This window comes from Dendrobium catenatum, unplaced genomic scaffold (genome assembly GCF_001605985.2).
Source record: "Dendrobium catenatum unplaced genomic scaffold, ASM160598v2 fragScaff_scaffold_1103, whole genome shotgun sequence".
Taxonomy (NCBI): Eukaryota; Viridiplantae; Streptophyta; class Magnoliopsida; order Asparagales; family Orchidaceae; genus Dendrobium; species Dendrobium catenatum.
The window spans coordinates 1-56,206 of NW_021319565.1; the positions used below are offsets into that span (position 1 = coordinate 1).

A 56,206-nucleotide genomic window follows, 5' to 3' on the forward strand; every position below is an offset into this window, starting at 1 on the left:
CTTCTAGATCGGACTCTTCGAAGGTGATGGAGTGATCAGCATGAAGTTTATTTGTAGGTGGCTCTTTGTTCTCCGCCATCAGAACTTGACAAGGCGTTGAAGGGCCCCCAACAATGGTTTCAATTTCTCCCACTATTTAGCGATTGTTCGTCGACTGTTTTTATTGCTGATTTTTCCCCCCAATCAGACCAACCTCTTATAGGGCTGTTGGATTCTTGATGAATTGTCGGAGGTATCCTTGTCGGATCAGTCTCTCAATTTCTTCCTTGAGCTGCCTGCATGCTTCAGTAGTGTGTCCACGACTGCGGTGGAAGTGACAATATTGCTCTTGGTTTCCGGCATTGGGCTTTAAAGGGTATGGCCACTTCACACTCTCCTGATCTCGGATGGCCATCAATACATTCACTCGGGATGTATTAAGTGGCGTGTACTCTTTTTCTTGGTGGGGCTCTCGTCGCGGCTGTGAGGGTCGAGGAGGAAGATTATAGTTTCCTTGCTTCTTCCTTTGTAAAGGGGGATTCTCCATCCCTAGGGGATTTTTACGCTTCCCGGTTGTTTGCTCAATTTGCTTCCTATGAGCATTGAAGGCTTCATCGGCAGTAATCTGGACATCTACTCGATGGATTAGATCCGCATATGAGTGGACCGTTTCTCGCATGAGTGCCGAGTAGAAGGGGCCCGGGCGAAGCCCTCCAAGAAATACACCACTAAACAATTCGGGATCTACTCCTGGAATTTGTCGGGCTTCTGTGAAAACCTTTGAAAGTACTCTTTAAGAGATTCACCCTCATTCTGACGTATCCCTAAAAGGTGGGAGGAATCCTTAACCATCCTTCGGTTGACGACAAATTATTCGACAAATAATTTGGCCAATTTAACGAATAATGGGATGGATCGAGCAGGCAGTGAGTTGAACCATGTCCGGGCCTGCCCTTTAAGGGTGGCAGAAAAAACTTGGTAGAGTAAAGCATATGGGGCCCGCTGGATATGCATAATGGTGCGGTAGTGATCGATATACTCATAGGGGTCTGAAGTCCCATCGTAATCAATATTCGGGAGTTTGAATCTTGCCGGAATGGGGTATCGGAGGACAGCTTCTGTGAAAGGTGATGACTCCTGAATGTCTCGTTGATGAAGAGATTGCCTTATATCCCCTATGGGGAACTCTTCTCGGACTAGTCTCCGTAATTCATGCCGTATGGTATTACGGGGGAGTTCAGTGATGTGCTGTTGGTCCAAGTCCTTGGGTACATCCGGAGGGATGTGATGCCGATGGCCTGTGCGCGAAGGATGGGTAGAGCTTGCCGTGTCAGCAAGCTCATTCTCTGGACGTATTGAAGGGCGCATTCTTGGCGGAGGAAGGGGGACCTCAACATGAAGAACATCTTCGAAACCTGGTTGGTCTTGAGGGAGGAGAATATCTTCCTGAGGTTCTAGTGCTGGTCCTCGAGTTTCCCTTAAGAGTTGAAGGATCTCAATCTGAGATTACTCCATCTTTCTGATACGTTCTTCTAGGGATGGCCCTGAAGTTCCTTCCCCGGCAAGGTTTCGGCCATTGGGGTGAAAAGAGGCAGACGCCTGTCGTCCCTGATTCAGGGACTGATTCCTGGATTGGTGTGAATTAGAACGGGAGGTTCCCATGATGCGATGGCTACGCCTGTTGGCCATTAGAGGAGTAATTTAATATAGTGGGATTGACTGTTCCCACAGATGGCGCCAACTATTACGGGCTAGAAAATACGCGGCGATAGAGATTTAATTCTGCGTCTTAACGTTGTACGGATAACTAGCTCACACACAGAGAAAGCAAGATTTTTTACGTGGAAAACCCCTAAAAAGGGAAAAAACCATGGGGCCTAGTCCAGTTGAAAAATAATTTAACTAGAATTTGAGTCGGTTACAAAGGACTGAATCACCTCTAAGGTCGATCAGATTACAACTAGTAACTGCTCGATTGGAATCAGGTGTTAGACCCGGTGTCACTTGGAAGTTCGGGTGTTGATAATCTGGCCTTGAGCAGACGTTGAGCAGAACGTTGGGTCTTCAATAGGACGTCGGGTCTGAACGTCGGGCCTTAAGCAGGATGTCGGGTCTTCAACAGGATGTCGGGTCTGAACGTCGGGCCTTAAGGCGGTGGTGCAATGAAACTCCTGCGGTGGTCCGGGGGTGCTCCTGTGGTGGTCCGGCGGTGGTCCGGCGGCTGTCGAGGAGGAGCTTCTTCCTTCTCTTCTTCCTTCTCTTCTCTTCTTCTCTTTCTTGCTTAGATCCCCTCTCATGAGAAATGAGGGCTCTATTTATAGATTTTCTGGAGTGGCATGACCCGTAAATAGGCGTGAGATCAGGGGCGAATAGGGAGTGGTCGAATGGACGGCCGATATTGAATCCTACGATCGTGCAAAGCTTGGTTCCGCCTCTTCATCAACTCAATCTTATCCATTGAAGATGATAGATGACGAACACAATGTAATAACCCAAACTCTCAACTATGGATATATTGTTCTCTTTAGCTTTCGTCTCATGATTTTATCCCTCTGGATAACTTTCCATAAGATCACTCATCTTAGAGCTGCTCTTATATGAGCATGCTTAACTTTAGAGTTACTAATAAAATTCCAGCACTGATTATCTCTGTCACTGATGATTTCTTCTGTCAAAGGTGGTTTGTTTATGTTGCAGCTGTTTGACAAGTTTGAATCTGTAGACCTGGTGTTCTTAGCTTGAAAAAAGAACTCAAATGATTGCCTTAAGATCAAAAGGTCCAAAAGATTTGTGAGTATTCCAAAAGAAAACTTCAGTAGGAGCTTGACTAGCTAGGATATGATCACTTTCTTGGCATGATCAAACAGATTATTATTGTTATTTTTACATATATGTATTTTTAAATAGAAAAAAAGAAACTTTTATTTGTACTAGTAGATTTGCTTGGGCATGAAGATATCCCTCAACCTATCATCTTCACTACCATTTATTCATAACTCCACCCTTTTGTATATTTTCATTTTTTAAAATAAAAGCAAAAAAAGTTGTCTAAAAAATAAGAGAAATTATTTTGTGCGGAATCTGAATGGGAAGAATCGTCCGAACTGTGAGTGTACACAAACTGTGTATACAGTACATAATGTGTGTCATCACACGTCTAGACGGTTCTTTCCATTCAGATTCCGCATAGAATAGTTTCTCCAAAAATAAGGCTTGATTAGTCCTTCAAAAACTTTATTTGAGTCCTCTTACTTTCAAACTCTTATGTTGAAATTCATGCTGGTCTTAATGAGGCTTCTCGATCTATATCAATACGTCCATTGTTTAGTCATAAAACAAAAAAGATGCGCTCCATCAATCAACATGAGGCTGAATCACACATTAAAAATTAGAATTTGTAACTTGATGATCCTCACAATTAAATAACAACTGAATATTGATGTTTCAATCAGTTTACTTTTGTTTTCTCTCCTCTATGTGTGCAACTAAAGAGAGAGCAAAAGGCCTGCAAGCTCACAAGCAACAATAGCAAAACAGCCGCTACAAACACAAGAAACTGCCATGAACCCAACACATATATCCTAACTAATCTCTTAGCCTTTACCTTCCAACTTTTATTATAATAAACGTTCACATCTTCAATAACTTTGTCCAAAAACACCACCTTTGTAAGCCTTACCGACCTGCTCATATCATTCCAAAGTACAGCAACTTTTGCATCACTCTTCAACCCGTTCAAAATCACTCCTTTTTTCCTCAAAACCTTCGTATCCTCTTCTGTGTCGACAATCCCGTTCATCAGCTCAATGTAACGAGTGAAAACCAGAGGTCCAGAGGCCACCGCAGTCTCATAGGCCACCAAGTTCCTCAACAATGCTTCAGTGTTGGCATCAATGGTTATGGCAGGTAGGTGCAAAGTTCCTGTCTTTGAATCAAACAAGATTTCAGACAATGGCGGATTTGTAGGCAAGAAACGAATGCCGGCACCGACGAGCTCTGTCGCTGATGGTATCTCGATTTCTTCTGTCAAAGGTGGTTTTTTTATGTTGCAGTTGTTTGGCAAGTTTGAATCTGCAGATCTGGTGTTCTCAGATTGAGAAAAATACTCAAATGACTGCCTTAAGATCAAAAAACCAGGAAGATTTGTGAGTATTCCAAAAGAAAACTTCAGTAGGAGTTTGATTGGCCAAGATATGATCACTTGCTTGGCATGATTAAAAAATTTTTGAGCTTGATTGTTTAATGAATTGTTGTCTTCTTCATCTTCGGCCTCAGCAGTCTCTGACAGTAGTGAACTTTCGGGAACAAATAAGGTGTAGATGACTTCTAGCAAGTGAGAGCTTTTTTTGGCATCAAAATTTTGTGGGAAGTTCTCTATTGTTATCTTTAATGGTGAAATCACCATTATGAAGTTTTTCAGCATTGTTGAAAGCAAGTTATCTGCTTCTTCTGTGGAAGTACAACCAAAGTCTAAAACTTTTCTTAGCAGGAAGAGTGGTATCTGATTCTCCAGCATTAGAATGTCTCTGAGTACTGAATTGTGTGTGGATTTCCTCCTTGACATGAAAGGTGATAATCCTTGCAGAGCTTTTGCATCATCGACGGCATAGGCTCGAAGGAATTGAAGTAGGAAGCATGCATCAATGGCCATCATCCATGATAAGTACTCCACACTTAAGTTGAAATATCTGATGTCAGACAAAATGGCAGATTACACTGTTAAATTCTGGTATTCCTCTCATGGGTGGATCCATCTTGAGACCGGGGGCAATTATTATATGATTCTTTAGGTAATTTGTCCTTCATGTATTTTTTAGTCTTTATTACAAGAGTTTTTAGGCAATCCCCCCCTAAAAGTTTTAAAATACTATGGTCTTTAGGCAATTGCCCCAACATAATTAAACGCATTAGGTAGAGATGTTATTGTTAGAGAACAATGAACCAAATTCAAAGATAAATAGTAAAGAGAATCCAAAAATATCCTTACAACCAAAATTTGTTCGGGGGCGCTGCCCTTGAAAACCCCCGCAAGGGCGCTGCTCCTTGTCCCCTTGACCTAACCGATCAGGTCGAACCCCGCCAAAGGGCATTGTACCCTTAGACCCCTGACATATCTGTGAAACGTACAATGATGAACAAATAGGGGTCGAGAGGTAGCTCCCTCGGAATAAATTTTATTTGTAAGGATATTTATGAAAAAAAAAAACTCCACACTTTACTTATAAATTTGCCCCCCTTAAAATTAAGACCGGATCCTCCCTTGATTCCTTTTGGCCTAAAAGCCAACAAATTCTATCCTTGTTTTAGTTCCTATTTTCTATTTTCAAATTTAGATCTTTGTAAGTTAAATTTTTTACCATATTTTGTTGGGCTATCTGTGCAAAACTTGTAGCTCTATATTCCTTCTGAGAAAAGGCAATAGATTCAAAGTTTTGCCAACAAGGATATTAGTTTCATCAAATTCTTAAATAAGGATAACTAATCATAGTGTTTCTTAAATTCAAGCAGCGTGAAATCTCATTATCACTAGTAGAGTGTACTATGAAATTTTGATATGACATTATATTAGGTTTCATGATAAATCATCAAAGTACTATTACAATCCGGGAAAATTATTACGTGTGGCATCCGTATTTGTTCGGAGGCGAATTTGAATAAGTCACATCACCCGGGGTTGGTGCATCCGAGTGACGTGACACATCACGTAAACCTCACAGTTTCATATTATCCTATTTTGATTTCATATTTTTGAAATTGGTTAGGTGATCTCTGAAACTATGAAACCACCTAGTTTTCAACAATATTCAAAGTGCTCCTTAAATTGGAACCTTTCTTTTTCATCTTTTGTATATATTGATAATCTGAGTTTATGCAAACAGAGAATTGATAAGAACAGAAAAGCAAATTACCTGTCGTAATGCGCCCTAATCTTGTGCTCTGCCTTGCCAAATTCATCCACAATATCCTGGAGCTTCAGGCCGTGTAACTGCTTCTGAATTCTTTTTGCAGCAGAGAGCTTAAACCGAGCCATGTCGTTGAGATCAGCTCGAAAATGGTGGTAGGGGCCAATGGCGATGAGTTGAGGAATATATGATTCAGGAGCGGCCGATTTTAGAGAGTTGGGGACTGAAGTGATGGAAACATGGAACTCATAATCGCCATCATCTTCTTCATCCTCTTCAATCTCTTCTTGGAGTGATTTCCTGATTTTGATGACCCATTCATCTTGATGGAAGTCCATGTTCTTCCACTGGTCAGGAGAAGAAGTTTTTTTCTTCAGATTATTTACTTCGAAGGTTTTGTTTTTGGGTGTTTGAATGGCGTTTTACATGTTAGGAATTCTTAAATGACTTTGCAATTTGCATTAACAATTCAACTAATTACTCTGCAGCAACCGTCTAAGAGTCATTAACGATCGAAGGCCACTAATAAACAATGCTGTCATTAACACTAAGATAAATTAAAGTGGAAAACGGAATCATTCATTTCTACGAGTTTTGTAGCCGTTTGGGGTTTTTTTTTAATGTTTAACGTCTAAAATTTTCTATTTAGTAAACAAATATTTCATTCACGAACGCCCAAAATTTGCAGCAAAGGTAGAAAATGGTTTTTATATTATTTAAAAAAATAAAATGATAAATAAGCAAATTTAAAATTTCTTATATTAGTTATGTAAATGAATTATTTTTAATTGTTATATGTATAAATCTCTTTAAAATAAAATTATTATTTTTAATTTTACATATCTATATCTTTTAAATAGAAAATAATCAACTATTATTACGAATAAGAAAAAGTATTACGTATGGTTTCTAGATGAATTCAGAGGCAAATCGTGCCACATCACCGAATACACAATACATTTCATGAGGTGACGCATCCCGCACAAAATAATCTCTCAAAGAATAAATGCCTCATTTGATATAGCTTTCTTATAGCTTTTAAAATAAAGGATTGATACACCATATCACCCAATGCATAGTGCATTTGATGACATAACGTATCCAGACTGATCACCGGACGCATTCGAGATAATTGTCAAAAATTATCCCAAACAAAGCCAACTCTATGATAACAACGGAGCTGCAAAATAACTTAATAAATGTTGCCCAGCAGTCATGACAATTTGAAAAATTTTAAAACAAAGTTACTTGTTTTCCAAAAAAAAAATTAAAATAATTCTACTATCTTATATTTTAAATTCATTTTTTTAAAATAAAATCTAAAAAATGGACACAAAAAACAGGACCTTGTGAAACTGAAACGAAACTTGATTTCTCAAAAACGTTTAAATACTACAATGGCAATTGTTACAGCCTGCAAGCCAACAACTGAAACTTTTCATTTATATATAGTAGAAGTTATTTTACATAGCACAAATGTATGTACTTGCCAGCAATGAGAACCACTTCCAAACTCTTTCCTGTGCCGGTTATCATCCTTCTGCAGATCCATATGTACGAGAAAACCTCCTATCATAGCGTTGGCACCCAAAAAACACGGAAAATTATTAGGTGCGGACACTGGACCTAGAGATACATCCGGATTCCAATAAATTTTTGACACGTTGAGGTACTTTATATATTTAATGTGTCAGCGAAACTTTAAGCCAAGCGCAGCCAAAGCGCAACCAAAGCGCAACAAAAGAGTAGTTAAAGAGCAATTAAAATGCAACTAAAGCGCACTCCACGTGTCACATTTTAAGTGGAAGTATGGACGTATCTCTACATCCTCGCACCTAATAATTTTCCCAAAAACACACATATACAAGCAATACTATAAACAATTTTTCTTTCTCAGAAAGAAAGTTCTAGTACTAAGTACCCCCGAAGAAGAAAATCGCAGGCCACCAGCCCAGTTTTTCATGTGCTGGAAACCAATCTTCCAGCTAGTTTGCTGGACTGAAGGTGAAAAAGCAATGAGCTTGCTAAGGGATTTCACCAAGAAATGTTAGCTAGGAGCAGGGCTATCCAAATAACATAATATTTAACAGCCCAAAAAAAAAAAATGATCTCCATAGGCTATTGTAATGCACATAATATGATTGTTTGGGGGAAATTATTGGGTTTGAACACCGGACACAGCTTATCGTTCGGAGATCAATCAGGTGCAGCCACGTTATCCAGTACCGAGCTCGGTACTGCTTGGTAATGCTCAGTACCGAGTAGGGGGTGATGTGGCGCATTTTCATTGGACTCTGGACGGCATCCGGTGTCCGAACCCAATAATTTCCCAATTGTTTGGACCTCAAGCCGCTAGCACAAGGACTTTGATAGTGCCTTGACTGTTGGCTGCCAGCATTGTAGGGCTATCACTCTTCCAGCAAACAGCACTGATGAAATATGATCCGGGGTCATCATCTGTGTCGTCAAGGTCAGGGGAGCCTAATCTATGCCAGGCTGCTGGCTTGGAAATGGCCTGCAAGAGATCATTAATCAGAAGAAAAACAGGCTTAAATGAATTAGAAGTACGGAAAATTTGATGAGTATAGTTTACCTTGTGATATACAAAAACATCATTTGTTTCACTTCCGCAAGCAATGTACTCATTGTTTACTGTAAGACCAACAAAATTCTTCTCGTTGGTGTGGCCTCTGAAAGTTCTCACCTGAACAAAAGCTTCATGGTTAAGCCCATAAGACTAGAAAAAATCCATAAAGTTGAAGTTACTTCTGATCTAAGTAAAAGTGGGCCCGAAGCCATCAATGAGAAATTCAACCAAAAAATACGATAAATTAAAAAAATTGGAGTAATATGCAACAACTTTAACAATTTGGCACCAAATCACTGGGAACTTATTATTTTTAACGTTGTAGACTTAGGCTTCGTTTGGGACGGCTTTCTTTCTGCTTCTCAAAACAACTTTTTAGTACAAAATTTTTAATTTTGTACTAAAAAACTGCTTTGAGAAGCAGAAAGAAAGCGGTCCCAAACGAAGCCTTAAACTGCATATGCAGACACTCCCATGCCCAAAACCCATGTAGTTTTCTCCTTTCCAAAGCCTGGTATGATAATTTAGTTCTGAGCTTGAATTGAGCTTGTAGCAGGAACAATACCAGGACAGCAAACTACAGTAATTAATGGAGATTTATGACAAGTACATCGACAGAACATAATTGACAATAAAAAAACATAAACTACATCAATGCCAATCCAAAACAGTTCACAGAAAATGTTGTAACTTATCAATAAGAATGAATCTAAAGCTTAATTGATAAACGTACTGCCGTGTTATCCTTTACATCCCACAAGCGCAATGTGCTGTCAGTTGAGGCCGATGCAAGCTCATTAGTAGATAAAAATTTCACGTATGAAACAGCCTTTCTGTGTCCTCTGAAAACATGTACTGGTGTACTAGTCTTTCTCAAATCAAAATAGTGAATACTATGGTCTGCAGAACCCACCTGAAAAATTGCATACCAATTACCACCTAATGAACCCATTAATGAAGTGATCAAAGCAAAAAGAAACTGAAAGGATAAGGAGCATACCGCCACATAAATGCTTGAACCGGGATTGTATTTCACGCAACAAATATTTGCTTTCATGTCAATATTAAAAACACTTGCTTCTTGCTTTGTGCACCAAACCTTTACCTGATAATCATTGGAAGGCAAACCTACATTAGTTTAATTATTAGCTAACCACAATTACATGCTTACTCTGGTATGCTTTTAATGAAAACAAGAGGAGAATGTACATTAAATGTCTCATCAGTCTGTTAGGCCGGCCCCTCCTGGGCCGGTTGAACCGGTCCCTAGTGGACCGGTTCTCACCTATAGCAGGCGGCCCAAATTGGGCGGAACCAGAGAAGAGAGAGAGGGAGGGGTGGATGCTCCTAGAGGGCCGACATGCTAATTTAATTTGCTTTGGAGGAAATTTTTGAATTAGGGGGCTGTTTAGGAAAATTGTAATTGTCCTTTGTCTTTAATTAGTTTCTTTTAGGGAAGCATTAGGGTTTATGCTGGATTTTGATTTCTCTTGAAGTTCCTTGGCGTCTTGGGCTCTAGACTACCTTGTCTAGAGATTTGGGAAAGACGATCCTCCTCTCAAATTGAGGATCCCTTGTATCTTGTGTTCGTGTTTGTTTGGCTTTGATTATCATATTGCAATCCATTGTTTTGGGGCTGATTCCCAGATTTTGCATTATTCTTACTGTTTTCACCAATTAGTGATTGGTTTGCTTGCAAACTCAAGTATTTCCCTTAAGGTTACTTGCGAACTCAAGTATTTTCTATCGCAGTCTCAATCCAATAATCATGGAAGGTCTATAATTACATTTTGCACAACTTAAGAGTATTAATCAACTTCAAAGATTTGACTACTAACATAAGAAATTCACAGAATTTATTCAGAGCAAGTTTTGAACATGGTCGAGCTCAAAAGAAATTGGAAGTAAGTACAAGCCACATGCATGGATACATTCATTCGTTGGAAGAAGACTGCAAAGGTAACATTCAACCACTGTAGTAACCGTACATAATCTGCCCTCCCTCTTGCTCTTAGCTAATTAGAGAGTTACATTCTGCTAGATGATTTAAACGACACTAATATTGATTCCACAAGCTCAACACACTAACCCGCCCTTCTCGAGAAGAAAAAACAAATATTTATTCAACCATGCATGCACAAACTGGAGGTTGCTTAAAAATTTATGACGTTCGTAAGATTTTAAAACCCTCACTGCTAAAGGCACGCATCAATTAAGATGGATAGCTAGATTAAATAAAAATATACTACGCAAAATGAGATCAATATGAGCAAGATTATAAAGCAGAAATCAGAAGCTGACCGCCAATGCAAATCTGTGTATAAAAATTACCTTGTAATCATCGCTTCCGGAAACAAGCATTGATGGCTCTGTACGTGAAAAGTCAACACTCCATGCTCTCTTTTCATGTTCTTCATACTCCATGACACTCTTGAACATAGGAAAATGTTCACATTTTAAGAATAAAAAATTCACAGTAAATATCATAAATATATACAAGAAAATTTTGCTACCTGGCGTGTATTTACGTCCCAAACAGTTACAGTTCCTTCATAGTCACTACTTGCAATGATGTTCTTTGAGTACTTATTCCAACTCAAGCAACTAAGTTTGAAACGTGTGGACATTTCTACAACAGGGCAGTGTACATCAGCTGGTTCATTAACAACCTGGAAAGAACTTCCAAGGAATCCATTAAACTTGAAATTTCAAAGATGTTTCTGAGAAATGGAAATACCTAGGGACTTACTGCAGCGTAGTCAAAAACTTTAATGCATTTGGAAACGCCAGCTGTAGCAAACAATTCATCATCACGGTCAAATTCTATGCTGCAAAAAAAACAGCAAACATCAGTAACATAAAATTAAAATCTTTCTAGTCTACAAAAAAAAAAAATACAAACAACCGCATAAGAAAGAAGCTTCAAAGGGAGATCGGGTAACAGTTCTAGAAATATATATTTATATACCCCACTTCATAACACTTTGCACCAAAAGAAGCTAAGGAAACACAAGAAAATGAACTATAGGAACATTGACTAAATTTAGATGTTAAATTATTTTTCATAATCCAGCTTGTCACCCTGAAGAAAAATACAGGTAACAGGACATGAAAATATGGAATTATAAATGTATATCAAATACTAATCTATATAATAGTTAAAATTTTGTTCAGTGTCATCCATAATAAGAGGCAAGCTTAATCATGCATGACAAAATAGTGGATACAGAATGACGCTGCTGTTATGATCTTTTCCAGTTGGACTATGTTATTATATCGTTCATTATTAAAAGGATATGCTTAAACATTAATGATACAGTAATGGATGCAACATGATACTACTATTCTAAGCTTTTTCAGTAGGGGTATGTTCAAATGCAAATGTCTCACATGACAGCGACGAATGAACCAAGCCTGTGACCCAGCATAAGATTAGTACAAGAAAGCCTTCCTCCAAAACATAACATCTGCAATAAGGGAAATCATGTGTAAGCTGTTGAAGGTCCAAAAGCACCTTACTCAATGGTGTGTGACCCTAATTAGTGGCTACAGCACATGAGAATCGCCATTTCATGGCGTAAGTAAATAGATTTTAACGGATTCAAAGCACTAATATTTATAATTTGGACAAGTTAACGACATGACTTTACTTGGGTTATCATACTAGTTAAAAATGGATAACTGAAGGAATAGTTGAGGGATCATGAGTAGGCTCTCAATTTGCTAGAGATGTTAAAGTAGATTTTGGAAATATTTAAGCTGTTTAGCCTTGATAGTGATGTAAGACAAATATGCGAAGTGTTGCTTTGGAATTGTAACAATAAAGATTGAATTAGCACATTGCTAATTAGTAACTCATGCTTCAATCAAGTTAAATTCTTAGAACTTTCCATTGGAAGATTAGGTAATGGTAAGCCGTTACAAGAGGTTAGCAAGACAATTGCAATAACAACAAAAATTAAATAGTAGTTATAATAGCAAGTAATCAAGAATCCACAGCGTAACATCAAGACATGGTCACTTAAGAGTTCCTACTCACTCAATCACTCTTAGGCTTAGCGGTTGAAGATGAAGCATACGATGAGAGAAACTGCCACTAGGAAGATCATTCTGAATGTCTTTGTTGATGGAGAGGTAGCCACGGACGGAGAAGGGGTAGATCTCCCAACGAGAAGCCAAGGCGTCTTAGGCTTTTGAAGATCGATTGTCTCTGCTAAGCAATCAAGGATGCGCTAGACATACCTTTACACCATTTCGTCGTATTCCCAGTCAGGCCGTAGAAGGGGGAGAGGAGGATGTCGATTTCTCCTCAGTCGTTGTAAACGAAGCCGTGATCGACTTCAGGATCGGCCATACACCATAAGCATGAGGAGGAGAGAACGCCAAGAGAAGGGGCGGCCAAAGGTGGAGAAGAGGGGGCGGCTTGGGTGGGACAATTAGGTTTGATCCAAGAGAGGAAGAGAGGTTTTATTCCAACCTGAAAATTAATTTCAGGATTTGAGTAAATTTGAAGGGAGACCAATTTGAAATTTGATTTCAAATTAATTGTAATTAAGGCATTGATTGAGGATTAATGGGAGGGGCCCAAGCATGGGGCCGGCGTCATAGAGAGAGAGGGAGAGAGGTTTTATTCCTAAACCTGAAATTAATTTCAGGATTTGAGTGAATTTGGAGGGAAACTAATTTGAAATTTGATTTCAAATTAATTTGTAATTAATGCATTGATTGGGGATTTAATGGGGGGAAGCCAAGCATGAGGCCGGCGTCATGGAGAGAGGGGGAAAAGGGATTAGGGAGGATTTAGACTCTTTCCAAACAAGATATGACAAAGAGGCGGGAAAATAATGAATCCTCTAAAAATAATAATAATAATAATAATGAATCCTCCAAAATTAAATTTCGAATGGATTCAAATTAAGAAACTTTCCTTATTTATATTTCGCAAATAAGGAAAGTTCTGAATTTCAAAAATTCACAAATTTCTTCCTTAATGCTAGATCTAAGTTAGGGAGTCATTATGATAATGGCTTGATGAATGAGGAGGTGGCCGGCGGCCAAAGGGGAAGAGGGATTTGCTGTCAGGTTGAGATGGGTTTGGATGGTGGTTGGGCTTGATGTGGTGGAGCTAGAGGATGAAATGGATGAGAGAGGTTAAGCAATCGGTGGAGCTAGGCTTGGGAAGGAGCCGGCGGGTGGAGAGGGGAAGGAGGATGAGGGAAACTCAACTAAAATAGAAAAGAAGAAATTACTACAAGCCGTGGATTTTCTTCCAACAACTGGTGGGCCTTGCGCTTGCTCACCTCGAGCTCTCTCCCTTCCCTCTAGTGATCACACATGAAGAAGAAGAAACACATTAAATTTTTCATTAAACATTCATCATCCTTTTACAACAAATAGGGCCACTATATATATAGGTCTCTCAACATGAAAAGAAAAGTACAAACTTGCCCTCCGGGCTACAATAAAGGTGTCAATTCGGGTCGACGGGTCGGGCTCGGGTCGAACCTGAGTTGACCTGGTTCTAAATGGGTCAACCCGAACCCGACCCATTTTTATAAACAGTTCAGCTATCTCAACCCGGACCGACCCGTGCGGGTTGCCGGGTTGACACGACCCGACCCGATTATTTAAAATGGAAGTGGTCGCCGGCAGCGGCGGCGCGGCTGCAGCAAGCGCGCACAACGGACCAGGCGGCACAGCGGCCAGCGACTAGTTGGCACTCGGCACGCGTCGCGACTCACGACTGAACTCGAACGGCCAAACCCCAAGCTGGGGCGAGTAACTGGCACGCGAGCGGCGAAGCCGAAGCAAACTCTACGCCTCTGCCGTGTTGGCACGCGAACCGCAAAGGCGCGACTTGACGAGTCGGGCAACCGAGAAGCCGGGCAAGGACGCGACTTGACGCGTCGGGCAATCGGGCAGTCGACGCGGGCAACTGGGCAAGGACCATTTTTGGGTCATTTTCGGTTTGGAATTGTTGCTTTGGAATTGTAACAATAAAGGCTGAATTTGCACATTGCTAATTAGTAACTCATGCTTCAATCAAGTTAAATTCTTAGAACTTTCCGATGGAAGATTAGGTAATGGTAAGCCGTTACAAGAGGTTAGCAAGATAATTGCAATAACAACAAAAATTAAATAGTAGTTCTAATAGCAAGTAATCAAGAATCCACAGTGTAACATCAAGACATGGTCACTTAGAGTTCCTACTCACTCAATCACTCTTAGGCTTAATAGTTGAAGATGAAGCATACAATGAGAGAAACTGTCACTAGGAAGATGGTTCTGAAGGTCTTTGTTGATGGAGAGGTAGCCACAGACGGAGAAGGGGTAGATCTCCCAACGAGAAGCCAAGGCGTCTTAGGCTTTTGAAGGTCGATCGTCTCTGCTAAGCAATAGAGGATGCACTTGACATATCTTTCCACCGTTTTGTCGTATTGCCAGTCAGGCTCATAGAAGGGGGAGAGGAGGATGTTGATTTCCCCTCGGTCGTTGTAAGTGAAGCCGTGATCGACTTCAGGATCGGCCATGCACCATAAGCATGAGGAGGAGAGAACGCCAAGAAAAGGGGCGACCAAAGGTGGAGAAGAGGGGGCGGCTTGGATGGGAGAATTAGGTTTGATCCAAGAGAGGAAGAGAGGTTTTATTCCAAACCTGAAATTAATTTCAGGATTTGAGTAAATTAGGAGGGAGACCAATTTGAAATTTGATTTCAAATTAATTGTAATTAAGGCATTGATTGAGGATTAATGGGAGGGGCCCAAGCATGGGGCCGTCAGCATGGAGAGAGAGGGAGAGGTTTTATTCCTAAACTTGAAATTAATTTCAGAATTTGAGTGAATTTGGAGGGAAACTAATTTGAAATTTGATTTCAAATTAATTTGTAATTAATGCATTGATTGGGGATTTAATGGGGGGAAGCCAAGCATGAGGTCGGCGGCATGGAGAGAGGGGAAAAAGGGATTAGGGAGGATTTAGGCTCTTTCCAAATAAGATATGATAATGAGGCGAAAAAATATTGAATCCTCCAAAATTAAATTTCGAATGGATTCAAATTTAGAAACTTTTCTTATTTAGATTTCGCAAATAAGGAAAGTTTTGAATTTCACAAATTTATTCCTTAATGCTAGATCTAAGTTAGGGAGTCATTATGATGATTGAAAATTGAAATCATCATAATGGCTTGATGAATGAGGAGGTGGCCGGCGATCAAAGGGGAAGAGGGATTTGTCGTCGAGTTGAGGTGGGCTTGGATGGTGGTTGGACTTGATGTGGTGGAGCCAGAGGATGAAATGGATGGGAGAGGTTAATCAATCGGTGGAGGTAGGCTTGGGAAGGATCCGGTGGGTGGAGAGGGGAAGGAGGATGAGGGAAACTCAACTAAAATAGAAAAGAAGAAATTACCACGAGCCGTGGACTCTTCCAACGACTGGTGGGCCTTGCACTTGCTCACCTCGAGCTCTCTCCCTTCCCTCTAGTGATCACACAAAAAGAAGAAACACAATAAATTTTTTATTAAACATTCATCATCCTTTTACAACACATAGGGCCACTATATATAGGCCTCTCAACATGAAAAGAAAAGTACAAACTTGCCCTCCGGGCTACAATGACAAGATACTCCCCATAAGGGTAAAAGCGGAAAAATAACAAAAACTAAATAAAACATCATGCATACAACAAGACTAGATAAAACATAAAGCGTCAAAAGTAAAGACGCTGAATCATAACCGTCGATCTACGATTCCGTCGCCGGTACACATATCTGAAGCTCTAAGCGATGTCCTCATCAGATAGATTAGCTATGACATGGAATTTTAAAAAAGAAAAGAACAGGAGCGAGAGAATCAGGAAGCATAAAGAGGAATAAACATGAGAAAGGTTTCAATGAGAAGCAAGCTATTAATGCTCAAGAAAATAATGGAATCTAACGGCATGCATAAAAAAAACTATTGTGCCACAAGAGAAATCCCTGCTCATATTCTATGTATTGGAAAAGTTAAAAAGGACACAACTTCAAAAGGTAAATGTATCCTAGTTTCTATGGCATGATCGAATACATAGAATGATTTCATCTCAACAAAATTACATAGAAAGACCAAAGTTAGAGATCCAGACGCTCTAGGGTCATAAAAAATCATACATGAAAAATAACACTTGTGCATGGCACGCTAGAGTGAATGAGAGCAAAACACAAGGCCTACAACCGTTTCTCTCTCAACCTCCATGAAAGGCACTGCCAATCTTGAATAAAGGCAGAAATTCAAATAAAAAAAAAGACAGGATAATAAAAACAAGGAAGAATTAAAATTGTGAAATCAAATCCAATTTTGAATCAAGGAGGAATGGCCACAAAAAGAGGATTGAAACCATGAAAAGAGGAGGAATATGCTCCAATTAGCTGGGGCTTTAAGATTTAGTTTTAAAGTTATCATGTTTACCCTTTTTGTATGCGCGGAAATTTGTATCGGGCTATTTTAATCATGAAAGATTGATCCAAAAGGCTCTTCCAAGCAATTGAGCTTGGTTAATCAGCTAACCAAGCCAAATTGGAGGACCAAAAGGGTTCACAAGCATTGGGCTAGCCTTAAGATTAGCTACATCAAGCTTAAAGTCAAGTTAATGTTAAACTCAATGTCAAGCCCAGGTCAAGGATAGAAAGGATAGAAAGGCCCTTAGGGGCCCATCAAGTACAAAAGGCTACATGATGTCAGCACGGGGGTTGACAAATTGAAAAATTCAGCATAACAAAATCGACCACCGAATGAAAAGGAGGAGTTTTGATTAAACAAAAACTACCTCCAACCAGATTGGATGAGCCAATATTAGTTACACAAGTCAAGGCCTACTTTACTTTTTCACAAATCTATCCAAAAGACAAAGGAGGTTGGCCTATGGAGAGAGAAGTTTTGAATGAGTAAAAAAACCTTTGATTTTAGGAATTTTGGGTTTGTTATGAGAATGGTTATCATATAAGAAACTTTACTTATTTGTTAGCTTATCTTAAGATTTTCATTTGGATTCATGCCGAGTAGGTCTACTATGGAAGCCATACATTTATTGAGAGGTTTGATGGAGAAATATAGAGAGAATAAGGAGGATATACATATGATATTTATTGATTTAGAGAAAGCATCTGATAAAGTTCCAAGAGAAGTGCTATGGAGAGTTCTTGAAAAGAAAAGAGTTAATAATGCTTATATTCAAATCATTAAAGATATATATGCAGGAGCTATTACTTATGTTCAAACACAAGGTGGTTTGACCAAGTATTTTCCTATTTCGGTTTAAACGGAGGCCTTCCGATGACCCTGGTAGGAAAGTTGAGGTATTAGATTTGGCTTATGTTAAGAAAGGTAGAGGTAGACCTAAAAAGACTTGGTTAGAAAATATTAGAAATGATCTTTCTTTATTAGATTTAAATGAGAAATTAACTTTTAACCGGACACAAGGGCGAAAAAGGATTCATGTAGCCGACCCCACGTAGTGGGACAAAGGCTTGATGTTGTTGTTGTTGTATTTTATTGACACCCTATGTCTATAAATAAGGGCTCATGTAATCATTTAATTATTCATAAATTAAATCTCTCGCTCACTTTCCCTATCCGCTCTCTATAGCCGAATACATCAAGCTCCTTACCTTGAAACTTTCAATCACAAGGGAATTTCTCACTCCAAAAACCATAAAATACCCTCTCTCTAACTAGAAACACCATCCCTCTCTCACTAAACCCATCCAACCTGAAATTAAAAACAAGCAATTAATGGTTGAGTGTCATTCAAGGTAGAAGAGAGAAAGCATATTAAGGCAAGGAATTCAAGAAGAATAATCGTTCAAAAAGCAAGCAAGGAACAAAAGGAGTCATCGAAGTAAGAAAACAAATGGAGAAAGTCGCCTACAAGAGAACTCACCAGACTGGGTAACACTGCTTCTTTTTTTTCTTTTTTCTTTTTTGGTGTGTGCATGTTGGTGTTTCCTCTTCAGATTTATATCATTCCCTTTAGTTTATAATTTCCCTTTAGTTTATAATTTACAAACTTCTTTAAACTACTCTATATCATTCCTACTAGTCATTTATGGATTATACTAGCTTATTTGTATTGTATGACGACCCCTCTCCTTAACTTTAGCTTTAAGGGCATCAAATTCTTTCTTTGTGCAACATAATATATAGTATAAAAATAGATGAGGAAAAAAAATTCTTAACCTGTTATATAGCATCAACTCTCTAGAATTATTATAATAATAATCTTTAGAATTACTATCAAACTAATAATACTATTTCAGTTAAGTTTTAAAGATGACAAGCGTTCCCTTTTTTATCTATTAACTAATGAAAATTAATTTAAAAGTGGTTTAAACATTTTCATAAATAGGAAAGAGAAATTTCTTTTTAAATTGATTTTCTTTGTTAATCAAGGAGAAAATAAGATCATAAAAATAATACATAGTAGGTAGATAAGATTAAGAATAGATATTGGATATATGATTAGACAATTTTTTTCTCAACTTTAGTTTTAATTTTGAAATAGAGCTCTTTTCTTATTTAGCTTCAAAAATAATATACCTTCTCTTCCACTATGGCTTGATATATAGTATATAAATATAAATCTAGATTGAATAGAAGTGAGTTTCCCTTTTAAGTTAGAATACACATCTTTCCACCTAAAATTAAAAAAATAAAAAAATTTGAGCTCTCTCATTGCTTGCAGTTTTGAAATTTTTAAATAAGAGTTTTTCAATCTCATTGCGTCTTACCATATTGTATATACATATATGAAAGAGCACTGGAAAGTATTAGAAGTAGTTGTAGACTAATCAAAGAGTTTACAATCATAGTATGACTCATAACTAATATTAGATTTATATCTTTTTGTATTTTATGAATATGCTCACAATATATAAATATATAATTAATATTTAATATGAGGTATTTTGATGAATGTTATTTGTTGATAAAATTATTCTAATAGGTGAAACCGCTACGTGGAAACTTGAACAATGGAATTAAGATTTTAAAGACAATGGGGCTAAGATTAGTAAAACAAAATTAAGTAACGCTTATTCAATTTTAATAAATTTGGATTCAGAACTTTCAGTTAATATTACTAGATAGTCCAATGCTGCCTAAAGTGATATGCATAACTATCTTGGTTCTGCAATACAAAATTATAGTTAAATCAGGAATTTGAAAATCAATAAACTACTAGTATTGTGCGGAGATAAAATATCACAATAATTAGCAGCTATTACAAGAATGAATGACAATGTATCGGGAAAAAAAGGAAAAATGAAAAGGAAAAGGACGATAAATAAAGAGTTAAACAGTTAGAACAAAATAACTAACAATATAACACATCAATCCTTGGCAAAACATGCTGGTAGTTCCTAACAGTTTAAATATCTGGGGTCGAGCACCTCCTTCATGTTTTACAAAAGGCTATTGAGTAAATGTACTAAATACGGTAATTCTATTAATTCCTGGTAATGTGGCCATGAGCAAATCAGTGTATAGAATATGGCTTGTAAAGAAATAGTGTCTATCTCATTAGAAGGGAAAGAATAAGGTAAAGAAGCACGAAGTTAAACAAAATATGAAAGATTATTGGTGTAATACTTGCTGGAATTTTTTTTTTTTTTTTACCTTAACTGAGCCGAGTTATTATTTGATGGAGCATTTACAACTACGCAGAGGTAAAATAAAGCATTTGCCATTAATACCAGATACTTACCTAGAAACTATATTTGCAGAGTGAAACAGATCTCCATGTCTAACCTCTGCAATCACACGCAACCGGCTGATCCAACAGAGACCGGAAAAAAAGAGAATAAAAACAAGGATGAGAAAAGACTAGGATAGATGACAGCAGATTGGAAGCGCAAAAAACTGGAAATAAAACAGGAAAGGTGAATCCAGTGTATCCATTTTAGTAATATGATAATATTGAGACCTATAGCGAGTAAATGTCGTCAACACAGACTGAAAATCCTGAAGACCAGCATGATACGCTTCTCTGTTGATTGGATTTTCATCTCTTTCTCCCTGCCTACTGAGTTGGCTAGCTCCATGACGCCTCTTTTGCAAGTAGCATTCTTGGAGCTCATTAAACTGTGAAAGACCCAAAATGAAATTCATCAGGTGATAAACAATAGAAACTATGAAAACTATAAAAGTTAATAAACTGCATAATTTCAACACGCTAAAAAATTGCTGAATTTCCCAAAAAACGGAAGAAAGCAGCTAAATATGATGCATCATGGGAGATTTAATAAAATTCAAAGGTTTGATCTTAAGGTCTAATCTAAAAAAATCTTTTTTCTACTTTTAATTTCTATTAAATCAGGTAAATAAAATCAAACTAAAAAAATTCAGCTGAAAAATAATCAAACCAATCCAAAACTTAATTTTTTGACATCCAACTCCAAACCAAAAAGCTGAACCAAAATTGAACTGAATTAAATTAGTTGGTTTTAGTTTTGATTTCGTTATTTTAATTTTTTTATGATAGAATCAATTCAGCCACGAACCATGAACCATACTTGCCCTTATTAGTAGAGTTTTATAAATAGTGAAATAAAAACAATAATATATTTTCTCAAGTTATTTTGAATTATCAAAATCCAAACCATGAACCACTCTTGCCCCCATTGGTAGAGTTCTATAAAAAATGAAATGCCTTTAAAAAGTACTAATTTCCTTCAAAAGTTATTTTTACATTTTAAAATTGCAATCAAGGGTCAAGACTTCTCAGAAACTACAAAATGTAGAGAAATCATTACCTGAGAAGACAAATAGCAGTTGAAATTATTAGTGACACCAGCAACACTAAGAAGTTTAAAATTTCTGTTGTTGCTGTCAAATGCATAACAATTAACTTTCAACCAAATGACTGAAATCTCAAATGTTTTTTCCATAGATCTGAATATCCTATGCATAAACCATAAAACAGTCAAAGCTTGCTTCAAAGTGAATCACTTTCAAACTACTTAAAAGTTGTAAGCTTCAAGTTCTTCATGATGTTCTGACCAAGTTTATTTCTTTTGTTTTGAAAGATCAAAATGCATAAATTTCCAGAGTGTTTCATAATTAGCAATCTATCACAATTCATGCATTGAATTTTTCCCAATGACTCAAGAAATCTATACTTACATAAAAAAATACCTTCATTTATTCAGGCATGTTTTAGTTCATTCACTTTGTAATGGTCAAGCACTTAATCCTATACATGGGACCTCCAAAACTTTGGGGAAAATGGAAATGTAAAAAAAAACACATCTATCCGATTAACATAAAAAAATAAAAACATTGAAAGTTGCAAAATAAGAAACTGAAGCTATAAATTTATGTCTTAAAAGAATATTTTTTGCATCATATTACATAAATTTATAAGAAATGACTTGGATGGTTATAAATGAATGTTCTCAGGACCTCAAGTGGCCCTTCTTCGTTAGCAACAGTGCATCCTGCTATTTTTTTGGCCCTCAATACAAAACGAATAAAGCTATTTAACAGCCAGTATAAATGAAAAAACACAAAGATGAAATGGATTTTACAAGTTATCATCCTACTTGAGGCCAGCTTAGATCCACATATTGTTTAAATAATAGCATTTAGTATTTGCTTTGGCAGCTGCGCACTGTTCAACATATATTGTTAGTGCTGAAGAATTTTCAAGACGATTGTATTTAGTTATAGATCCTGAACTTCTAGTCAATTGCAGTGATTGATTTTTAAGAGCCATGCTTCAAAACTAATATTGAAATCAAATTTATTTCGCTAATTTATTACAAAAATTATTGAAGGATAATGGACAATGATGATAATTACAATAACAACGGTGATGAAGTAAGAGCTATGATAATCAAGAGAATGACAAAAGACAACAAAAAAGATTATTCCTACAACATAGACAATGAAGGCTGCAGCAACAACTATAACCATAACCCTTATTGTGATGGTTAAGATGATTATGGACCATACTCATATAGAAATCTTAAAAAATTAAGAAAATTCTAATAATTCTAAAATTGATTTATGTCTCAATGACCCGAATTGCTTCGAGCAAGTGTGACAGTGGCCAACAACATTATAGAAGCAAACAAAAAAATCCAATAACCAGATATGTTAGCTAGAGGATCAACTTCCATGGTACTATTTCTCATTACACAAAACAAATGTTATGAAACTAACCTGTGCATTTATTCGCCTCTTTCTAGCAACAATAAGTCCCGATTGATTAAGAGAAAGTTGAGTGTCTGAACCACTAAAGGCATCTTTCCTTGGCTGGGATGGAAAGTTTCCTTGAACCTTCATATCAACTTTCTTACCTTGAAACACTCCAGAGCAAGCTACCCCATAAGGACTACGAGCACTGGATACTAGGACATTGTTATGCCTATCAACTGTAGAAGGCCACAAATTTGATGCAGCAGGATCATCTGGAAGCATTCGTAATTTAACAGAATACCGTTCTCTTGCACGATATAAATCTACCCTGTGTTTCTCTACGGCATTTATGTCTTCTTTGATATACTGAAGATCCGTTTGAACCTGAAAATAGGAATTTACCAATCTTTACACTTCACAGAAGCTAATGTTGCTTCTTTTCGAAGTGCTTGAAATAGACGAAAAATATGAATGAAAAGAAAGGATCTAGTAAAACAGTAAAACTCTTATTCAAGATAATAGGAGCAAATAATAAGGCAATAACATGCATTATACGTCTTCAAATAATGAACAGACAAAAGATAATTTTAAGTCCAAGAACATAAACTAACCTCATTTAATTTATCCAGCTTCTGTTTCCTAAGGCAGTACAGAAAGTCCAGTAAAATCTGCATGTTAGTCTCTGCTTCTTGTTGCTCCATTTTCCTCTTTTTCTCAGTCAAGAGAGACAACAGGTTATCTAGCTCTTTAACTGATATTTCACAATCTTTCTGCAGAAAACAGAAATGTTTTCGTCAAGAAAATATTACTTCAAAAAATTAAAATGATATGAGTTACGCCTGAATGGCCAATTGCTCATTAACATAATCTTTGCAAAGCACTACTTTTAAGAAATGACTACTAAGGAACTTCATCATTTGTTCTGCAACAATTTACAGGCAAATCATCAACCAAGAAACTTCAATGAGCTACTTTCATGTTTAGATTAAAGGGTTTTACCAATATAGTTGTTCAGGCCTACATGGCAGCATTTTCAAGTTGCTGAGTTAAAACCTGAACTAACAGAAAGAACAAGCTGCAAACAACACCTCACCATTGATGCGCCATATCTTAATTTCCAAACTCACCTATCCTATAACTAGCAGAAAAAGTAAGCACGCAGATGATTTTGTAAGCATATACAATGAGCTCAAATACTGTACTCGAAAGCTAGCTATTAACTTGAAAAGATGTGCTTAGATGCTAATTATTAGTGAACCAATGTATATTTTCCCCAACTCTACCAAAATAATCTCTTCGGATAATTGTTGACCCTTACACATCAAACCACGTACAAAAGGGGCAAAATCAATGAATTAAGCAACGTGACGCATCACTTGAAAGGCAAAAGACCTCCGATTGCCAAACGGACTGCGTTGTTGCAATCATAGTGTTGAATTCGCCTAGGGGACCCATTGCAGTTAAATCGAACGAGATCGGTCCAAAGGGATGACCAACACCAGAAATTGGCGTTCGACGTTTCCCAAACGACGTCCGATCACAAAATAGATTTCGTCGTTGCGTCTGGAGCGTTGTCAACACCCAAAAATCACTATCAACTTATCCAATTGGAGTCGTCGGGAGAAATCGGCAATAATCCCAACGTGACGACAACCAAACTGAGGAAATTAACGTGCAACGTCACACAAACGACGTCTGATCGCAAAATGGACTTCGTCGTTGCGTCCGGAATGACATCAACACCCAGAAATGATCATGAATTTATTCAATTAAAATCGTACGGCAAAATTGATGGTTCCTGAGTGAATCGAGGCACAACATCACTCAAACGACTTTCGATCGCAAAACGGGATGCGCCGTTGCATTCTGAACGTCGACATTACCCAAAATAAACCATAATTTCACCTCATGAAAGTTGCGCACACAAATCGACGTGAGTTCCGAGAAGACTGCGCACAAACTGAGGAAATGCGCTCAAATCGAGGCGATTTTGAGGAAACAGATCTGCCCCGCTATCCCATAATTAAATAATAAACCTTAATAATTATTATTTTCATTTATTTAATTAAATTTTAAAATCAAAATCAAATCAGACGCTAAATATACCTTGGATATAATGCGTCTAAGCTCTGTTGGATCCCGTAGAAATCATCGGACGTCTTCTCCCGTAAATATTGCGTCAATTTGCTTGAGCCTCCAGCAAAGTCCTGACCTCATCGTTAAAATGGAATCGACAAAGCCTCCGTTCGTTTATTGTTTCACTTCCCCACGCACACAAAACCATTGTCGTTCGAACCTCTCTCATATGTCTACGAATAACCCATTTTCACACACAAACTTCCATCTCTTCCTCACATGCAAAGCCAAATCCAAAGTCAGTCCAGCTACTCAATCCCCCAGCTCGCTTCTCATTTCCACCAGGTCGTTCGATCGGCCATCCAAGACTGACAAAAGTAGCCCGCCTCTTCTCTGTCGAACTCCCACAACTCAACTTCACAACATGTAGCCCGTCAACTCTGTCGTGCCCGATCTCCCTCACAGTTCCTCCGATCACAGCAACTCCTCCACATCCGACCTCACATCACCTGCTATTTCGACTCCTTACAGTCCTGCCAAATCACAAGACCTCAGCCTTCTACCCAAGCCCCTCTCACGACCACACTCCAAGCCAGCAAATCCGAGCCCGTCGAACCCCTCTCAATCTGTTAGATTTGTTCGACCGTTTGATTGGACCTTTGTGTCCGACTTTCTACCGTTCAAAGCCGCAGATCCACCTTGCCTCTCCTATCTACATCAAGCTGATAAACCTTACCTTCTCCACTCCTGTCGACATAGTTGACAGCCTCTGTAGCCCAACACTGTCTGCCCCTCTTTCAATTCAACTCCACGCGGCTACAACGTCATCCACGTGAACAATCCCTATCATCATTCTGTTGCCTTTAAGTTAAATTCAAGAAAGCCACTGCAACCCATAGCCCATTCCACTTATTAAAAATAAATAAATAAATTAATAAATAAGAGGAAGACTCTCCATACCTCCTACACCAACTTCCTCGCTCCAAAATTAAAACTATCCACATTCAATCCCTCTAAATCGGCCCACTCCCATCCTCCAAAACACAAACAGCTAGCCCAACAACATAAAAGGCCCACTACTTCTCTAATTTACCAACACAGCACCTCACTCTAAACCTACAACAAACCACAAACCCAACCAACTACTTTGATCCATTACAAACCCACTAACCTTCAGCAAACCCATTCGCTTCACGCATAGTGTCACCTAAGTCATCACCTAAACAGCCCCTTAACAAAAAGGTTTATTTCTAAACTTATGTTTTATTCTTATTATTATTATTATTTTAATTTAAAAATTAAATTCCTTTTTTTTGTTATTAACTTATTATTATTATTAATTAATGTTGTTAATCATTAATGTTTTTAGAGTTGGCGACAATGCAAGGGTCGGCAATGACTGAGTGTAGGCCAAGGGAGACAGAGGATAGCAAGAGAGATGAGGATAGCAATAGAGATGAGGATAGCAAGAGAGATGAGGAGCAATGAGGGAGCAATTTTCTTAGGAAAAAATATTATAAATGAGAGTTGAATGGCCCTCTCGTCCAGCAGCAAGCACAATAAGAGGAGAGGGTACAAAGGCGTGTGAGAGGGATAGGGTTGGGAGAGGAATTATCTACACATATAATGTTTGTATTTATTTTTAATAATAATAATAACAATAAGAAAAAAATTTATTAATGACTTTTTGCAAACTTTTCATTGCTCGCATGAATTGATGTCGCATCGTCGCCTCCCACATAGGCAAAATTCTCACTTTTTTCCATGCAAATACCCAAGTAATATCGGTGTTTGTCTAAGTTGTTTTTGTTGTCCCCAATGCTTCGACGCAATCCATTTCGTGAACATACATTGTTCGAGTAGTTTAAATTTTTTGTGGATTCATTTTGGATAGCATAACATCTTTTTTTCACTTACCATTTTTTCCATATTTGGTCGGGCAACCACAAAGCAATTATCAAGATCAACAGCTTAATGTCTCAGAAAATAAAGGTTCAACACATTTTGCACGTGATCACTCCAGATAAATTTTTTAGCATATATTTTTGAGGAGTAGCATGCCATTTTTCCATGAAGATTTAAATATTTGTTTATTGATGGAAGACTTTAAGACATACTGTAGTCAGGATAACTATGGTTTCATACCTAAAAATATTAACAAAACTACCGTCTTTTTCTCACTTCGATAGCAAGTAAATCCCCTATTATTATGAAGAATGAATCCACACGTTCTACCTCTGCAACTACCATGAATAGTCAAATATTAATTTATTCCAAGAGTTTGTTTATTTATTATCAACACTAGCAATATAACTCAAACCAAAAGTATACTCCTCCTAAAATGCTATCCATTTCGCATGGTGAGAACTCATCTACTTTTGAGAGTTTAGAAATTTATGGGCTCTGTGATCATAAGAAAACAAACTCTTACGACAATAGATAATGACACTAGTACCTCAAACCTTAAACAACAGCATAATATTCACAATCATACTTTGAGGAATGTTGAAGACCCTCATTCAATTTTCATAAAATTAAGCCATAGGATGGCCTTCTTGGCTAAGAAAATGACTTACACCTATCTAGTTATCCAAAAGGAGTTGTAAGAGAAATCGAAGATTTTGCCAAAATCTAGGAAGTGCATAATATGAGAAGCAGACATTAGAATTTATATTTGGATGAAAGCTTTAGAAGCAAAAAGGCATTCAAGCAATGATACCCTTCTTAAGGAATTCCAAGAAAGGGACCACTTGTGGAGCTAAATCCTAAAAGAAATGTTGGTAAGTAAAGGCTGACGATGCGAGCCAAAAACGATGTACGAATCACACTTGCAACCCCAAAGATAGATATGCAACTAACGTGGACAAATCCGTAAACAAAGAAGGGCTTGCTATACCTTTAAAGAAAGGCTAAACCAAAGCTTTCTCACTAACTTTGGAATTGATTTGAGAAGATCTTCAATAAGAAACAGCCTGTGTAATTCCCTTATTTGGTAGTATAGTAATGTGAAACACAAATAGTAAACATTAAAACTGGACAACATCATCTGAGTTTCAACCAAAAAACATAGATTTACCATATCCAATAGGCATTTGAATCTTGAATTAACATCTGACCTGTTGCAATGCTAGACGAAGATGCTCAACTGGTGATGCAGTTTTCTCAATTTGGCGAGCGGCCATCCTTTTCAGGAGCTACATTTTGCCCAAAAAATAAATCATCAATAAGCAATATCTAGGTAGTAAAAATAATCATTATAAAAAATTTTGTATCCTAAAATAAAAGAAGGGCGTAGCCGATGCATATGCACGAGCTTCTCATGCAATATAAAAAATAAAATAAAATAAAATAAAATAAAAAATTAAAAAAAAAAAAACTAAACTAAAAACAAAAAATTCAACTTCAGGAGCATATCTTCTCGTTCATACATCGAGTTTTATTTAGTTTATTTTTCATTTAGTTTGCAACAAAACAACGGCCAAGTTTTGGTTTGATGTATTTTAGACTAGTTGATATAAAACGTACATATCGAGGATGCTGACCACGAGTATAGAGGATTTTACGAGAACTTGAAAAGGAGTTCAGAATTCGTTAGCACTTTATTCATTGAAATCCATGATCTAAATGATTTAGCAATAAAATGACAGCTAAAACATCTTCAACTGGATAGAAGCTCCCATATTCAACTTGTCTAATTCTTTCTTGTAACTATAAACCTATCCTTAGAACGCATGCACTCTGGAGGATACAAAACTTATGCAAGCAATGTTATAATTCCTTGTTATCAATCAACAGAACATCAAAACGCAAGTGATGTGGAGCGCAACAGAAAGAATTTCAAGCCCTGACCATTTTGAAATACCAAACAATCATGAATCAACAATAAAAACTAAAAAACGAGGAAATTCCAACCTTGTTTAGTAGGAAATTAGGGTAGAGGAGATTCTTCGTGAGGTAATGCGAGCAACAAGGGCAGTCGCTCTTGTTCTGAAGATGGGTGACGATACACATATAGCAGAAGCTATGCCCGCACGACGTCAGAAAAGCGTCCTTGATCGTCCCCATGCAGATCGGGCATAGCAAATCCTTATCAAGCTCAGCTTCTTCAGCCGTTACCGTAGCCGCCGCCGCCGCCGCCGTCGCCGTCGCCACCGCCGTCTCTGTCATCTCGGATGTCGACACCGCCGCAGCCGGCACCGAAGCCGGCGGGGGGAAAGTCTGTGGTTGTCTTTCCTCCAATTTCACCGACGGCACTAGCGCCCCGGAAGAGGCGTCTCCCATGGAGGACTTGGAATGGGTTTAACGCAGAGGAAAGATATTAGGAGATCAAGGAGATATGTGGTTGGAGAAATGGTTTCTCTTTATCTGAACAGAAGCAAGAAAAAGAGAGCGAAACAAGGTGCGCGAATGGGCGAGAAGCTACCACGTCGAGGGCTCGAGACCGATCGAAACTAGAGCTGGTGATGGGTGGAGGCCGTGGAGCTGTGCTTAGCGAACGTTTGCGTGTCAGTGTTAGGCTCCTTAAATTTATTTCTTTCAAATTCTTTATAAACTCTGATAAGACCGCTCAAGATGTTTTATAACAAAATTATTAATAAATTTGATAACGATTTTGAATTTAAAATTATTACCTAATCAATTATAATAAATATTTATATAATTTAAAGTCATAAGCCAAATTTTTTAATGAAGATTATGAGAATATAATTGATTTTAGTGTTCTTAACATCGTGAATGAAAATAAAGAATTTTATTTTTATTGGCGTATTAGTAAAATAGGAAAAGTTGTTGGACTTGATGATATTCCAAAAAAGGTGTGAAAATGCTTAGTAGATGAATGAATTTCTTGGCTTACCAAACTTTTTAATATTATTTTGAAGACTAAAAAGATGTGAGATGAGTGAATAACGAGTGTGTTGATTCATATTTTTTAAAATAAAGATGATGCAAAAGATTGCAAATTATAGAGGAATTAAGTTAATGTGTCATGCTTTAAAACTTTGGGAGAGAGTTGTGGAGCATAGGTTATGATGTGATACTAATCACTAATGTTTCTCAATATCAATTTGGATTCATGACGGATTGCCGGGTAGGTCTACTATGGGAAGGAGGCTATACATTTATTGAGAGGTTTGAGGAAGAAGAATGGAGAGAATAAGGAGGTTCTTCATATGATGTTTATTGATTTTGAGAAAGCATATGATAAAGTTCCAATAAAAGTGCTATGAAAATTTCTAGAAAATAAAAGAGTTAAAATGCTTACATTCAATTCACTAGGGATATGTATGTCGGTGTTGTTACTTGTGTTCGAACACAAGGTGGTTTGACCAAGTATTTTTCTATTTATGTTGGATTACATCAAGGATCAACCTCAAGTCCATATCTTTTTACTTTTGTCATGGATGTTCTCACTAAACATTTGAAAGAGGTTGTACCCTGTTGTATATTTTTTAATGATGATATTCTTCTTGGTGATAAGACTAGAGAGTGAGCTGAAGGTAAACTTGAATTATGGAGGTCGTCGTTAGAGTCTACACGTTTTCATTTGAGTAATCTAAAATTGAATATATAAAGTATATTTTTAGTAGTAATAGATCTACTTGAGGGTTTATGACTTTGGACGATTAAATCATTAATAAGAGCATATGTTTAGATATATTGGGTCTATTATTCAAAGTGATGGTAAAATAGATGGATATATTATTAACAGAATTCAAGTTTGATGATTGAAATATAGGAATGTGTCAGGCTTGTTGTGTGATAAAAAGCCCCCCTCAAACTTAAGGGAAAATTCAATAAGATGGCAGTGAGACCCACAATATTTTTTGGTGCAAAATGTTGGTCATTAAAAGAGAAGCATAATATTAAGTTGTATTGCATATATGAGGATACTCAGGTGGATGAGTGGCTTTACTCTTAGAAACATGAAATGAAATGAGCATATACGTGAAAAGGTTGGTGTAGTTCAAGTGGAAGATAAGATTAGAGGGAGTCATCTTAGATATATGATTTGGTCACATAAAATGGCGGCCTCTCGATGACTCAATTAGGAAAGTAAAAGTATTAGTTTTGGCTTATGTTAAGAAAGGTAGAGGTGGACCTAAAAAGACATGGTTATAAAATATTATAAATGACCTTTTCTTTTTAGATTTAAATGATAATTTGACTCTTAACATGATATAATGGAGAAAAATGATTCATGTAGCTGACCCCACGTACAGTGAGATAAAGGCTTCATGTTGTTGTTGTTATTGTTGTTGTAATAACCAGAACACAATCTAAAAAGATTATATTTGTATTATGCTTATTAAGAAAATGAACTTAAAATAACTATTTAATATCAAATTGATTACTTAGTCAATATATAAAACACTAGTCTCTTACTAAATCGGTCTTGAATTATTCACGAAATATGAGTTTTTACAAACCTAGATGGGAGTTGAATTGCCACCAAATTTAGAGAGCTGTAGACTTTTTGCATGTTTAATTGCTACTTATATGCATAACATTTAAGTAGAATATAATTTTCTCAAGAAATAAATTGATCATAAGAAATTTAAAAATGATAATAATTATAAAATATAATTATTAATTTTTTTTCATTTTATTAATAATTGTAGGTGTTATATTACATGTGATTATAATTAAGAAGATAAAAGTTCTTTTTTTTAGGGGGGATTTGCCTTTACATGACTCACTATAATCATAAATGGTGAAACACGCCCCCCATAATTGAAGAAATTTGCCTTAATGTTTGTTTAAAACTAAATTATCCATGTTATATGAAAATAGGCTTTAAAACCCTCACTGAAGAGTTAAACGAAATTTCAAACAAAGAGTTACTCGTTGCTCTTCTTCACAACAACTTCTCTATCTCCAACAATCCCAAAGTGTGTGATTGATCTGCTACAAAGTTTTTGGTGACAAACATTACTTTCCAATCATCATCTTTTCAACCTTAATGATATTATATACTTAGTTATTTTAGGTTTAAGTATATTATTCACACCCTACATAATAAAATCAAATCAAATTAAACATGACATTACCCACTACAAACATGTATGAGCTCTTTTCAAACTTTTGAATAAGGTGTTCTCATATCTTTTTTTAATTTCTTTCCCTCAATATATTCTTCTTGGTCAACTTATTTTCAATGATTATCATATCGCTTCACTTAAAACATCCTTAAATCCCCTCATCTTATTTTTGGGAGAGAAAAAAAAGTAGAAAATGGATGAGTATGAGGTTATAAAAGAGTAAGAGAGAAAAAGATGTTAATGATAAAAGAAAGAGTATGAAGTATTCATAGAGAATGATTTTCATGTGGCAAGTGAAGGAAATATGTTTGAAAAAATTTTAAACCAACTTCACTTGAACAAATACATAAAAATGATCCACAAAAGCCCTTTGTAAATAGGAAAATATCAAATTTATTTCTATACTAAGCATATATGCACTCTCAAAGAAACATGATTCCAATGGTTTATTATATTTGGGTAATGCCCAATAATACTATTGATTAGAGAAATATTTATTGTATTTCAAATGTGTCAATATGTTTTATCAATGAATAATATTTTAATTAAAAAGGGAAAATCTTATTCATGAAAGTTGAATCAGGCCGCGATATAGTGGATAAATAATTATATTGTAATGGGAGACCGCCTCTCAATAAGTAAGGATTTACAAAATTACATTAAAATCAAGAAAATGAATAAGCTTGTATGGGTTTATGGGATTAAGAAAAAAATTTAGAATCAATAGACCTAATACGATCATTCACCTCGAGTCATCAAATTTCAAATTTATTTAGTCATGAAATAAATCAACCCAGCCTAAATAGGAGTCATTTATTGATAACTATGATTTACATCATCTAATGAGAATTCATAGACTCAAAGTCAATGAAAGAAACATACTCATAATCTTATGACTCCATTTAGTAGAGGGGAAGGAAGAATATGGCTTATCCTTTTCATGATATAAGAGGATAACAAACGTAATAGCGGCTATTTCAAAATTCAGGTAATTAAAGTTAATCAAATTAAATATTTGTTTGATTAATTTAATTTAATTTGTAATTATAACTCCTAAAATGTGTAAGAAAGTATTAAGTCAATAATTAGATTATAGAAGCAAAATTCAAGATTATCAAAACAACTTTGGTAGCACCACGGTGCTAATTAACGTCATGACATTGAGGTCTTGGGTGGGGGTAAGAAACTTTAGAGTGCGTTGTGGTGTTGGGTGATGCAGCCACAACACTAAGCTCTCTAAAGGTGAGATTTTGGGAGAATATGGAAGATTCTATAAGAGCGTTGTGACACTAATGAGGCTAATGCCATATCGTTAGGTCATATTGGTGGTTTCTAAATAATAAAAATATCTTAAATCATTTTTCACCCAACTATTTTGGGAGAAGAAATGAAGGGATTGGAGAAGTGGAGGGATGTTTTGGAGGCCAAAACTTGAGATTCATCCGTCGGGCATGTTCAAGATAATGTGGGTACGAGGTAGACTTCTGAACCTCTCTCTTTTATTTTAATTATAGATTAAAAAAGAAGTTATGTATAAAAAAGTATTTTCTAAGGTTTTTCAACAATTTCATTGTTTAATTTTTAATATGTTGTCTTATGTTTTACCTCAAACGTTTTGACTATAAGAAATGATATTTTCACCTATTATTTTTTCCTCCGCAAATTTTTGAGTATATACTTGGATTGAGGCTTTTCTCACAACTACAACTATTATATGAAATCCTAAAATGTTCATATGATTATAGGTTAAGTATAAATTTTGTAGTATTTTATTATCTTAAACATCAATAAAAATATTTTTTTTCCAGCAGATTTATGCATGAAGTGCTCAAAAAAATGGAGAAAAATTCACAAATGTTGAACTTGATTAGGAAGAAACTGAAAGAGGAGAAAAATAAAGAGGATATAAAGCCGATGAACAATATATATAGTCTTGACTCACCCCACGACTCCCTCACTTTATACTTGATTAAGAAGAAACTGAAAGAGGAGAAAAAGAAAGAGGATAGAAAAATATTTTGGATCATATTTGTTAGTCATTCACGTTAGATATTTTATTTTATTCATTATAAGTGATTAATCTCTTACTTCTGTTTTCGATGATTTTGACTTCTATGAATTTTATCTCTCATAAATTTACAAATATTGTATTATCTTCTGATTTCATAAGCTTTAATCGTACAACTTTGGATATATTATATATTTGATCATTTTAAATGATTTGATATAATTTTATTGCATTTTAAGTTAAGTATTGATTGATATCGTATATATGATATGATAACTTTACGTGATACCCTACTGATTCATGTGATTCACTGATTAGGAGTTATAAGGAGATGGAAATTGATTAGGAGTTATATATAGTCGGGGCGATTGATCATGTGATTCAATGAGAGTTATAAGGAATATATTTATTTGGTGTTATAAGGGACAACTAATTGAGAGTTATAAGTGCAGGAATAAGATACCCTTCATATACACTCATTGAATATCTGAATACTGATACCGACATTGCTATAAGCACTATACTGATATTATGACTGACATTAATATTATTTATTATCATTAACATTATTTAACATTATTGATAATGATACTAATATTGTTATTACCATTAGTATTGTTCGCTATTATTCATACTGTGATTAATGATGTAATGGATTGAGATGTGATGATAAAAGGATAAATTGGTACAAATACAATTTTTTTTCATCACTTGTTTTTTTTTTTCAAGCACTCAAAGTTTTATTTTGTTAAAACTCTAAATATTTGAGTGCTTTCACGTTTTTTTCTAAAAAAATATAAAAACATGTACCAGTTTAAAGAGTTTATAACTAAATTGGATCAGATCTTTGGATTGTAAGGATTTTTTTTAATATATAAAAATATTAGAAATTGGAAATTTATGTGTAATTCCACATGTGTGTCCGCACCTAATAATTTATGGTAGGCTCGTTAGGGTTGGCTTTTAATCTTCTCATGCTATTCGTTGTTGTTTGACTTTGCTTCGTGTGAGAGTTTAAGTTTTGAACTAGTCGCTAGAAGGGGCTATTTGGATACAAGAAGGATTTAATTTAAGTAGGATTTTGTAAATCCTCTAATAAATTTAGATTTACTAAATCCTAGAGATGTTAAATATTGAAAACTGTTTGACAACATCCAATATAAATCTTGATAATTTCTGGATGAATGTTTGACAATTCAATTCAAGATTTAAGACGATTAACACAATTGAAATTTATTTCATAGATAATTAAAATACAACAATAAAGTTCAAATGAAATGCATCAACATTTTGTTAATATTAATTAATTATTTTATTATTATATTTTGGGCAAATTCCGTAAATCCGCCGAACCGAATGATTTGATAAATCCGGGATTTGTTAATGAACTAATCAACGCGCGCGCGCTCTCTCTCCCCCTCTTGTTATCGCAGTTCCACTCCACCATCATGGAAGGGCTGATGGTCTCCGATGCCAATCTTACGGTATACATCCATCCTTCCATGGCCAACAAAATACGGGGAGCCATTCTTAGCCAGCTTAGCTCTCTCCTGTTCAAGTAAATTCTCTCACTTTTCTAATATGTTTGCCGTTTTTAAAATCGATAACCTGTTGATTTCATTTAATATCAATAACATCAACATGACAATGATGTACTATCAAGGTTATTATTTGCAACAACTTCACCTTTCCTGCCCTAAAATTTCTTTTTTCCTGCTATCAATTTGAAAACTTCATGCACTAATAGGATATTGTGCTTGAATAATGATTAGCTACTACACTGAATGTTAAAAGGCTTAGAATTCGTTGCAGTTTATTGATCTTACATTCTTCATAATAGATATGATGAAATGTTTGAAGGAGTGTTATTGGCTTACCAAGTCGATGGCCGTAGTAGAAGTGCTAGGATTCTTCCAGGTCTGGTCCCACATATTGGGGTGAAGTTGAGGGCAAGTTTGCTATTGTTTTCTCCGAAGCCGAACATGTTCATAGGTGCGTGTTTTATTTTCGTTAGTGGTTTTGCTTTTTATAAGCTTTTTGCACTTATTTTAATCTTGTATTTTTTATATTTTTACGAGAGGAATTAAACTTGGAGAAAAAAGATTACCTGTGTGCTCTTCCCGTTTAATAATAATTTTGGACTAAGGGTATGTTTGGTTGGAAGTAATTCAGAGGGATTCAAATGCATTTTAATTTGCAATAATAGGTGTTTGGTTTCAATGTAATTCACAGGTAATTGAATTTATTTAGGAAAGGTTGACGACAACAACAACAACAACATCAATATCAAGCCTTGATCCCACTATGTTGGGTCGGCTACATGATCCCATGTATTTTTTTTTCATTTATTGTTCCCTCCCCAACCCCCCTGAAAAATTGAAACAAACTTCTTTTGGGTCATTGTTGCGACTCACATGCCCTTGTTGTCTCACTTTTTTGGAATAGAGTTGACTCAAAATAGCCAAATTGAATTAATTCACTAAATTTTGTCGAATCTTGTGAAATTTGATTTAACTGAGTCTAATTGAGTTGAATCAAAGTTGATTTAATTTAGTCAAATTGAGTCGAATTTGATTTAATCGAGTTGAATCGAGTCATATTGTGTCAATTGAACCAAATTGATTTTTTCATTTTATCCCATGCTTAAATTGCATTCAAGTAGGGTCCATTAACTCATCCAGTTCAGCCCACACTTAATAGGGCTTTAAATTACCCTATCGTAACCCTCTAAGCCTAGATAAAATCGAGTAATTTGCGTCTAATGGTTGAAGGGGCTAGGTAGAGAAGCAATAGTCTCCCGTGATCCTTCCTCCTACTTTTCACTTGTTCATCTATTTCTTCCAGAAGGTCAAAGCCGTTCGGGGCATTGGAGATGAATGGTAGCCATTGATTACTAATGATTTTGAGGGTAAGGTCGCAATTTGGTTGTCCCAGCTATTTGAAGTAGTGTATATAAATAAAATTTCAAAAGCAATTCTAAGTTTTTTTGAAAATCATTTAAAACTGTAGCCAATGTTTTTTATAACAAATATAAATTATTTTAATTAAAAGTTTTTTAAATGGCTAAGTATCCTTGAGATGTAATTAATCATAGTGGCTTGACTTTATGGGGAATCTATTTAATAAAAATAAATCCTATTCAATCAATATATATTATGTCGGAGAAAATCTCCAGGCATATAAAAAATAAAATGTAATTTTTGTTATTGAGTAAATAAAAAGATAAATTTTTTGTCATTCAAGGTAATATATTATTTTCTATGCCGTTGAGGATAGAAAAATTATCCATCAGCCCTCTTCTCACATTAAATTAAACTCAATTTCTCATCAACTAAGTAAGAATGACATCCACCTAATGTCTCATTAACCAAACAAGCAGGTGAAAATTAATTTGAATTCAATTCCTTTATCATTTTCATGTTCTTGTTCTCTCTTTTAATTCCTTCAAACCAAAAAGGGCTTAAGTAAAGAATGATAATTATAATTATAATTATAGATTGTCTTTTCTTTATGTAAGGAGAATTGTATTGAATAAAAACACGGAAGCTACGATTTATTCTTGAACCAAAGAATTTAGTCGACTTTTGGGCATCATACTGGCATAGAAAAAACTTGAAAATTAGTTAATTTTTCATGTGAACATATAAGAGCATTTTAAGATGGAAAATGATATCCAATCTTCTCATGATAATTTAAATAATTTTAATGATAAAAATTTCAAGCTTTTGCTCTACTTCAGATAACTTTTTCATCCTTCAATTTCATACATAAAATTTTTTTCTATATTAGAGCAGTAAACCTCCCTGATATTTCAGCCTTATTTGCAAATTACATCTATTTATTAGCTTTGGCGATCTTAGTCAAAATCATTGAGGTTGATTTTGAATTGGCTGTCACAAGTGAATCTTATGTCAGACCTCTGCCCGATCTTGGATCTATAATTAAAGAGAATATGCTTGACAACACTTCCTCTCCAACCCGATCTTGGATCTATAATGCAAGAGGGTTAGTTTCTATGTTTCTAGTATTAAGGTTTTGATAAACCTTGTACTATGAAACCCCAGTAATATCAAGCAAGGTTAAGGAATGTAATTGATTGCAAGTGTAGAAGTACATGTAATAGGATTATTGGGGTTACAGGCATTATAGCAGCAATCCTTAATTTAGGCATTCCTTCTTATGATGGAGTTTGACATATCAACGGATTCTATAGTGAAATATATGATAGAGAATAATAAGAGGGTGACATGCATTGAAGGAGTTGAAAGAGAATTACAAACTATGTTTTATAGACTTCATCAAACTTTGTAAAAGTCTTTGAGCTTTTCTTTTGATCTTCCTCAAGTGCCTGTTCTTTCTTATGGTTTCTTCCTTCTTCCTTTTTTTTTTTCTTCCTTGATGGCTCCTAAGTAATGCTTCCCCTCTTGTAGTCAAGTAGGGGGATAGAAGAGAATTCTACTTTCTAGACCACCTTGGTTTGTTATGGGGCACACTCGTGCATTTGATTTATCAAGACACTTTTTAGGCTCAAAGTGGGTTGCTTTTATTTATCATTTTTATGCTCCTAAAACTTGCAGGAAAGAATCTACGCCGGGATGTAAATATGATTTGCCATTGGTTGGCATCTATGACTTTGATTCGAACCCACATAAGCTTTGATCTATAATTGATGAGGAGTCAGGCAACCCTTTCTCTCTTCACTATATGCAAAAGAGGCTAATGTATGTTTCTAGTATTAGGATTATCATAGACCTTGATCTTTGAAACATCGATAATGTGAATCAAGATCTAGGGATATCCTTGATTGCAATTGTAAAAGTAAATGTAATATGATTCTTTGGATAGGTATGTATTATAATAGGAAACCATAATGTAGGTATTCTTTTTACTAGGGGCGTTTAGCCAATCAAGGGTCTTTATTGTGAGTTTTATGATGTAGAGAATATTCAAAGGGTGAATGCACTAAAGGAATTGAATGAGAATTGAATTGCAAACCAAGTTTTGTTGGGCTTTTTTAAACTTCTTATCAAAGTTCTTGAGCTCTTCCCTTTATCTTTCTTATGGAATCTTTTTTTTTTCCCTATAATTTATTATTTTGTTTTTCCTGATTCCTCAATAACCCCTCTTATCTCGGGTAGAGAGGGAAAACAAATGAGATTGTGTTGATAAGGATTAGCTCCTCATCATCATAAATTATACTATATCTTGTCTTCAGAAGTTGTTAACTTATTTGATAATAAAATAAATAGCTAAATAATTATATAAAGAAGCATTTCATCCTCATCCTTCCTATGGTTGTTCAACCCTTGTTATTTCCTCCAAGTATTTTTGGAGTGCTATTTTGAAAGCTCCATGATAATCTCTATTAAGATATGAATCAACAACTCCCTTCTTATCTTGATGTGGCCTCATGAATTATAAGCTTACTTCTTCCCCTCTATTGTGAATCTCTTTTTTTTTATATATCTTTTTCGCTCATTACATTTGATGTTACTTCTTATCCTTTTTTTTTTAATTTTTATTCTTATATATATGATGGTCCTTTTGAAAGTACATGTTTAGTTCTTTAACAATTTTTTTTTTTTAAATTTTAATGTCATGAAGGCTTAAAGGTTAAATTTATGAAATCACAATTGGATTGGTGAGGTTGTATGCATTTGAATGTTGTGCTATAAAAAAAAATCACTGGTATATTCGTGAATTGTAACATAAATGAGAATGTGATGATTTATATCTAGAAAGTATAAATTAAGAATTGATTATATTAGAGGAAGGGCTGGAGTAGCATTTGTTGAAGATAAGATGATTAAAGATAGACTTTGATGGTTTGGATGTGTACTACAAATGGTAGAAATGCGTCTGTTTGACGAGTTGATAAAATTATTGTAAGATGATTAGGAAGGAAAATGAATAGAACTAAGTTTACATGAATAGAAGATGTTCAAAATGATATGCAAATAATATATTTAACATCTCACATAACACTCAACGGTAACAAATGAAAAATAAAGATTCATAAAACTTGCCCCAAATAGTTGGGATAATGATGATGATGATTCTCCAAATTTGTCCTTTTTTAATTTTCATTTTATACATATATAATTACTTTGTTCCATGTAATAAAGTGCGCATATTAGTATTTTTTCTCGGAAATGATTGTGTGAAAATTATTTAGGTGTCATATAGGACTTATATTTTGCCCCCTGCTTGACAAGGATGAAAATGAAACTTAGCCGTTAATTAGTAGATTAAAAAAAAAAGACTTCTTCTATGGTTGAAACACAATATCTTTTTTTATTATTTGAATTGTATTGCTTCGTGCAGGAAAACTCTGTATTTTCTTGTATATGGAGTTGCAATAGTTTGTTTTTTATCATTTCAGAAGGGAAGGTTGTAAAGCTTGGCAGAGAGTCTGTGCATGCCACTGTGCTTGGCTTTTCTTCAGCAGCAATTATGTTGGAAGATATACGTGCAGAGTTTAAGTATAAGACTGTAAGATGTTTTCCAGTTCACTTACATAGTTACGTTGATTGCCAAAATCGATGTTTCCTTTGTTTCTAACTATACTTTTTTTTTTTGTAGAGAGATGGTGTAGGGACTTTTACTAGCAGATATAACAAGCACCATTTGATTAAGGTTGGTAGCATCATACGGTTCATAGTGAAAAGGTAAGCATCGCGACCTTTTGATTTTATGAGCTGCTAAATCTCCAATTGTGGAGATTTATTTTGTGTTAATATAGTGATAGTAATACTAAACTTGATGAAACTCACGACAAAAAATTCTTGATGTGGAGTTGCAAGTTTATAGTAGATGTAGATGCAAGGATATGGCATTGTTGAAGTGAAGGCAATATTCCACATAGAAATGGGATAAGTGTTAGGGCGGCCAAGCTATGATACACTGATATTTCGTAACAATAAAGTGCATTGTGGAGGACACTTGTAATTGCTTGACACGTGTTGGACAACATGATGCAGGACTAAATGCGAAACAGGAAATTTGCACAAAATAACTAAAGAGCAATTTTAGATTTTCGTTATTAACGATTAAAACAACAAAATTAAACTAATAAGTGGTCACTTTCGTTTAGGCTAAGTCACGCAAGAGACTAAGCGAAATCAAAACCGTTAGGAAAATCAAAGCTTTTCATGCGAAGTAGTTTTCAACATAACATTGGTCTAAAGTGAGAGAGAGAGAGAGCACTATAGAGGAGGAGGGAGAGAGATGGAGGAGGGAAAAGAGGCTGGCGGCTTGTAGGGGAAAATAAAGAGTTAGGGTTCGGGATAGAATTAGGTAGAGAGAAAGGAGCAATATTCCAATCTCCAAATCTGAAATTATTTTCAGGTTTTGGGAAAAATTGGAGGGAAAATGATTTGAATTTGGATTTCAAATCAATTGCAATCAATAGCCTTGATTGAGCATTAAAGGAGGGAGCCCAAGCAAGGGGGAGGCCGGCGGCATGTAGAGGGAGGGAGGGAGTTTTGATGTGAAACGTATTAGCATGGATGATTAAATTAAGGAAATTTGCACGCTTAAATTTTAGAGCACAATAATTATAAGCTTTCTCTTGATGATAAACGACAAAATAAAAATGATAAGGTGATAAAATAGCTTTGGTCTAAACACATGCGAGAGGTTGAGATCATTAAATAGTCAACTAAGTCTTACTTTGCATACATGAGTGGTTTCAACGAGAAATTCCAATGCTAACAATAAGATTAGTATTATGAAGGGCCTCTCTCACAACTCATTCAAATACTAGGTTTAGCGGAGGCGATAAAACATGCGCTTTGTGAATCAAATTATAACCACGAGTAGAGTAAACTCAGAAGATAGAGAGTGAGTGAAGAGTTTACAAAAAAAAAAGGGAGTTATGAAGCTATGACGATTGCGGGAATGAAGGGGCAGCAGCCTTCAAACTTCTGGAACCACTCAGCAGCAATGGGTGTCTCTTCGGGCGGCTGGACGACATTAGATCTCCTCAGGACAGCAGCTAGGATTGGTTCTGGACGGCTGGACAGCACCCTAGTTTGCTGTGGTCAACAAGATAGCAACCTATTGTGCTCAGGGAAACTTCTAGACAGGAAGAAGGGCTGTCCCTGAGATCTGGACAGCAATTATCGCTCCCGGGATGGCTGGACGTCGGTGGGCTGCTGCAGGAATTTCCAAACAGCAAATTGAGATGTTGGGCAGCAATTTTCCCTTATTTGGACTTTGGCAATTATGGAAATTTTGGAGCTCATTCGAATTTGAATTTTCGAAATTTGAAGAACAAGGTGGGTGATGACGTGGAGGTAAGTTATGAGAACTCCAACTTAATTTAATTTGAAATTGGAATTTATCAAATAAAACTTTCCTAAATTGGATTTCCAAATTAGGAAAGAATTCAAAATTCGGAATTCAAATTTCAAATTTGGAGCATGCAGGAGGGAGGAGTGGACGGTTGGGGAGGTTGCCGGCAAAGTGGCCGGCCGGAGCCGTGAGGGTGGCCGGTGGGTGGACTCCAAGGGGGCGGCGGCAATAGAGCTAGGGGAATATTTTGTGGATGAAGAGCGGAGAAAAGAGAAGAACAAGAATATACGAGAAAGATAGAGATAACTAACGAACTCACAAAGAGATCGTAAGAACCGCGAACCTCGGACTCTTCCAAAGATTGGCGGGGATTGCGAATTACCCTCCTCGGGTTTCTCCTCTCATGAACTCACTAAGAGATCACGTGAACTCACTAAGAGATCAACAAAAATATGAAACTTTTCATTATCAATCATCATCCCTCAATACAAGAAAGCTAGCCTATAAATAGGCCTCATGAAAAGAAAAATAACAAAGACTAAAATGCCCTTCGGGCTACAACACTACATGACCACTCATAAGGGTATAAATGGAAAAACAACAATATAAAATAAACTAGTACAAAAACATATAAATAAATAACTAAAAAAAATCGTAGCCGTTGATCTCCGATGTCCTCATCAAGTTTTGTGTGGAGAAATTTAACTCCCCTTCCTAATTGGTCTCTTTAATTTAGGAGAAGAAAAATTTTGCCCAAATTAAATTTGAAATTAATCATGAATGAGTTTCAATACTTTCCTAAGATAGCTCTCTAATTTAGGAAATTATTTGAAATTCAAAATTTGAATTTCAAATGATGAAAATAATTTCCCAAACTATTTAAACTATTTAGTTAAGCAATAAGGGGCATTAATTACTCAATCATGGGGGAAAACAAGGGTGGCCGGCGGCGGGTTTGGCTTGGGTGGGGTGGGTGAAGGAGCTAATGACGAAGAGGGGTTGGATTGATGGTTAGGTTGAGGTGAGCCTTGGTAGGAGGGGTTATGAGGTGGTGGTTGGTGGTGGGGGATGACCGGCGGTGGACGTTGGTTAGAAGGGAAGGAAGGAAGGAGGATAACCAAGAGCCACTGGTGGTGTTTGTTGGGTACGACGGGTGGCCTCTCCTAGGCTCCACCAAGCTCTCAAACTCTCTTTCAAGCTCTCACATAAGCTTCAAGAAGACAAATGCAGGAAAATTTCTTAATATCATTCATTAACCTCAAAAGAACAAGATGACGGCCTTAAATAGCCTCTTAGAATGACATAAAGCAAAAAGACTCAAATACCCTCAAGGGGCTACATGATACAATCCCTCAAGCAAGGGTAAAAAAGAGAAAATGTTGAAATAAAAATACATCACCAAGAAAATAATAATATAATCAAAAGTACATCAGATAAATCGTGGCCGTTGATCTACGACCACGTCGACGGTAGACTTTCCAACTAATGTCCTCATCACAACATCTACTTGGTAAATAAAAAAATTAATGGACACGCGTGTCTAGCACTTATGTCTTAAGTAATAAATTTTAACTTTAAAAATATAGAAATTAATTAATCTATTTTCTTAAATTTTAAAATATATTACTTATGAAATTTAATAGCTACTTAATAGTAATTTTGTTTGCCTTATTTTGCTTAATTTACCTATGCTTTTTTCATTTTTTTTAAAACAAATAATCAATATTCTCAATAGAATAGTAATCTCTAATATCATGTTAGTATTTTTTTTTTCAATTAAGTTTATGATATTTAATAAATATAAATATATCTAATATTTATGAATAATTGGAATAGATTCATTATTATATGAATTCATTTCATATTTATCTAATTTGTGTAATTACTTATATTATTATAATAATGAATCCAATATGTGTGTATCATCGTGTCCATATTGGTGCATTACTGGGGATAAGTGCTCTTTCAAAATAATAATAAAAAAATAAAAGTTCTTAGTTTGTTAAGGAGTGCGGCCTTTTATTAGGTCCCTTGTATTTACAAAAAAAAGCATCGTTATTATACTCTACTGCGCTCTTCAAACAATTTTTCGTTTTGGCTTGTTGCTCTATGTGTAATGGAAATCCAAATATCTAACTAGTATGTAATCTACTAAGTATGGCAAAAGTGCTAATGTAGTTGGATAACAGTGCCACAAGAGTAAGACATGTTATTGTAGCTTTATTTGTTCATGCACGAACAACATCACATCAAAATTACTAGGGGATTATTTTGGGGTTGTTTGATTTTTTATCTTTATTTACATTTTTATGTTCAATTTTTTTTAAGGAATCTATTGTATTGGAACCTTACTTTTTTTAATTATAAAATAAAGTTTTGAATTTTTTCTGAAAAGAAAATTTAGGCCACATGTAATTGTATGTGGGTTGTGCTTTGTTACGCATTTGTTATGACTTAACTGGGCATGATCTTCCATCCATTCCTACCACCCGAATTAATGGGCTTTAATCGCACATTCCCTCTTCACCTCAAGCAAAATTCCCATTTTCTTATTAGGAGAATATTTTCTCATATTAGCAAATGCAAGGAGAGTAAACTTGTCTTTCCTCTATAAATATTGTTAATCATGAATATTTGGAAGAACAATATGTTGAAGTGGTGCCGGAGTGATGATGTGATGAAAAAATTCTCTTTGAAAATCTTCTTGCGATGGTTGAGAATTTCTCCTCCACCTTGGATTTGAATTGCACCATCTTGCCTTCCAACACATCCACCTTCTTTGCTGCCATTGTCTTCAGAACATCTCACTTTGATACCAATTTGATGCATCTTGGAAGTAAAAACAAAAAATAGAGAAGAAGAAAAATGTAGGAACTAAAGATTAGGGTTAAAATTTGATTACTCAAACAACAGTAAAGCAAGATACAATTAATCTAATATTCGAGAGGTTGATCAACTCTCCCACAAACTCTAGATGCTGTTGGGAACTCACCAAAATAAAAGCTACAACAAACACAAATTATCTAATGCCCTTTCCCTAGACAAAACTCTCTTAAATAACCCTCACACTAATTAACCACAATTAAATCCTTCATAAATATCTCGAGAAAATCATTTATTAATTTGCTTGCCTCTATTCCTTTGTTTGCTCTAGTAATTTTGCTAGTTCGTTCTTTCATTATTTTTCTTGAGGATTTTGTGAGGATTTTCATTTTGGATGACTATTGGACTTCATTCTCCCATGCCGAGTCTCTTGAACATCTAATCCTTGCATTCTACTAGATTTCCTTGGTTAAAACTTGTTGCTTTTTCTCTAGTTTTGTGATAATAGCAAATGACGGCTGTGTAACTAGATTCATTTTTCATCTGTTCATCATCCAAGGAATCATACAAACTAGCCTTCAGCGAGATAACTACCTTTTCATCTCTAATTCTCTGAAGGCATAATATTCTTGAGGCACTTATTTTGACCATCAAGTTTTAAATTTTGATGTTTTGTCATCATCTATTATATTCCTTTGTATGATGTATTCAAGATAATTAATTAGTAATGTCTCCACAATATTCTCTTTTTTGCATGTGAATATGATTTGAGTTAAGATTGACCTTAATGTTAGTTGTGATACTCTGAATATTATTCCCGTTTCCTTAACTAACTTAAGATAGTTAAAAAAAAATAGTTAGTTAGGAGAAAATATGTCCTGTGGTTTGGCTTTGATTTTCCATTTTTAGTTAACGATTTTACAATTTGAATTGTATCTCCCGAAGCATGTTATATATATATTTTTAGTTTTTCTTCTTCTTTTTTAAAATTTTCTTCTAATATAAATAAATCAAGTTGCCTTTTCTAACATAATGATTTTTTTTTTTTTCTGTTTTTTGTTTATATCATTTAGTCTGGATGAAGAAATGCTTCACATTTCTGGATCGTTAGTTCCACCGAATACTGGATGCATCTATTGGTTATCCAAACATGAAGTTGACGATGCATCACAAAAAGAAAGGTATAATTAGACTTGCATTTTGTGCGTTTTTCTGACCTACTTCAAAATTTTCTAGCAACTAGGCAGTGCCTTAGAAGAATGAATAGAACTTTCTTTCTCTTTTGGTTGTTGAAGATTTCTCCCTTCCAATTGAAGCTACTTGCAGCTCCGAAACATCACAGAGCTTGATATTTGTATTCTTCTCTCCTCAGAATAGAGAACGGATCCTCAAATTGTAGTTTACTTTCCTCCCTTGTGACCTGTAGTAATAGATTCAAGTCATCAAAACTGTCTCTTTGTAATTTAATATTAGACAACCTCAAGCTTCCAACCCTGTATTAATGGGGAAATTATTCGGCGCGGAGTCCGGACGGGAAGAACATCCAGATTGCTTTGTATTTTGTGAGTGTTTACTGGGTATTTTCAAATACGCAGTAAGCACTCACAAAATACGCAACAAATCAGCAAATTCTCACAAAATATGCACAAAAAACTCACAAAATACTCAACAAATACTCACAAGATACTCAATAATACTCACAAATGCGTATTTTGTGAGTATTTACTGCGTATTTAAATGGGAGCTTTATGGAATAGGCATCCCCTTATTTCCTCTTTTTGCTATTTAATTTCGTTTGCATATAATTTTAATAAATAATTTGCAGAGGCAGGAAGAGGAATCGAGTGGATGGCGTCGAAGAGAACGCACTCGAACAGGATCCAAGTTTCTTCCATTCATCTAAACGAAGCCGTCCTCATAAAGACTAGAAAAGAATGATGGAACTCTCAAAGCAATTTCTTCCAACCAAGTTTATGCCATAAATCTCTATTTTCTTAAGTTGTAGCATCCTACTTCAAAAGCTTTTTGCAACTATTTGTGGCTGAACGGTTTCCTGATACGCTCAGCCTAAGCATGGATTGGAGTTCCCCCGCAGCAGATTACAGCTCTCAAAGGAAAAAAGAAATGCTTATAAAATTAAGATTTCCTCATTGTGAGATCCTAATAGGACTATTTTTGACCTTAATAGAAGTAAACCGATACATTACAAACATGCCTGCTGAAGTTTATTATGACTCTATATTATTGTTTAGGATGCTACAGATGGTGTAATGCTCTCAAGTTCTTCAAGCATTTTCTTTCTCCTTAACCTTTTGACTGCAAATTGCTTTTCTTGGTCTTCTTGTGTGTATAGGAGATGAAGCTCCAAAAGCTTTGCCAAGTAAGAAGCACAGAGTTGTAGGTCCTTTAATAAGCCTAACTTAAGCTTCTTTTTGGACGGTTTTATTACTGTTTATTAAAATAATTTTTTAGTATAAATATTTTAAGGTTTTGTTTAGGATGACTTTTTTATTGTTTCTTAAAGTAGATTTATAGTAAAAAATTAAATTTTTTGTACTAGAAAATTGCTTTAAGAAGCATAAAAAAGCTGTCATAAATGAAGCCTAAGTTTGAAACTAGAAAGCTATTTTTAGAAGTAACAAAAAAGTTGTCATAAACAAAACCTTAAAAGTGATGTCTGCTGTAGTTGTGAGAAAGAAACTTAGGTTTCGTTTGGGATAATTTTTTTATTGCATCTTAAAATGGAATTTTAATAAAAAAATTTTAATTTGTATACTAAAATTTTGTTTTAAAAATAATAAAAAAATTGTCCCAAATGAAGCCTTATTCTTTAGTCTTTACAGCAACAATTACAACAAGTCTTTTTCCCACTACGTGGGGTCGGCTACATGAAACTTTTTTTTTATTGTGTCTTATTAAAAGTCAAATTCTCATTTAAATCTAATAAAGAAAGATCATTTCTAATATTTTTTAAAGTCTTTTTAGGTTTGTCTCTATTTTTCTTAACATAAGTCAAATCTAAAATATCTACTTTCCTAATCGGGTCATTGGAAGGTCGTCGTTTTATGTGATCAAACCATCTAAGGCGACTCTCCCTAATCTTATCTTTTACTGGAGCTACTCCAATTTTTTCATGAATATGCTCATTTCATATTTTATCTCTAAGGGTAAAGCCATTCATCCATCTGAGCATCCTCATTTCTGACACACTTAACTTGGTATTATGCTTATCTTTTAATGGTTAACATTCGACACCATAAAGCATTGCAGTCCTCACCACCATCTTATAGAATTTTTCCTTAAGTTTGAGGGGTACTTTTTTATCACACAATAAGCCTGATACATTCCTCCACTTCAACCCTCCAACTTGAATTCTGCTGATAATATCTTCATCTATTTCATCATCACTATGAACAATATATCAAAGATATCTAAAACGTGTACTCTTATTAATGATTTGATCGTCTAAAATCACAATCCCCTCACTAGGCCTATTCTACTAAAATTACACTCCATATATTCCGTTTTAGATGTACTCAAGCAAAAATCTTTAGATTCTAAGGTTAACCTCCATAATTCAAGTTTACCTTCAACTCCCTCTCTAGTCTTATCAACAAGAATAATATCATATGCAAAAAAGCATACACCAAGGTACAGCCTCTTGCAAATGTCTAGTGAGAACATCCATGACTAAAGCAAAAAGATTTGGGCTTAAGGGTGATCCTTGATGTAACCCAACCGAAATAGGAAAATACATGGTCAAATCACCTTGTGTTTGAACACAAGTAATAGCTCATGCATACATATTTTTAATGATTTGAATATAAACGTTATTAACTCATTTCTTCTCAAGAGCTCTCCATAGCACTTCTCTTGGAACTTTATCATATGCTTTTTCTAAATCAATAAATATCATACGTAGTTCCTCCTTATTTTCTCTATCTTTCTCCATCAAACCTCTTAATAAACATATGACTTCTATAGTTGACCTTCCCTGCATGAATCCAAACTGATTTTGAGAAACTTCAGCATCACACCGCAACATATGCTTCATAACTCACTCCCATAATTTTAAAGTATGACACATTAACTTAATTCCTCTATAATTCGCACAATCTTGTTCAACTTTATTCTTTAAAATATAAATTAACACGCTCATTCTTCACGTTCCAGAAAAAGTTGGTAGAACATTTTTTAACAAAATAATGGTTTCTGAAACGTAAGCGAGTGGTTGTTCCCTTCCTCATGAAAAGATAAATGACTAAACACATTAAAAGATTTTTTAAACTTTGATTAAGGCAGTGGGGAATTGCTGTATTACAAATTGCGAAATTGACCTGCTTTTCTATCTTATCACCTTATCACTTCAGTTTTGTTTTTTCTCACCAATATTGCACGTGTTATATTATTATCTGCTTAGTCATTTGAAGTTGTTATGATTCTCGCTGGAACATTAATTGTTTTGTCTTAGTCGTTTAAGTGAAGTATGATATGGTTTATTCTGCGTCTTTTTATGTTATTAATGTACGGTTATCTATCTCTATTAATTTTTTAAAATCATAATAAAATTTTTAAAGTAGGTTGTTAATTTTATCAAAAAGTTTATGTGATTAATGCTTCGTTTGGGACAATTTTTTTTCTGCTTCTCAAAGTAATTTTTTAGTACAAAATTTTTTTATTTTATACTAAAAAGCTGCTTTGAGAAGCAGAAAGAAAGCCGTCCCAAACGCGGCCTAAATGTAAATTGTTTGCCTGTTAAATCTTATGGAACTGTTTGGGAATGTAATTTAGAATTTAAGGTAATTAGTTTATTTAAAACTTGAATTTATTATGTTTTTAATTTAATTTAAGTATTGAGTAAAAAGTTATTTATGAATTTCAATTTTAATTAAATTGATAAGTTATAATGATAAATAATATAATTAAAAATTATCTTAGTTATTAAATAATTTAATTATTAATTATAGTATTAAATATCAAATTATTTTTTAGTTGTTAATTTAATAAGTATTTGATATCTAATTAATTAGTTCATTATTATTTTTTAAATAAAAAAACATATTCATAATTAAAATTAAAGTTTCAATTTGTCAGTTCAATAGTTTCAAAGATCTCCTAAATTAGCATAATTAAATCTATCTATATAAGTTGAGTCTCCAGGTCTCGCTTCACCAAAATGTTTAATTAAACCCAAATGCATCCGATTGATCGAGCCGATTATATCGCCTACATCTCCTTCATTCTCAAAGTCACCTTCACCAACAATTAAGAAATATAAAATAAGATATTATTTTTGCTTTCAATTAAATAATATACTCAAATTTCATTATCAACTTACAATGTCCATGCTGATTAAATGATATATTTTGTTCTTCAACAATTGGTATTGCGTCCTTTTTGTATATGTCATTTTCCAAATCCTATAGGTCAAGTTCTGGAGTTGTTTCATCTTCAAGTATCAAAAAATCAACAATTTCAACACAAGTGTAGTCCAGAGGGTCATAATGTATTTTTTAAGTTGAAACCTGAAAAATGAATAAATAATTTTATGTTAAGATTATACATACTACTTAAATTGACACTTGTACATAAATATTAATTTAATGTAAGATCTTACATATTCTTTAAATTCAGATTATATCGAACATATACAAGATCGTTGAGTCGTTGATGCTCCAAATAATTCCGTCTCTTTGAGTGAATCTCTCAAAAAACATTCCAATTTCTCTCGCATCCTAATGAAGATGATGTTTGGCTAAAAATTCTTATAGCAACTTTCTGTAAGTTTGGAGTACTTGATCCAAACATCTTCCACCACTCATCTATATATTATCAAGTTTGAAGATTTCATGAATAAACATATTTGAATAACTATATACACATATTGAAAGTAAAAAAAGAGAATTACCAGGTTGCATTTCTTTCGTCATTGTCAGTGCAATTGGTTTTCCAGAGCTTTCTAAGCCATCATGAAATAATCTGACTTCATTCATTGCAACTGTGGGCTTTATTTCCAATTATTTCAAATAGACATTGTAAAATTTATGACTTTTAATAATAATTCTCTCTATCAAACTGAAAATGAGGAATGAGAAAATATGTTTTTGAATGGATGCCTTGCCTTAATTGAGTATCCCATTTATTATTATTATTATAGTAAAAGGCTTATATGATCTCTTTACATTTATGAACATAGCTTTAATTATCTTCCTTGTCCTGTACATACCATCATATAGATATCCAAGAGATGTTTTTTTATCAGAGTCAATAATACGCAACAACCTAATCAAAGGGCCTCATATCTTAGAAATAATAAGATAATTATCCCAAAACTTCAAGTCCAAAATAATTGAAGCTACTTCATTCTATTAATTCCTCCTCCATTGTATGAAATACTATATTGTAAATATTTAAATTATTTCTTCCCATCAACTCCTTTAACTTCATCAAAATGATTCCAAAGAATGTCTACTTTCTCACGCACAGTATAAGTTTAAGCTGAAGTCTGATTACTGGGTTCTTTCATTCTAATTTGGTTTACTAAATAAAATCACATACACAAAAATTTAAACTATGCAAGGTAGAAAACTACAAAGTAGATTACTACAAAGTAAAAAAGTATAACGTAGAAAACTATGCAATTTAAAAAATCACAAAGCTAAAACGACATAATGCATACCTAAAAGAGTTGAAATTTTATATCACTTGAACTTCCACCACATCCTAAAGTCTCCAACTTTTAAGAAGTATAGATGAATTCCTCAAAGAAAGCACGTTCGAAATCTGGAATAGATTTAAGATGATTTTAAATGGAATATGCATTTTAACTATAATACTAAGAAAGACAAAAGTATCAAATCACTAACATTTATCTATTTTATATGATGACTTCTTTCAAATAAATACAAACATGTAGCCCATGAACAACCAATATCCCATATTAAACCAATATCTTCACATTAAATTAAAATTTCAATGAAATCCAGTTGAAAAACTTCATGTGTGACATTAGTATAAGAATATAATTCAAGCGTACAACATGCATGCATAAAAGTGTTTATAGAACCTGGAGTTTAAACTTACCTCATGATGGCTGAAGTGCATTTTCTAGACCATAATAACATACTTGCATGAATCAACATAAATGAATGACAAGATCTGAGAGAAGAAAACTTGTATAGAGGGAAGATTGAAAGATAAAAAAAAGATATGGAAGCATCCAGGCACCAACAACTGCATTGGACAAAAGTTAGCGGAAGATGAGTGTTTGTAGCTCAACAACTCTCATGCATTTGATGATGTAGAGAACGCTAAAGATTTTGAAAGTGCAAAATTGTTTCACATTTTTTTGTATTTTCCAACAAGACCATAGGCTTAATATAGAATATAGATGGAAAATAGGTCGGCATACTACCGAATGCAAGGGGAAGGTCTGGGCCTCAAATAGTGGTATGGCAGAAGTCCAGGCCTCAAGTGGTGGTCCGACAGAAGTCTTGGCGTCAGGTGGTGGTCCAGTAGAAGTCTGGGCCTCAAGTGGTGGTTCGGCAGAAATCCTGGCCTCAGGTGGTGGTCCGGTAGAAGTCCAGGCCTCAGGTGGTGGTCCGACGAAAGTCTGGCAGAAGTTCGGGCTTTACGTGGTGGTCCAGGAAAAGTTTGGGCTTCAGGTGGTGGTCTAGCAGAATTTCAGGCCTCAGGTGATGGTCCGACGGAAGTCCGGGTCTGAGATGATGGTCTGGCGGAGCTCAGGGCCTCTAGTGGTGGTCCGGTGGAACTCATGCGGTGGTCAAGGAGGAGCGAGGAGGCAAGAGTGATATCCAATCTCTCTCTTTCTCTCTTGCTTGGAGCCTCCTTTTCAAGAGGAAGGAGGGGTCTATTTATAGATTCCTAGAGTGACATGACCCGTAAATAGGTGGAAGATCAAAGGCATATGGGGAGTGCCTTGGATGGACGACTGATATTGAATCCCTTGATTGTGGACTATTTGATGAACATTTGAATGTTATAATAATGTTAAAATTAAGTGATATTAAACTCGTTGGATTTGTCTCGTCGAGCTTCTCGATTCGACTATTGTTTTGATCGAAAAATATATGTTTAATTTTGGAAAAAGTATTAATTTTCTTTGGAAAATGTTTAATTTTGAAATTTATAATTGAACACGTCATTATGAACAGTATATCGCCTCGAGAGGTGATCATATCGTTCCCTAATGGGTTTAAATTTCAGAATTTTAAATTTATCTGAATTATCGTAGTCAAACTCAAGGGGGAACAACATATGATCTCGAAAGATCAAAATGACGTCCAATCAATTGGTTAACTAAAATAATTCAGATAAGAGATCATTAATTTCATAATCAAAATAATGATAATAAAATAATATATCTTCCCGAAGAAAGATGATATTACCTATTACCGATTATTAGAATATGACGATAATGATCACCATTTTTGTTTGAATTCCCAAATATAATTAATTAGAGGTTTTGAAAACTTGATTTTGAAAATCACGTATGCATTTTTAAATCTCCTACGAGCGCAAGCCCTCGTAGTTAATTACATCATAGAAAAATTGAAATTTTTCTACGAATACTCTCGATTAAAATAGCGGTATAAAATTTTATTTAGATTTTCAAAGCTGGATGTCAAAGGAGGTAAATGTTGGAATTTTCAATTGGGATTGGGTCAAATTTGAACATTTATTTCTAGAGTCGAAGAAAGAAGTGTAGGAGGTGTTTTGAGATTCTGACTTACTTCAGAAACACCCCAACCTATCCTAAGTGTTGGGCTTAAATTTTGATGGAAAGAGATTTAATGTTTAGGTGATCAATTTTATTAGAAAATTGGAATTCAATTCCCGAAGGTTGAGGTCTTATGGCCCGAGCCAGCCTCGGAACTTAAGTGTAAATTGGGTACTGAAAAGTGACCCGAACCTAGCTAGTGCAATGCAAATCAGGACTTACCCCGGCCTGGATTGGGGAGCTAGCTAAACCACCTAGGTGCTTTAAAAACATGAGTCTAGTATTTTAATGTTTAGTGGTCGGGATGTTGTTTAAGAAAAGTTTTTGAGAACGGGGCCGACATCTAGAGCGGATCCTAATTGGCCATTTAACTTATGTTGGGTGTTTGAAACTTAGGCTAAAAATACAATTAAAATTTTAGAGATTTTTAAGTTGATATCTAATACAATGAATACAAATCGACTCAATTAGATGCTTAAATCAAATATGAAGCAATTTTAAAAGGCTTAAAAATAGATTTTATCCTAGAGACGCACAGATCCCCTTGGACAGATCTGCACCCTCATAGGCCAGGTGGTCTGCCAAAACCCGCAGGCGGGGAGGTGCTTAGCAAAGGAAAGAAAAATGCAACGAATATGCATGCCAACTCCTAACGGTCCCAGGCTTACTTCTTAAATTCGTTAGAGTTGCTATCTGAGCTTAAATGTTTTAATTTTGCTTAAGTAGAAAAATCTTAATGAGTCCTTAAGAGCCTACGATCGGGTTCCAGGCTAAATCAAAATCGACATGCAAGAATCGCCAAAAAACTACAAAAAGCAGGCAATCCTATATCGCAATCAACATCAAACATTAATCAAATCAAATAAATTAATATTCAAATTGAAAGTCCATAGGCAAGTGCCTTTTAATATTACATCTCAGAATTACAGAAAAGTAAAGTGGCCGGGTACCACTGATAACAACCCAGATTTCTAATTCTAAGACTCAAGTGACTTTGAGTTTTGGGATTCTTATCGTTATCCACTTCTTTATCTTCTCACGAGCATCTTGATTAATCGGTTTTGGATATCCAAATGAAAAGAAACCCCCCTTGAACACGGTGTTATCTTTCCTCTTTGGATCCTTGAAGAGCATCCAAACTTGATCTTCCAAATGGATGAAGACTCTACCCTTTAGGGATGTCTTCTCCTCTTTGGAATTCAAGTTGGATCTAAACATCCCAACTCAAATCACTTTAAATACAACTCAAATTATATCAAATTACATTAATCAAAATTGAAAAATCTAGACTCGACCCTGCAGGGTTATCCTAATAATCAGCAGTTAATTGATATCCCAAGCAGTCAATATTCAATCTCAAGCAGTTATAACCAATCTCAAATAGTTAAAATTTGAAATTTAAAATGCTTAATTACTCACAACACAGAGTGCAGAAAAACAAGTAAACAAACACACCAATTCTAAGTTAGCAACAAGCATGCAGTGAAAGCACGAAAACCCAGCACACAGCAGAAAAATAAATACTGGCCTAGCCTAAAACTAGAGTTGGTTGTCCTAGAAAACCATCTAAAGTGTGTGAGATAGGCCGTGTGGTTTGGATATGTCATATAGAGGGCAAATTGTTAAAGTTGTTTGAAGTTCTTATTGGTTGAAAAACTTAAGGGAAGATTTAAATTTGAGTTTAAGTATTAATGATTTGAAATTGATTTTAAGGTTGATTAATGATTTCTGTAGTTTTAAGACCATTTTCAAATTTTAGGAATTTTTTGGATTATTTTAATTATTTAATTAAGAGGTCAAAAGTTCACTTTTTGATAAAAATATTTTCTAGAAAATTAATATTTTATTAAAATACTAGACCTTTATACAATCAGTTAGACTATAAGTATGCTGAAATTGGATTTTTCTACATTTTATTACGGAGATTTGAAGTTTTGAACTGACTTTTGACCTAGGTTTGACCAAAAAGTTAACTTTTTGACTTTGACTATTTTTTAAAGGTTTGAAAATTTTAATAAATACTAGACTTAATTTTTAGTTGAATGCAATTGAGTTTGATCAATTTGGAGTTTTCTTGACTTAGTTATGATTTTTCAAAGTTTGATGTATTTATTGAATTTTTAAAATTGTTTAATTAGAAGGGTTTTCTTGATTTTGCTCCAAATGAATTTCAAACTCCTTGAAATCAACTCTAAAAGTCAGAGATAACCTAAGAAGAGATTCTCAAGTGTTTGGGAATTTTTAATTATTATTAATTATTTATTTTAATTAAATATTGGTTTTTAATTAAAATTAAACTAAGGTTTGATTTGTTGTCTGATCAAGGTGGTTTTAATTTTCATTGATTAAGGACATGATTCTAGTCCATTAGAGGTCTTGTTTGCATTTTTTGGATTTAAATTTGATTTATTATAATTTTTGGAATTTTTAAAGCCTACTTAAAGGGTTAACTTTGACTTGTTTAATTATCTGACCTAATGAACTCCAAATTGGATGAAATTTGAACCTAAAGTGTAAAATGTCACTAGGTTTACTTTGTTCAAGTTTCACCCCTATTGAGTGTGTGTACAATGCCCTAGGAATTTTT

The 56,206-nt window shown here is 35.0% G+C and overlaps 3 protein-coding genes across 3 annotated transcripts; 1 reads left to right on the top strand and 2 right to left on the bottom strand.

Moving 5' to 3' along the window:
* Positions 1–3,427: 3,427 nt before the first annotated feature.
* On the bottom strand, positions 3,428–6,220 carry LOC110108546 (putative UPF0481 protein At3g02645). The gene is made up of 2 exons (XM_028698530.1): positions 5,889–6,220; positions 3,428–4,667 (listed from the first exon to the last, which is right to left on the bottom strand). The coding sequence occupies exons 1-2, from the start codon at positions 6,218–6,220 to the stop codon at positions 3,428–3,430; spliced, it is 1,572 nt and encodes a 523-aa protein (XP_028554363.1).
* A 1,066-nt stretch (positions 6,221–7,286) lies between these two features.
* On the bottom strand, positions 7,287–29,186 carry LOC110108545 (E3 ubiquitin-protein ligase COP1). Its single transcript, XM_028698525.1, has 14 exons — positions 28,626–29,186; positions 27,830–27,907; positions 23,249–23,407; positions 22,662–23,021; positions 20,422–20,579; positions 20,203–20,268; positions 11,219–11,297; positions 10,983–11,138; positions 10,801–10,899; positions 9,470–9,574; positions 9,203–9,382; positions 8,476–8,586; positions 8,224–8,397; positions 7,287–8,044 (listed from the first exon to the last, which is right to left on the bottom strand). The coding sequence occupies exons 1-13, from the start codon at positions 28,992–28,994 to the stop codon at positions 8,227–8,229; spliced, it is 2,091 nt and encodes a 696-aa protein (XP_028554358.1). The 5' UTR covers positions 28,995–29,186; the 3' UTR covers positions 7,287–8,044; positions 8,224–8,226.
* Positions 29,187–35,195: 6,009 nt separating this feature from the next.
* On the top strand, positions 35,196–47,187 carry LOC110108548. Its single transcript, XM_020839230.2, has 6 exons — positions 35,196–35,319; positions 35,602–35,753; positions 40,144–40,253; positions 40,344–40,429; positions 45,953–46,060; positions 46,705–47,187. Exons 1-6 carry the CDS (start codon positions 35,210–35,212, stop codon positions 46,805–46,807), a joined length of 669 nt encoding a protein of 222 aa, XP_020694889.1. The 5' UTR covers positions 35,196–35,209; the 3' UTR covers positions 46,808–47,187.
* Positions 47,188–56,206: the final 9,019 nt, after the last annotated feature.

Excerpts from the sequence above, each read along its gene's own strand:
- LOC110108546 (XM_028698530.1), bottom strand. The coding sequence starts at position 6,220 with ATGGACTTCCATCAAGATGAATGGGTCATCAAAATCAGGAAATCACTC. Across the intron at positions 4,668-5,888 it reads ATTAGGGCGCATTACGACAG|ATATTTCAACTTAAGTGTGG; the intron begins GTAATTTGCTTT and ends GTCTGACATCAG.
- LOC110108548 (XM_020839230.2), top strand. The coding sequence starts at position 35,210 with ATGGAAGGGCTGATGGTCTCCGATGCCAATCTTACGGTATACATCCAT. Across the intron at positions 40,254-40,343 it reads CAGAGTTTAAGTATAAGACT|AGAGATGGTGTAGGGACTTT; the intron begins GTAAGATGTTTT and ends TTTTTTTTGTAG. Across the intron at positions 40,430-45,952 it reads ATACGGTTCATAGTGAAAAG|TCTGGATGAAGAAATGCTTC; the intron begins GTAAGCATCGCG and ends TATATCATTTAG.
- LOC110108545 (XM_028698525.1), bottom strand. The coding sequence starts at position 28,994 with ATGGGAGACGCCTCTTCCGGGGCGCTAGTGCCGTCGGTGAAATTGGAG. Across the intron at positions 11,298-20,202 it reads TCTGCAAATATAGTTTCTAG|CATAGAATTTGACCGTGATG; the intron begins GTAAGTATCTGG and ends TTTTTTTTGCAG. Across the intron at positions 11,139-11,218 it reads AAGTTTTTGACTACGCTGCA|GTTGTTAATGAACCAGCTGA; the intron begins GTAAGTCCCTAG and ends AGTTCTTTCCAG.